The sequence below is a fragment of the Pteropus medius genome, unplaced genomic scaffold (genome assembly GCF_902729225.1).
Source record: "Pteropus medius unplaced genomic scaffold, Ma_sr-lr_union100, whole genome shotgun sequence".
In the NCBI taxonomy this organism is placed as follows: domain Eukaryota; kingdom Metazoa; phylum Chordata; class Mammalia; order Chiroptera; family Pteropodidae; genus Pteropus; species Pteropus medius.
The window spans coordinates 138805-198988 of record NW_024355327.1 but is presented as its reverse complement, the minus strand read 5'-3'; the positions used below and the strand labels follow the sequence as shown (position 1 = coordinate 198988).

At 38.6% G+C, this 60184-nt stretch overlaps 1 long non-coding RNA gene, 3 other non-coding genes and 1 pseudogene across 5 annotated transcripts; 2 read left to right on the top strand and 3 right to left on the bottom strand.

Moving 5' to 3' along the window:
- Positions 1-11425: 11425 nt before the first annotated feature.
- Positions 11426-19289, bottom strand: LOC120599530 (uncharacterized). Of its 2 annotated transcripts, XR_005651925.1 has the most exons (4): positions 18891-19289; positions 13856-14016; positions 12533-12730; positions 11426-12318 (listed from the first exon to the last, which is right to left on the bottom strand). It is a non-coding gene; the product is annotated as an uncharacterized LOC120599530 (long non-coding RNA). The 2 variants fall into 2 exon arrangements; XR_005651924.1 differs by having other exon boundaries at positions 11426-12730; positions 18891-19284.
- Positions 13449-13520, bottom strand: TRNAQ-CUG (transfer RNA glutamine (anticodon CUG)). Its single transcript has one exon. It is a non-coding gene; the product is annotated as a tRNA-Gln (tRNA).
- Positions 19290-19615: 326 nt separating the features above from the next.
- TRNAM-CAU (transfer RNA methionine (anticodon CAU)) lies at positions 19616-19688 on the top strand. The gene has a single exon. It is a non-coding gene; the product is annotated as a tRNA-Met (tRNA).
- An 11225-nt stretch (positions 19689-30913) lies between these two features.
- Positions 30914-30986, bottom strand: TRNAM-CAU (transfer RNA methionine (anticodon CAU)). Its single transcript has one exon. It is a non-coding gene; the product is annotated as a tRNA-Met (tRNA).
- A 2987-nt stretch (positions 30987-33973) lies between these two features.
- On the top strand, positions 33974-34092 carry LOC120599557 (uncharacterized; annotated as a pseudogene).
- Positions 34093-60184: the final 26092 nt, after the last annotated feature.

The following is a 60184-nucleotide window of genomic DNA, read 5'->3' as shown; positions in this document are numbered from 1 at the left end:
GTGCCCAGGACTCAGCTCCAGGAAGAGAAAGGTGGCTCAGCGTTGGTGTGGGAAGGACAGGCATCTGGCCTCCCCAGGAGGGACGATGATTAGCCCCACCTGGTCTGTTAAACGACTCCATTTACAGGCACTCGCAATGTTGTTGCAAAAAAAGAAAGGCTTAACGATCGGCAACATTTCTGTGGGACAGTAACTGAGTCTGACAAGCCCAGTTCTACAACTTCGTACTGTGTGCCTAAGCAGATTGTTTACTTAATTACATCCTTTGCTTGTTTAACCGTAAGGATGTTTATCCATTAAAAAACAAACAAAAAACCACTGTATAGAGTTGCTGTGTTAATGGGACCTAAACATGCTTGATACTTCCTGAAGTATAGGGAGATTGATAATCTTGCAGTGACATGGGCTCTTTTTATTATCCAGTCGATTTACAAATCTTTTAGATTGCTCTCTCATCCCTACCTCGGTATTTCTTAGTTTCCTTGGCTGTTTTCTCAGTATTGTACTTCATCCTTTAGATTTAATTGAACTTGGATAGCTTTGCTTTGCTCTCTCAACTTGCCTCTCTGTTCATTTTAATTTCCATTACTACGCTTTGACCTAAATTATTTCAACAATGTCAGTTTGCAAACGTTTTTTAAATTCATCCAGTTAGTAACTGGACGAATGCTACCAGTTCATTAGTTTCCCTATTTCTCTAGTCTTTCCCTCTAACCTATTTACATAACAACCTCAAGGGAGAGAATCATCCTTAAAACCTCCCTAAAATGCCTCTTTCATTCTGTCACTTCTCACTCAGAAATCTTCAAAACTTCCTTTTTCGCTTCCAGGACATTGCCTAACAGTTGAGCATGGGGTTCGGTCTGAGCACTTCTGGCCTCCAACATCGGCTGCCACCTTCACTGTCTTACAATGCTGCCATCCCATCTCTGGCTCAGTCTATACTCCACAGTCCTAAGCAGACCACATCAATCTCTCCCCAACCTGCCTCTCATGCTCACATAGAACCTCAAATTCTGATATTTGGTTATTTTCTGTTTTAAGACTTTCTTTGACTTTGCTTTGTGTGAAACACTCACCTGTTTGTCAAGATTCATTTAGAATACTAAGTGATGTGCACTCTCACACAGTCTAACATATATTATAAAGAAACAGGTCAGATGCTTAAGTGACTCTATAAGAACAGAAGCCCCTCTCTAGACCTATGCTCTCCATTATGCCTTGCACATATCTCTAATCATATTGACAGTACTTAATTACTTGTTCAACTTTTAGACTAATAATTAACGATTCCATTGTAACATTTTATATGTACTTCTTATATTTATGGCAGTTATTATTTAGTCATTTGTAAAATGACAGGGGTGCAAACACAAATGCCTGTTAGAGACTAGATGGTAACTTAAATGAGCAGTCCAGACCAATAGGAAAAGTTGGGGACACAATAGGGGAAGATGGGAACAGTGATGTTTCTCCTCAGAGTCCGCTATTTTTCATCTTTAGCTGACGATAACCACTGAGAATGTGGGCCCAGCATATTGCCAATTTTTTTAATTTTTAAGAAAAGACAAAATCTGGAGTTTTATGTGAAATGTATTGACTTTCAAGTGTTAAAAACTAAAAATTGTAAAATCATCTCTGCAAGATGAAATTGGCCTCCTGACCTCCAGTTTTGGACTTCTGGTACAGCTGTTCATTTTAATAAGTGCTTATCAATCTTTTTTTTTTCTTATCGATCTTAATACAACATGAATCTTCACTCCTTACTTAAAATTTTATTCCAGGTAGCAATATGTCCAGCTAAAAGGTGCTTCCCAAGCCCCTTTGCTGCCAATATTGTAGTAAATTCATGAAGGCTATGATACACTTTGAAACCTTGTTCAGCTGGTTATGGATGTTGCTAGGAACACCCTTACCTCATCCAGTACTTCTTTCACAGTTCCACATAGTCTTAAGATGGTGGATAGCCAATTATATCTACATGGAAGTTTTTGGATAGGAATTCTGAGAAAGTTTCTAAAAGGAAGGCTCCTCACCTGGGAAAGTATGCCCTTTTAAGTATGACCTTCCCCCTTCCTAATTCTTCCAGCTCGGAATGTGCACATGATAATAGGAGCTCAAGCAGTTATCATGGACCATGAGGCAATCTTGAAGATGGTAACCAGCACTAAGATGGTGTAGTGAAAAGTAAAGAAGCCTGGGTCCTTATTCACTGCAGAGTGACTGCATCCGAACTTCATTTATGTGAGAGAGACTGAAGCTACTATCTCATTTAAGCCACTTTCTTGGATTGTCTGTATATGAAACAGAAACTAAACCTATCTGATAAAGTACAATTTTCATTAATAAAATATTTTATTTTAAAATTAATTCCTACCTACCCTCTCTATACAACCTAAGAGTACCAGTGATTTTAAGGGTACTAGCTACATCCAGAAGACAGTTTTCAGTCTTCATCTTAATGTTTCTGAGGCATTTGGTATTTCTGCTTCCTCTATCTCCTCTTATCTGCCTTTATCAAATGATATTAAAGTTAGTTTGGGAAAATAAAAAATAGGAAAACAGAAAGCTTCAATAATTAAAATAAGAACAAACTAATAGCTCAATGGGACAGAATAATAACTAAGAAGTAGGCTCAAATGTGAATAAGAATTTAGTAAAAGATGAAAGAGAAATAACAGATTGGTGTTGCACATTCAGTAGGTGATCCTGGAAAACTGGCTAGCTATTTGGAGAAAAAGATAAAAAGATCCCATCTTACTTCTTATATCAAAATATATTCTAGATCGATGAAAGATTTAAATTTTAAAAAAAAATGACTCTATAAAAGTTCTTTTAAAAACTGATTTTTAAAAACTCTTGTTGTCTGGAAGTTCTTTCTAAACATGACCCCAAACCCAGAAGCCACAAATAGATCAATTTGATTACATAAAAGTAAAAATTAAATGACTTCTATACAGAAAAGTACTTCTAAACAGTCAAATGATAAATAAATATTGGTAAAAGTCATTTTTAGCAAATAAGACAAAGGATGAATTTTTTTGAGAGATAAAATACTTTCAGAAATCTGAAAGGCAGAGAGAGAGGTGCAAGCATGAAGAATATGAACAGATGGTACAGGGAAAGAGAACAGTGGTTAATAAACATGTGAAAAAGATTAAATTAACTACTAATGAAATAAAATGATGTGATATTGCTTTTAATTTGTGAGATTAGTAAAAAATTAAAGCTCAATGATAGTATTGGTGAGAATGTGAGATGATAGGCATTTCATTACACTAAGAGAATGTAAATTGGGAGAACATTGAGAGCAGTTTGGCAATGGCTAATTTTTTTTAGTGCACAAACTTTTTTAATCATTTATTCCACTTCTCTTCCATCTACACAAAGATGATTGATTACATAGGATTGTCATTTATAGCATTATTTGATTTTGTAAAATACTGGAACCAACATAAATACGCTTCAGTAGGGGATAAGTTGATGAAAATACTCTTTAGGCATACAGTGAAATACTTTGCAGTTACCAAAAAGAATGAGCTATATCTATATATACTAATATGGAAAGAGGTCTGAGATTCATTCACTCATTCAACAAGTGTTTGTTGAGTGTCCACTATGTGCCAGGCTCTCTTCTAGGCTCCAGAAAAACAAAGTTTCTGGGATCACAGAGTTCCTTTCTAGAGGGAAAGATGAACAATAAGCAAACCAGGAAATAAATACATAGTGTGAAAGATGCCATGAAGAAGAATGAATCAGGATATGGAGGATGGAGAGTAATTGGGATGTCTTTTTATATTGGATGGTCAGGGAGAGTTTCTCTGATGAAGTAGCCAAATGGCTGCTACAGTTTTGAGCCTCACATCTATAGGTTATTGGCATTTATCCCAGAAAAATGCAAACTTCTATTCACACAAAAATCTGCCCAATGCATTATTCATAATAGCTGAACCTGGAAACAACCCAAATGTCCTTCAGTAGTTAATGGTTAAACAAGCTGTGGCACATCCATATTGTGGACTACTTATCAGCAATGAAAAGAAATGAACTATTGAATTGAAACACAGAACAATGTGAATGGATTCAAGGGAGTTGTGCTGAGTGAAAAAAGTCAATCACAAAAGGCTACATTCTGTATGATTCCATTCATAACATTCTTGAAATGACATAATTATCAAGATAGAGAACAGACTCTTGGTTGCACAGTACAGGGAGAAAGAAGAAAATGACTATAAAAGTGTAGCTTAAAGGATCCTTGTGATGGAATTGTTTCCACCTAGTATAGAAAGACATCCCAATTACTTTCCATCCTCCATATCCTGATTCATTTTTCTCCATGGCATCTTTCACACTATGTATTTATTTCCTGGTTTGCTTATTGTTCATCTTTCCCTCTAGAAAGGAACTCTGTGATCCCAGAAACTTTGTTTTTCTGGAGCCTAGAAGAGAGCCTGGCACATAGTGGACACTCAACAAACACTTGTTGAATGAGTGAATGAATCTCAGACATCTTTCCATATTAGTATATAGAGATATAGCTCATTCTTTTTGGTGTGATGTTGGTCATATGATATCTACACATCTGATAAAATTGCATAGAACTAACTACATATAACTGCATATAAAAACTAGTGAAATATGAATAAGATTAGTGGACTATATCAGTGTCAGTTTCCTGGCTATGATATTATGAATGCAAGATGTTACCATTGAAAGAGATTGGGTGAAGAGTATATTAAATTTCTATTATTTCTTGCAACTATATGTGACTCTATTATAATTTCAAAATAAAAAATTAAAAAACATTTCTTCTGCATATTACAACTTCCATGTCTTGGACTAATCATCATGGATGGAGAATGCTATGTGCTGCTTGGCTTACATTTGGTTTTACTACCCATCCTTCAGCCAATTAATGTGACAAAGGGGCTGAGATACTGCTCACAGGTCAAAGCCCATCAAGATCCACCATAGAAGTCAAACTCTGCAAACTTCATGGATTTTATCGAGAGGACTGAACTGGATGCTGGCAAAACATCCACAAGGTCGGCTATGTCACCTTCCTCTACTCTGTTTAGTCATTTGTACTCTATATTCTTTACAATTAGGTTCTCCTAGGTATGATGGGAAACCCAAACAACAGGCTTAAATATGACAGAGATTTTATCTCTCTCACATAAAAGACATGAAGGTGGTTCAGGACTAATATGGTAGATTCATCATCCTCATTGGTTCAGTCTCTTTCTATTTTTTGCTCCAAAATTTTTGGGCAAGTGTCTACCCTCAAGGCCATTTCATAGTCCAAGATGGCAGCTGGAGTGTCATAATCCAGACAAGATGTAGAAAGGGCAAAAGGTCACTTTTCCCAAGTGAATGAACTCACTTTTTTAAAAAGGTGGCCATTTAATTCATTGTTCAAACTTGAACACCTTTGAGATGGAAAGAGTGTGCTTTTGATGATTATACAAAGATAACAGGTAGAAATAAGAAGTATTCTAGATAAAATGGGACAAATCACCAGCCTATCTTTGAAGATCCTACTCAGAAGGCTCTTCCACTGCACAGCTTCCACTTAAGTGTGGCTACTGCAAAAGGAGGTTAGTAAATATAGTCTTTTGTGCTAAGCACATTACTAATCAAGATAAAAATCTGGGTTAGTAAACATGGAAGGAAGGTGAGAATGACTACTGGATAGGTCATTAGCAGTTTCTGACTGCGCTTAGCTTTTATCCTCCTCTCCAAAGACACTGAAAATAGTATGTGCAATATGGCTGGGACCAAATCCTCCTTGATCCTCATCTTCTCCCTCTCTCCTTCCTTTTCCAATATCTTTCCTTAGTCAAAAATCAAAAGTCCCCACAAAACAGACCTGAGAAATATGTACCCCTGTGCTGAGTCATCTCATTAACATAAACAGTCAGGTGTTCTGAGGGACCCACCGGGATTAACGGACACTTCTATAACTAGCGAAATTCTGAGTGTTTAGAGGTTTCCTTCCAAGAGAAGACAAAGACCAGAACTCTCTTTAGGTGGAGCCAAATTCTTTACTATACAAATACCATGAACATAAGATGAGAAAACCTTCATAAAAATATTAGAAATGTCTCAAACTTAGTATAGATAAAAAGCCTGCTCTTATGTCAACTCTAATTGAAAAAAAAAAGGCCTGCTCTTCCATCATTCATTTTACCCCAACTTGGAAGAGCATTTCAGGAAAGGTTATAAAAGGAGACAAAGTAGGAAAGACTATAGTCCTTTCCTTTTCAGCTTCTTGCCTTTGTTCTTTCATTGATAATGGAGGTGATTGATGGCTAGGGAGAGGGGTGCAGAAAGCAAAGTGGAGGAGATCACCAGGTCAACAATGAAAGAAGCTTGGAGAGAGGTGATCAAAGGACTCCCAGTAATCTGGAGGCATTTCTGCTTTGGGGATGAAAAGACACCTTTTTGTATCATTTGAATTTCGTACCATGTTCATGCATTACTTATGCAAAACTAATTAAATTTAAAAATAAGGACATGAATTCTCAAGTAATTAAAGCACTCCTTTCTATGCGGAGAAATGGATGCTCCATTTGAATTTTCAAACTTTAAAAATGGTTTTGCTTGAGTAAAGGAATGAGTTTTGTTTTAGAAATTTGCTTTTTGATTTTGAGAAATATTGATCCATTTACAAATATGCTCTGAAATTTCTTCTAACAGTAAAAGAATCATAAAGTATCTCATTTTGAGATAGTAGTCTATTCTACATCCTCTGAAATTTTTCATTCTAAGACAGCATTTATCTTACTATTTTCAAATGTACTTACTACTCAAATCTAGATTTTGGTCTAGTTGAGACTATGTGAGAAAAATGAGGAGAACCAAAGAAGTTAAAACAGCAAAGGAAAAGGAATGATCAAACATGTATTTAAAAATTATGATACATGCTACAATGTTATTATGTCATTTTATGCCATTAAAAAGAATGTGAGTACTGGTGTGTAAAGATATCCCACTAAGATTAAAAGCAAGTTGCAGTACATTATATAGAATAAATTAATTTCTTTGTAAAGTAATATGCTAATGTACATACTGAAAAAGTATCTGGAAGAATATCAACCAAATGAATAAAGATGTGATATGTTGGAAGGACTGGGAGAAGATAGATTATGTGTGACTTTTACTTTCTAGGCTTTCTATTTCTACAATATAAATTTTATTTTTACTATAAGCATATGTTATTTTATAAACAGAAAATACAGCACAGATAATTTAAAAGTCACAAAAAGGGAGGGATAGTTAGAATTATGTAAGAGACTGCAAAGGGTTACAAGCAAAGAAATCAAGACATATTCTATTCTCAGACTTTTTGTTTTTTCAAAATTGAAAACTCTTATGTTTTATTATATGATTAGTACTGTTTCAGCCACCTGAAATCTTTTGTGGCTGTCTATAAGAGCAATAATAAGTAATCTATTGGGAGGATATTGGTAAACTGAGAGAATCTGACTTGCAATAAGTTTAGGAGTGCATATGTGGAAGAAAATTTAGATAAGCAATACTGATAAATATGGCCAAATTTGTGGGGGAAAAAAAAGCAATGGTTATAAAATTGGCTGTGGAGGGAGGGCCATTGAAGCTTTGTGAGCGGAGCAGTGGCCTATTGATCGTCTGGTAATAATATAAGACATACAAATCAAGATCGATTTGGAGGCTATTGCAGTGGTGGTACAAGAGAACATCAGTGAGGAAAGAGCTAATAGAAACAGAAGAATGGGAAAAGGGGCAGGATAAAAATCTGGATACTCAGTGCTATTCTCAGCTATTTCTGAGCAGAATGAAGCTGAAACAGACAAGGAGAGAGACACTTAAAGTAGAGAAATTAAGAGCCATGTAGTAATGAAGTGAGCTAGAAGAGAGGAGACAGAGAGGGTGGGGCAGGGGGAGCAAGAGAGTGGTGGAAAATATCTAATTAAGGAAAGGGATTTGCTTGCACTTTGTGGAAAGATAGAAGTTCTTTTGAACAGGTGTGGCTTTGTAGTTTTCTGACTATCTCCTAGCAACCCCAGCAAGACAGAACTCAAATAGCAAACTTTCAAAATGGACTACTATGGATCTAGAGGAGGACTGAGAATAAATGGGAGGAAGAAAATCAGCAAACTTATAAGAATAATTGATTTGCACCAATCCTTCTATTTCTCATTCTGGAGAAGGAGATATGAGCCGTTTATGTAATAGGTACTTATTAAAAGCTATTATATACTGGGCTCTGTTCTTTAAGGCATAAAATCCTTCTAGATCTTGGCTGAGGAAATTGTTAAGTAAATTGTCTAAGGTCAAAAAGACAGAGCCACGTCTGGAATTCGAATAGACTTGCTCCAGAGTCTGAGCACTAACCAGTACACAAAAGGCTTCTCTTAAATCAACTCAAGTTTCTGCCAGTTTTTTGTTTATTTGTTTGTTTGTTTGTTTTTTAACCAGATACTTGTATTGCTGGACTATTTATTACTCAGGACAACATTCTCTGGTGTAGGTTATTACTTTTAGTGAAAGATGCATAGAGTCCCAGATTATAGAACAATCTAGGAGAAGACACAGGATATAAGAACTCAAGGCATACTCAAGTAATACTGTCACTGAAAAATGTGATTTCTTTAGTCTTTTAAATATTTCTTTTTCAACTGGTAATTTGCTTCTCAACATTTAACTGTATTCTATGTCTTGAAGATCAAATCTTTGGAGACAGTGAGGGAAAAACTAATCTGACCAATCCTTTCAAACACCAAGGGTCTGGAGGATTTGGTTATAGGCATTTGGGTATGAGCAGAGTGTCTGGTAAACACTCTAAAAAAGATTCCTTCCCTTATGGAGCACACAGGCCACTGGAGGCATGGCGGAGACAGGGATGATAGCGCTCTCCAAGATGGTCACCATGTTTTTTCCCTCCTTGTATGCACATGACATTGCATCATCAAGAGGTGTAGTCTACTCTATTCCCTTGAATCTGGGCAGCCCTATTAATGCTCTGACCAATAATATATGGCAGAATGATTCTATACTAGTGTTGGGCCTGAACTGTTAGAGGACTGACATCATCCTTCTTGGTGTCTCAGAGTCCTTGGCCACCGTGGAAGATGTCTGTATTAGTCTGCTTGGGCTGCCATAACAAAATACCAGACTGGGTGGCTTGAACAGCAATTTATTTTCTCAGTTTATTTTCTGGAGGCTGGAAGTCCAAGATTAAGGTGTCACAGGGTTGGTTTCTCCTGAGGCTTCTCTTCTTGGCTTGCAGAGAGCCACCTTCTCTCCATGTTCTCACATGACCTTTCCTGTGTGCACACTTACCCCTGGTATCTCTTCTTCTTCTTATGAGGACACCAGTCCTATTGGATTAGGGCCCCATCCTTATGACTTCATTTAACCTTAATTACCTCTATAGAAGTTCTATCTCAAAATGCAGTCACATGGGGGGTTGGAGCTTCAAAATATGAATTCTGAGAAGACACAATTCAGTCCATAACAATATTCAATTACTCCACCATGAGACTCTATAGAGGGATAGAGGGGCTCAGCTGAGCCCATCCTTTGAGCCATTCTCTGACAAAGGCATCAGGTATGTGAATGAAGAGCAGCACAATTGCCACATGGATACAGTTTGAGTTGCTAGTCAATGCCACATGGAGCCCTAACTTTGGGGGCAGTTTGTTACCTAGTATGAAATAATTAGAATAAGAAGTAACAACAAGTTATTAAGCAAATCAATATATGACAATATATGACAAGTGCTATAAAGGAAGAGACGGGATGCTATGAAAAAGAATAAAAGTGTGGGTAGTAATGGCATCCTGAGAAATTGTCGAAGAATCAGAGTACTTTGGGCCTAAGAAAAATTACAATGCCTTTTTTATGAGCTCTGAAATTATTTCTCTTCCCTTTTTGTGCTAATATTTAATATCTTCAGAGCTCACACTGGATAGTATTTAATTGACATTGAAAAAGCAATTCTCACATTGTAATTTTAAACTTATTAAGGTAAAATACACAAAAAGTGCACAAATTTTCACTACAGAGCTTAATGAATTGTTTACGTGTATGTAGCTATCATCCAGATAAAAATGAAGCATCCCAAAAGGCTCTCTCATACTTCTTCTCCATTAACACCCACCCTCTGGAGGTTGCTCAGAAGAAATCACTACTCCAAATTTCTAGAAATATTGTTTAATTTCGCCTGTTCTTGAATGTCATATAAATAGAATCGTTCGGTAAGCACTTTTTGGGGTCTGGCTTTTTTTACTCATCTTTGTAAGAATCTTCTTAACTATAGCAGCAATTTTGCCATCAATAGGTATTGAGTTGCCTTCAGTTCTGGTCTATTATGAATAAAGCTGCCCTGAACATTCTTATACATGTCTGTAGATGGACAAGTGCACTCATTTCTTGAAGTGGAACTGATAGATCACAAGATAGGTATGTTTAGTTTCTTAGATATTGCCAAACAATTTTCCAAAAGAATTGTCTCTTGTGTCTTTGCTTACTTTTCTGAACATTTATTTTAAATTCAACACCAACTTTTTGACACATTTTATGTTCAACCCCATGAAGCAATATTTTAGTCTATTTTCTCCCTTGGAAACATTCCTTTTGTAGTCCTCCTTCCTTCTGCTATACTCTAGACTGATTGCTTTCTAAGCAGCAGGCACCCTGGAGGTTGTCTTTACCTTTCTCCTGTGTTAGGTGCCCTATTACTGGATTTTACTTTCTTTCTTTCTTTCTTTCTTTCTTTCTTTCTTTCTTTCTTTCTTCTTTCTTTCTTTCTTCTTTTTCTTTCTTTCTTTCTTTCTTTCTTTCTTTTTCTTTCTTTTCTTTCTTTCTTTCTTTCTCTCTCTCTCTCTCTCTCTCTCTCTCTCTCTTTTCTTCTTTCTTTTCCTTCTTTCCTTCTTTCCTTCTTTCCTTCTTTCCTATTTCCTGTTTGGTGGAACAATTCCTCAGAAGCTTTCTGAGAAAATGGCATGGGAAGCAAATTTCTTTGAGAGCTTGCAAGACTAAAAATATTCACTTACATTTCTAAGTGAATATTTTGGGAGTTTGGGTGGGTTTGGCTGGGTTTCAGAAATCTAGTGTGGAAATTATTTTCCTTCATATAAATGATTTGGAAGGCAATGCTTCACTTTTTTCCAGCAATCAAGTGTTGTTGAAAAGAAAGATGCCATTCTGATTCCTAATCCTAATCCTTTATATGCAAGTATTTTGTTTTCTCTCTAGCAACTTTTAGAATCTTCACTTTATCCCTAAGGTTCTGATATTTCATGATGATACGCTTTGATATGGAGCTTTTGTCACACATACAGGGCATTTGGAAGGTCTTTTAGGCTTTTTTTTTTTTTTACTTACAGTAATTTGTAGATATCTTGTAGGGTGGTCTCCTATCCAAGTACTAAACAGGCCCAACCTTGCCTAGCTTCCAAGATCAGACGAGATCAGGCACATTCAGGGTGGCATGGCCATAGACTGGAAGATCTTTCAAAATCTGGAGATTTATGGTCTTCGATTTTGGAAAACAATTTTGTGTTACGTCCTTATCTGCTTTCTTTCATTTTCTCCTTTTCTCTTCCTGAAAGCCTTGGTAGCTTGATGGCATATCTTTTACTATACACCCTTTTATTTTCTTATTGATTCTCTCCTATGTTCCATCTTCACCCCACATTTTCTAGGAGATTTCTTCAACTTTATTTTGAAATTCTTTAAAAATTTTTCTGCCATCATAATACTAATTTTAAGAACTACTCATTTCTCTTTCACGAAGACAATATATTTTCTTACCTTACCGAGTGAGAGATGTCCCCTGATCTCCACCCTTGAAATAATAATAAGCTGAATATCTAAAACTCAACAAATAACACCCAACCTGCTCACAAGCATGTCTGAGCGAGGAGTCTGTGCATTAGAGCTTCCAGAGGAATGGATTCAGACCTGCATTGCTGAGGGCTCACCAGGCCTTCTCTTGCCCCCTCTCCATTATCTTGTTATAGGCCTTTCCAGCCAGTAACTCTCTTAGTATACCTAATCATTTCTTAGAGTCTGCATCTTGGAGTATCTGGACTAAAAGGCAGATTAAGTGGGTCTGAAACAATATTTGAGTGGGAACTTTAAGTTATTAGTACACAGAAAAATCCATGTACTTACTTGTATGGTGAAATAGAGGAAAACCAAGGGAATAATCACGAGAATGATGAGTGGTAAAACTCCCACAACGACCAAAACCATTTCGATAACATCCACTGTACAATTCACCCAGGTCCATACGTGGTAATAGAAACGCATGCCAATTATAAACATGTTCTGAAAGATTAAAAAAAAAGAAAAAAAGTCCAACGGAGCGGGGATGAGTCTGTTTGTGGGGTTCTGGAAGTCTGGCTGCATTTTCACTCTCGCGCTTAGCCCTCTTTCAACTCCTGAGCAAGCCAGCTCCTGAATGTCACATCAGCATCCAGTCTTCACGCGCACGACTCCTAAAGGCCACTGACTTCGCCCTCTTTGGTCTATATTAACTCACCGGTTTTCTCCCCAGAGTTTCACTGGCTCGCTCACTTCTTCCCTCCTGAACTCCTGCCAATTTGGTTGGTTTGCCAGGCGTCTTAATGGGAACAGCGTCTGCGCTAAGTGTTCTTTATTGTCACGGATAAAGGGAGTTCTTTTTTGTCCAGCCACAGGAGTCGGTTCTGGGTTGTCAGGCTCCTGTAGTTCCAGTGCCCTGGGGCAGAAGGAAGGGAAAGGAGAGAAATGCCGAACTGTATCCCAGGTTGAGAGGAAAGCCTCGCGGATTTCAGTCAAAGTTCCTGACTTCAGTGAGAAGATACATTTTATTTATTGGATAAACCTTAAACTATGAGAAAATTTAATGGCTTATAGCGGGCGCACATGCATCGCAATTGAAGATTTAGTAACTCGAAAACCGCTCTTCCAGTTGTGAAGGTGACCGAGTGGTCATATGCGCCAGGTTTAAATTCTGCTTTCCCAGCAGGATACGGTCCTGCGTGTGTAGACACGGTTTCGAGTCCCAGCCCTGGCAGGGATTCTTCCTCCCCTCTAACCTCAACCACTTTCTCAGTCTTTTCTTTGTTTTCGTTCTTCTCTCTACCTTTTCCTTTTCGACCCTAACGACTGACGCTCAGTGAGGTCTGTCCCCTTTCTTTTGATTGCTACTTAATCACGGATCACGTTCTCCTCTGTGTTCTGGTTTATTCATTGAACGCTCGTTTACCGAAAGTTCATTGTCCTTGGGGTGTCCTGGGAGAAAAATTATTCTGGTGGAAACAGAATGGACACAGACTCAGTGATTTACAGTGTGGTCCTTGCGGTTACCGGCCAGATAGGCTGCAGTCTCCTGTTTCCTCACTGCCCGAGCCCCTCAAAGATCAAAGTGCTGGCATTGTAAGCCGTATGACTCGTTCTAAAGTAAGAAAACGGAAAGGTTCCACCGAGATTTGAACTCGGATCGCTGGATTCAGAGTCCAGAGTGCTAACCATTACACCATGGAACCGACTTTGGTGGAGGTATCCTTCACTGTAGTAGTTCCCCTTATTCCCCTACTATCTCTTTCCTGCTTTTTTAAAAGCAAAAGATATATAAATGGATGGAAAATGAATGTGGGAAGTGGTTATCACTGATTGCTTTCACTGAGCCTCCTTCCCAGGTTTCTTTCCTAGATGTCAGGGACAGGGCACGGTCCTGATCCGAGAATATCGTTACCCCTGGCGATTTTGATTTTGCCTTCATTTCCGACCCACGCAAGGGCAACTTGGATTTTAATCTCACTGTTCAGAAGGGAGATTTTGCCAAAATAAAAATATAACATCTTTCTACAGTTTCACTAACTCATTCAAGGATACCTGAAGACGCCTCTAGAGCAATTGTGGCGTTTCTTGGTACTTTCGGCTCAGCTGTAATGGTGGGCTTGAAATTTTTAAATCTGTCGTCCCATTCCAAAATGCCTTAAATGCAGGACCAGATCTCATTCCTCTTTGACACCTGAAGGTCTGAAACGTAGTAGAAGCTTAATCAATGCTTATTGCCTGAACGCATAAATGAAAGGATTATTGAACGAATGACTGAGTTAATAAATAAATACTCCATGGGAGAGGCCACTTCATAGCTAAATCTGACAACTCTAAAGGGATAACTTACATCTTTTTTTTTTTTTTCCCCAGGTCGCAGCTCCCCAGGTAGACATTTCAGGGTAAATAATAACATAAACGTAGACGCTTTAAAATGGAGGCGGAGCTGCCATGCTAGAGGAACTGCCTTGCTCGTCTTGAGTCTCAAACTTTTGGAATGTTAAAAAGGGCAAAATAACCTCTGCATTGGGCCTGTGCAACCTTGTGTCTCAAAAAAAAAAAAAAAAATTGTTTGCAAAGATAACAAGAAGCAGGTATTATGATTACCAGGCCGATGGCTACTAGATTGAAAATTAAACACATTTCTTAGAATTAACATCACCATGTTATCTGCACCAATAGAAATATCTTCCTTCTATCGATGTAATTGTTCCTCTTTCCATTGCCTTTGTCTCTTAATTTGAGCACTATGTGGGCTTCTGCCTTAATCAGTGCATCCTGAATAACCATTCTTATTGATCATGAAAAAATACTTGTTCCCTCTCACTTTGAAATGTCTTTTATTTTTTAGGTTAGCACCGGTGTTCACATGGCCCCATAAATAGGTGTCCTTGGATATGGGTGACGAAGAGAGGATATCACAGTCATTTATTTTTATAAATAGTCATTTATTTTTATAAATCTTAACTTTAAGATAACATAAATATTTACCTAGTTACTGTAAGAATAACAAGTAAAAAAAGATCATATATGAAGCATAGCAGGAAGAATTACTCAGATATTAATTACTACTTTAGTCACTCTAAATATTAATTATTGGCCATCTATTGTTAATGCATGTAGTCTCCCAAGCCTGTATGACTAAGGAATCCCTGCATTATTTTCTGGCATTCGTCTTTTTGTTATATCTCCAGCCAAGCAAGATGCCTATCACAAAATAGCTGCTCAATAAATATGAGTTGAAGCGAATATATCTTTTGAGAAGTAGGGAGGAAACAGTGAAATTCAAAGACTTTGGGCCAGCAAAGCCATCCTGAGAAAAAAGAACGAGGCTGAAGGCATCACTCTGCCTGACTTCAAATTATACTGCAAAGTGACAGTAATCAAAATGGCATGGTATTGGCAGAAAAATAGACACATGGACCAGTCGAACAGAATCGAGAGTCCAGAAATAAACCCATATTTATATGGGCAAATAATTTTTGACAAAAAAGCCAATAATGTACAGTGGAGAAAGGAAAGCCTCTTCAATAAATGGTGCTTAAAAACTGGAAAGTCACCTGCAAAAGAATGAAACTAGACTGTTGTCTATCACCATATACCAAAATTAACTCAAAATAGATTAAGGACCTGAATATAAGATCTGAAACAATGAAATGCATAGAAGAAAAGATAAGCACTAAACTCAAGGACCTTAAACTCAAGGACCTTGGACTTAAAAAGGATTTTATGAATTTGACTTCAAAAGCAAGGGAAGTAAAAGCTAATATAAATGAATGGGACTACATCAAAGTAAAAAGCTTCTGCTCAGCCAAAGAAATCATCAACAAGGTAAAGAGACAACCGTCCGAATGGGAAAATATATTTGCAAGCAATGCCTCTGATAAGGGCCTAATATCCAAAATATACAAAGAACTCATACAATTCAATAACAACAATGACAAAAAAAACGATCCAATCAAAAAAATGGGCAGAGGACCTGAATAGACACTTCTCCCTAGAGGGCATACAAATGGCCAACAAATACATGAAAAGATGCTCAAAATCGCTAGCTATTAGGAAAATGCAAATCGAAACCACAATGAGATACCATCTCACATCTGTTAGAATAGCTATAATCAATAGGACGAATAATAACAAATTTGGAGAGGATGTGGGAAAAAAGGAACCCTCATACACTGCTGATGGGACTGCAAATTGGTACAGCCACTATGGAAAGCAGTATGGAGTTTCCTCAAAAAACTAAGAATTGATCTACTATATGTTCCAGCAATCTCTCTACTGGGTATATACCCCAAAGACTTGAAAACCCATATCCAAAAAGATATGATTTGCACACCAATGTTCATAGCAGCATTATTCACAGTGGCCAGGACATGGAAGCACCGAAGTGTCCTACAATAGATAATTGGCTAAAGAAGCTGTGGTACATATATACAATGGAATATTACTCAGCCATAAGAAGAGATGAAATACTGCCATTTGTGACAACAAGGATGGACCTCGAGATAATCATGCTAAGCGAAATAAGCCAGACAGAAAAAGTTGAAAATCACAAATCACTTATATGTGGGATATAAACCTAAAAGCAACAAGTGAACAGAACAAACAGACTCATGGACATGAAATATAGACTTGTGGTTAACCAAAGACTATAGAGTAGTGGTTACTAGTGGGGTTGGGGAAGAAGGGGGAGGTAGACAGGGTAAAGGGGGTCAAAGATAGGGGAGTAGAGGAAGGGTGAAGTGGGTAAAGGGGATCAAATATGTAGTAGCTGAAGGAAACTGGACTTTGTGTGGTAAACACAGAATAGAATATACAGATGTCAAATAATAATGTAGAGCTGAAAATTATATAATTGTATAAACCAGTGTTACCCCAATAAACTTAATTTAAAAAAAAAAAGACTTTTGGGCCAGGTGACTATAAAGTTCTAAGTGTCTGTCCCTTCCCTCCACACAGATAAACTCTTCATTCTACCTTCACAAATCTCCTAGCCTTAAAAGATTATCTAAGCTATTGCAAATACAGCTGAATAATGGACTGAGTCTTTCTTCTCCAGCACAGGTGGCATACTCTTATTCCATGAGCCACAACCTTATTTCTTAAAGAAAAAGAAAAATGTCCAATGGTTTAAAATACCAGAATCTCAAAAATCCACTGTTCAAATACTGGCTTTAAACTTCTCTCTGAGGATAGGCAAGGGGAAACCGTTTTTTCAACCTTTGTACATTACCCACCCCCCTCCCCCACCCCCCCCCTCAAGAAAGGAGAGTGGGTAAAGATCTGGAAAATAGGGCAGATAGCTATGGGTTGATTTGTTCTTCAGTCTGGAGTTCATTCACCTCTTCATTGGAATTGCCTATGGTTGATTCAGCGATGTTGCAAGGTGAATGCAAACAAATCAACCCCACTGAGAGGAATGAGTAGGGGAAGAGACGACTGGGCTCCATAACACAGAAACAATCTATTCTCTGGTAATCTGAGCACTGGTGGTTTGCAGTTACCTGGTAGCAGGGCTGAATCCAGAAAGAGCAATTCAGTGCAGCATAATTAGCAGTCCAGGAACAAATTTCGTTGGAGTGTCCTATAGAAAGGGGACTTCAGAACACATGACCCTACCTAAAACTGAAAATCTCAGGGTATTGCTGGCTCCTCAGCTCTATATAACTTGCTCACTTCACAAATTGAAAAGATATTCTTTCATGTACTTATTCATTGAAACTGACCACAAATATTTATTTAGGTTTCATGAGGTGGGGAAGCAAGAGAAATAGGGCTCTGTATCTGACAAGGCTTATGATGCATGACAATCCCTCAAAAATTTCCAAAATTATGGTAAATGCTAAGTGATGGAATGAATGATAACAGAGCATACCCAATGTATACCAACAGGAATACCTAATTAAGGGCTGGTAGCAATAGGAAAGCCTGCCAGAGGAAAGGATGGCTGAGCTGAGGACTGCTGCAAGCTCCCCAGCTCATTGCATTTCTCCTTTGCTGTATTTGTCAGATTTAGATTTTTAAAGATTTATTTACAAATTGGTGAATTCACTCATTCGACTTATGACAAATATCCACTCATTTTAATAACTCAGATTGAAGTATCTAAAGTAAAACTTATAATCTCCCCCTTTTCTCTCATCTGACACTATCATCACTGGGGGCAATTTGAAATGTGTCCTATACATTGTACTATTGTACCATTCGGTTACATTCTTTAATCTGATAACAATGTATCTAAGATGCTATTCGTAGTTCAATTTCATTCTTTGCAGTAGAAGTTATAATATCTTGGGGCCATTATGCTTGTCTTCTCCACTAGGCACCAGGGCTGGTGCCCTTTATCTTGTTCCTCTCCATATCCTCATTGCCTGATTGTAATTCTAGAGGGAGAGATCAAGAGAGGCTTCCAGGAGAAAGCAACTTCAGAGCTGAGACCTAAAGGATCAGAAGCAGTGAAGTCGAAACGCTTGGAGCAGACCCAGGGAACCTAAGCGAAAACTCAGAGACGCGCGCGCAGAGGAGCAAGAGGGCCTCTAGTTGGTGAGATGTGAAGGGCAGCTGAGTAGAATCGCTGCAGCTCAGATCAGCATAATTAGGGTTAATAAATGTGAAAGGAGAATGCCGTGGGAATGCTGAGAACGGCGATGGGGCAGGACTCAGATTCAAGAAGATTCAGGGAGATGGACAACTATTCGTGTGTCATTTACTGAACACTGTAATAAATAAGAACTGCTGTTATCAACGGATCCTAAGTAAGCATCTAGAACATAGTAGGCGCCGAATCAATATATATTGGATACTCCTAGGTAGTGAAAACACAATAGTAAAGGGAATGCGGCACACAAGCACGTGCTCAGTAACTTTTCGGTAATTGAAACAACTAATAGAATATCTCGCGTCGTTGATTGGTTTTGGAGAAGGTGCGGCCGCCGGAGGGAAGAAGAGGCAGGAATTGAGAAGCCTACCTAAAGTCGAATACTGCGGAGGAAAGGTGATGGGGATTAGAACCCACAGCACCTAGGAGGACTCGAGTATTAAGTCAGGTGTTCTAGTCCGCTCCGCCACTATACCTTGTTGATGAACTTGTGCGCCGCCAAAGCTGAACGTCGCTCCTTTACCATTTTTTTTTCTCTCTTCCTCTTCACCTTCGCTCCTCGTCTTGTATGCCCACCCTTCCTCCAGCATTCTCCTTCCCTCACTCCCAGCTCAGCCCAAGAATCTTCTGACCCTCCCGACCACCGTCAATTCTCTTTCTCACACCTCCCACGTTGACTCTCTGCAGACCGAGAGTTCCAGTGGATGTTGTGGACTCTAGATACGCTTGGACTGCAGGAAGTAAATCTTTGAACTTCAGGAGTGAGCAAGTTCGGGCATTTGGTTTGAACCCAGCGGCTGCTAAGAATCCTGAGATTCCCTTGTCCACCGTCCATCTATTTCAGGGGACCGAGAGCCTCCACAGAACCTCAGGAGGGAGCAAAAGACTGCAGTCCCTGCTATTTGTCTGGTTTCCCTATGTCCTCAGGTCCTAATCATACTGGAACAGAACTTCCTCAGAGTCCGAGCTCAGTTGCCCTCAAAGCACCTGAAGTCCACAGAAAAGTCCGCGCGGGAAATGGAGTCAAGCTAGTTAGTGGGCCCTTGCCCTGTTCTGCGTGGTTTTGTCATCCAAACTTTGGCTATTTTAGACGAGAATCAAATCAATTCCTCTTTATTTTGAAACAGTTATTTAAATTTTTAAATGAATCTTTCTTATAATGATGTTGATGGGCGCTTAGTAAAAACTGCTCGACCGCTTGCCTCTTTAGCGCAGTAGGCAGCGCGTCAGTCTCATAATCTGAAGGTCCTGAGTTCGAACCTCAGAAGGGGCATTATGTTTTCCCTTGCTTAAAGAAACTCGACAATAAATGGAGTTAACAAATCTTTGTTATGTCAATTTTTTTCCGTCGAAAGTATACACTATGACTTAAGAGAAAAATCTGAGGAAACTGCTTAGGTGTGATTATATGAGTAATTTACCGTTTAAGCCAGATATAGAGATATGGGGTAGGGGGCACTTACAGCGTACATTAGTTTTGTTTTGTAATTTTCTTCTTTTTTTTCTTTTCCAGTTTTATTAAAATATAATAGACAATTACTTGCTTTTATTTACATTGTACAATTCAATGAGTTTTTTCAATTGTAGTTGGCATACAATAATATACTAGTTTCAGTTGTACAGCATAGAGATCAGAGATCCACATAACTCGCAAAGTGATCACTCCACTAAATCTGGTACTCTCTTCTCCCTTACATATTTATTACAACATTATTAACCATCTTCCGCATGCTACTCTCTACATCTCCATGTCTATTCTGCGACTATCCATTTGTACCTTTTAATCCCTGTGCCTTTTTTGCTGTGCCGCCAATCCTCCTCTCATCTAGTAGCCCTCAAAATATTCTTTGTATCTATGAGTTTATTTCCATTTCTTGTTGTTGTTTATTTTGTTCTTTAGATTCCACATGTATGTGAAATCATATGATATTTCTCTATCTCTATCCGACCCATTTCATTCAGCGTAATACCCTCTAGGTCCATCATACAATATCTTTTTCATCCCCTTCCTTTTAATCTGTGTGTCTTTTAATCTGAAGTGAGTCTCTTGTAGGCAGCATATGTAGGGTCTTGTTTTCTTATCCATTCAGCCACTCTATCTTTTGGTTGGAGCACTTAATCCTTTTCCATTTGAGGTACTTATTGATAGGAATGTAGTTATTACCATTCTTTATTCACGTTTTTGATACATACTTTTTCCTCTTAAATAAGTACCTCTAACATTTCCTGTAATGCTGGCTTGGTGCTGATAAATTCCTTTAGCTTATTTTTGTCTGGGAAGCTCTTTCTCTGTCTTTCAACTCTAAATGACAGCTTTGCTGGATAAAGTGTTCTTGGTTGTAGATCCTGTGTTTGAATATTCTGTGCCATGCCCTTCTGTCCTGCATAGTTTCTTTTGAGAAATCAGCTGCCAGTCTTATGGGTGCTCCCTTGGAGGTAACTAACTCTTTTCTCGTGCTGCTTTTAAGCTTCTTTCTTTATCTTTAACCTTTGGCATTTTAATTATGATGTGTCTTTGTGTGGGCCTCTTTGGGTTCCTGATTTTGGGGACTCTGAGCTTCTTGGGGTTTTATGTCTATTTCCTTCACCAAGTTAGGGAAGTTTTCCATCATTATTTCTTTAAATGGCTCTTCAACGTCTTGTTTTCCTTCCAGTACCCCTATGACATGGATATTTTTACATTTTATAGTGTCCCATAAGCTCCTTAAATTATTATTATCGTCCCAGCTTCTTTTTTCTTGCCATTCTGACTGAGTGTCCTTGGCTTCCCCATCCTCTATATAGATCACTTGATCTTCTTCTTTATTCACTCTGTTTATTCCATTGAATATACTTTTCATCTCCAATAATGTGTTCTTCATTTCTGACTGCCACCTTGTTATAATTTCAATTTCCATTTTTATGTTTTTTGGCTCTTTGTTGAAGTTCTCACTGAATTCATCTACACTTCCCCTAAGTTCATTGAGCATCTTTATAACCAGTATTTTGAACTCTGCATCTGTTAGATTGCTTGACTCCATTATTTCTGGATCTCTGTTCTGTTCTCTCAGATGGTTTCTGCTTCTTTGTCTTCCCAGTTTGGCTGCCTTTCTGTGTCCGTTTCTATGTACTAGCAAAACTCCTAAGTCTCCAGGTCTTATTAGTGAGGCTTTATGAAGTAGGTGTCCACTTCAGAGAGGGGTTCAGCTGTAGGCCAAAGTTAGCCCCAGCCTGTGCCCCTCTGGGGCAACCTGTTAAGACTGAGTAAGCAATCCATAGATGATGTGCTTATAGTTACCTCAAGAGGCCCCACCAAAAACCGAGGTCAGCTGCCACCAGTGTGGGTCTTGGCACTGCTCAGCAAGGAGCACCTGACTCACAGAGGACACAACTGAATGTGGCTTGGGTGTGGCCCTGAGTTGGTGGAGGCAAGTTTCAGGGACTCCTCTGGGCAAAGAGACCTCTGTTTTCCAGTTTGATCATGTCTCAGTGAGTCCACACACTGGGAGGGAGGAGGGCTCCACTGCCACTTCTGTACAGAGTGAGTCTCGCCTCTGGCCCTCACTCTGACAACTCAGTGTTCCCCTGTAAGTCCCTGGTGCCCCATAAGTAGCTAACCCAGTGCTGGTGCTCAGAGCAAGTAAGGTCCCTCACCACAAAAGTCTACTACTGAACACGGCCCCTTTAAGAGATGTCTGCAGCAGACAGCTGCCACTGCTATGGCCTCTGTCCTGCTCAGTTGCTTGGAACTAGGCGGCCTCGTGTCCTTGCCCCATCCTACCTCCTCCTGTTGCAGGGTGATTTTTTATTTCTGTCCATAGTTGTAGGGCTCATTCATCTAAATCCCTGGTGATTTTCCTCGCTGTTTGTTCCTTATTTCTGTCACAACTTTGATTTGGTTGCAAGAGGGATGAACTGAACCACTATCATCTATGCCATTTTTTTCTCTCCGTCTTGTAATTTTCAACTCTATGCTGCTTTTATCTTGATTTAAGTCTATTAACATTTCCCATTTTATCTATTGTAGTGTAGTTGTGTAGACTACCTCAAATCTGTTTTTAAAAAGAGTGACATGAATAAATACATAATTAGGAATGTAGTATGTGACAATAATTGTGTTAAACTCAGTATTTGAAGAAGAAATTCTTTTTGTGGATTTAAGGAAGAAAAGTGGATGAGAGAGTAAATCCTTTGTCTAAGGTGGCACAACAAAAACCATTAAATACAATGTTCTAATTGATCTTCTATTTTTATAGTAACAGTAATAATGATAACACCAAAATTTCATTGAACTGTTAGCATGTAACAGACACTATTCCAAGAATTTACTTGCATTATCTCGTTTAATTTGGAACCTTGGGTCATGAAAGTATACATGTTTGTTTCTCTAAACATTCTTTAATCTGTACTTCATCTCGAGAGCATTTAATCACAATTTAAATATTTTAATATTTATGGTATAATTCATCATTTAATGGCTGACTCTCCCTTCTAAAGGGTAAACTGCCAGGACTGAAGTGGTGGTTTTCCATTGCTGTAAATCCAGGGCAAAGCAGAGCTCCTTGGTCAAAATACATTCTGAAAACCTATTTGTTGAGAGCTCTTTGTTCTAGGCATTCTTAAGGTCTGGGCAAGGGGAGCTTAGAGCACAAATTTTGAAGACCAAAAACAAATGGGCCGGGCAATTCTCTGATTATATACAACTTTTAGAAATAATTGTTTAGGTTACAATATATAAGGATGAGAGTTATTTTTTCACCATGAACTGAGGGCAGAAATAGTCTTGAACTATATTCAATGGGTGCAATGATGGAGTCAGGAATTAGGAAAAGGAACTTGGACAGAATTTAAAAAGACAGACATTTTTGTCCATGTATTTTCTTTACACTAGAATATACAGGAAAGAACTTTATCTTAGATGCTTCCGTTAGTAAAACCCTAGACTCTCAAACCTTGAGGGTTCCAGTCCACTTGAGCAAAACGAAGGGTCAAGTACTTTTGCCCCCACATCAGTGAATGATGCCCATACAAACCAAAGAAAGATAGTGAGGTAAATACATGGGACTTCTAGAGTAAGATGTCCTCAGGTTTTGTGAAGAGAACTATTTATATTTAAGGAGCACCTCAGAGTATGAGACTTTGTGTCAGAAACTTAGTCTTTGCCTGTTAATCCCACTTACCTAAAAAAATAAAGCCAGAGTGGAGTTACTACATTCACTGTGTAAAGGATGTGGTTGGCCATTTGTAGAATTTTCTGAATGAAGTAGAAGTAATCTACTCAAGAGTTGGTTGGTAAGTGAGCGGCTGAGGAATCTTTTCTGGATATCCAAATTTAATACATATACCAAGTTTAAAAATTAAATAGAACCAAAAAAATCTCTTCTAACCAATGGTATCGAAACCTTGTTTAGGAAAATAGCATGCTATGATCAGAACTCCATGTTTCCATCTCTGCCCAAGGGAAATCACATGAGCCAACATAATTTTAAGTCAGTTTGGGTTGGCTTGGCACCAGACCACCACTGCTTGAATCATAGTCATTAATATTTTATTACTCTCATTACCCATATTACAGTTGCACAGAGCAACCATCTAATGTTATTTGCTTTCCAATGTAGAGTTTATTTTATATAAAAGAGAATATGCCAATCAACCACCGCTATGGCTATAGTATATCCACATCCACACTCTGGCTTGGGATGCCTCAGACATTTGGTTATTGTGAGTCAGTCCTACAAGCCTGCATAACTCTGGGTGAATTAAAAAATAGTTTCTGATTCTACAAAGGAGAGGAACAGATTCTGAATGGTGATAGCTCTAACAAGGATCAAGTATTCCTAAGGAACTGCCTGAATAACCGGGCCATCCAGGTCTTCGACTTCTCCCAAATCCTTAACTATATCAAATGCAGGCTCCTGGAACCAGAGGCTGAGGGTCCAAAAGACACTGTTAAGATTTTCCCTATTACATGCCTCTTTAAGTCGGGACCAGAATGAACTGTTGAGGGAGCTATCCTAAAATATATACTCTCTAGAGGTTCTGGCAACTTTCAGGAACACTCTAATCATTGCTCTCTCTTTTTCCAACACAGCAGAGCCAAAGAGGTGTGGCCTGCAAGATGCATTTCACTAGGTGTCTCCTGAAGAGAGTACTGCAAAAATCCAAAATTGAGATGTTGATTGCCTGGAATAAGATAGTGATAGGGAATATGGAAGGAAAAGAATAACATTTTATATGCTAATTAGTTCATTGGTTTATTTGTATTTTTTGTCAGATACTGTGCTAGGCACTGGAAATACAGGAGTGGCTAAAACAGACCCAGTGATCGCACTCATGGAATTTACAATCTAAGGCCGGGGGAAGAATAGACAATTAAGATGTTAAAGAAAAGGACAAGACAACTTCACATAGTAATGAGTGCTGTGAAAAAAAACCAAAACAGGTTGAGGTGATGTGATGGGAGGTTGGAGAGTGAGAGATGGAATGGTGTATTAGTTTTCAAAGACTGTCAAAACAAATTACCACAAACTGGGTTGGTTTAAAACAACAGAAATTGATTTTCTCAGAGTCTTGGAGGCCAGGAGTCCAAAATCAAAGTATCGATAGGGCTGTACTACCTCTGAAGTCTCTAGGAAAGAATACTTTCTTATCTATTCCCAGCTTTTTGTTGTTGCCGGCAATCTTTGGTACTCACTGGCTTGTGACAGCATAACTTTAGTCTCTGCCTCCATCTTCACATGGCCTTTCTCCTTCTGTATGTTTCTGTCTTCACATGGCTTCCTTATAAGGACAACGGCCACTGAATTTGGGACCTACCCTAATCCAGTATGATTTTATCTTACTTTACCTAATTGCATCTGCAAAGACTCTATTTCCAGATAAGGTCACATTCTGAGGTTCTGGTGGAGTTGTGTTTTTGCAGAACACAATTCAACATAGTACAGATGGAAAACCAGTTAGGACCAGATTGAATAGGGAGGCCAAGGCAAGGAGATTGTATGTACACATGAAGAAGAAATAGCAAGACTTGATGGGAAAATTGAATATCAGGTTTTCATCTATCTGTCCATTTATTTTTTCAATAAATTAAGTTGCACCAGGTTTCTGGTCAAGGTGGCAGCATGGATAGACACTGTGGTTGCCTCTTCTCACAGCCACATCAAAATTACAACTAAACTACAGAACTGCCATCATTGGGAGTTACCTGAAGTCTAGCTGAATAGTGTCCTTCAACTGGGAACATACAGAATATACCACCTCAAGACTGGTAAGAGGGGCAGAGATGTGAAACAGGCTGGTCCAACACCCACATGTAGCAGTTGATAATTGAGAGAAATATCTCAGCTATGGAGGTCCCTCTAGAAGAACAAGGGGTCCCAGTGCCACAGTAGGCTCCCCAGCACAGGGTTCCAATGCTGAGAAGAGAAGTCTCCACAACTTCTGACTGTAAAAACCAGCAGAGACTGTGGCTGAGTGAGATGGAGGGCTACTGAAGTCACAGACATTTCTCTTAAGGTGACTTCACATGGACTTATTTAGTGACGGACTCACATGCTCTGAGCTCCAGCACTGGGGATGCAGCTTGAAAGGAGCCAGAGATATACAGGGAGGAAATGAGTTGTCTGGCTTCAGGACGAGGGCTGAAGGGGCAGCTTTCTCCCAGACAGAAGTGCTGGCAGAAGACATTGTTCCTTTGCTGAGGTCTCCCCTACCAGGCTTGCAGATCCAGATGGGTGCCATATCTGAGTCTCCATCAAAGTAGCTAATACTGGTGTCCCCATCGAGTGATTCCCTCAACCCCTCCCACCCCAATGTGCAGGCCCACCCAAGCCACTTCCAATGGATTTTCCATACAAAAGACTGTCTTAGCTCATGCTGCTGACTTTCCTAAAATCTCTCAAAAGTTCACAAAACCTAAACAAGCAGCATCTGGCCTTGACATGCCCCGTATCTCTTGCTGAGCAGCCCTAAGCCTGGAACTAGCAGCAGCTGGCTTCTTGAGGTACTTCCAAGTCCAGCATGGGTGCTAGCCACTTGTGGATTGCTTGGTAGCTCATGCCAGGTGGCTCCAGGCAGGGTACAGGCTGTAGCTAAACTTGGCGTGCGGCAGGGCAGCTCCCAGAAGACCCTGACCTGTATGCCTGGTGGCTGGCTTTGGTCTAAGCCAGAGCACAACCTGGGGTCACATCTGAGGATGACACACCCAAAGGGCAGATGAGGTAGACATCAAAGCCCTGCTAAAGTGAATCCTGCCCTGTAGGGTCAGCCTCTGCACAACAGCTTGGCTAGTCATCACAACCAATCAGCCCAAGGGTCAAGCCCACCCATTGACAAGCAAACAGCAACTGAGGCTCAGCTATAACAGGAGGTCAAACACAAACCATGCAAGAAATATACCTGGAGCACCCAGCTCAGGTGCCCAGGGAAGACTGCTGCTGGGACTCACAGCACACCTACTATATAAAGCCGCTCTACTGAGATTGGGAGATATAGCAGCTCTACCTAATACATAGAAACACAGAGAGGTAGCCAAATTTGGGAGACAAAGAAACATGTCCCAAATAAAGGAACAGAACAAAGCTCCAGGAAAAGAATGGAAAAAAATGGAGACAAGCAACCTGCTAAATTCAGAGTTCAAAATACTTATTATAAGGATGCTCAATGAACTTAGGGGAAGAGTGGATGAAATCAGGGAGAACATGAACAAAGATATAGAAAACATAAAAGTGGAGACAGAAAACAAAAAAGAACCACACAGAAATAAAAAATACAATAACTGAAGTGAAGAATACATTAGGAGGAATTAACAGTAGATTAGATAAAGTGGAGGATTGAATCAGTGATTAAAAGATAGGGTAGCAGAAAACACCCAATCAGAAGAGCAACTAGAAAAAAAGAATCCAAAAAAATGTGGATAATTTAAGGGGCCTCTGGGACAACATCAAGCATACCAATATTTGCATCATAAAGATACCAGGAGAGCAGAGAACAAGAAATTGAAAACCTATGTCAATAAATAATGTCTGAAAACTTCCCTAAACTGGCAAAGGAGATAGATGTACAAGCCCAGGAAGAACAAAGAGTCCTAAACAAGATAAACCCAAAGGGGCCCACATCAAGACACATAATTAAAGCCAAAGGTTAAAGACAAAGAAAGAATCTTAAAAGCAGCAAGAAAAAGCAATTAGTTACCTACAGAGGAGCTCCCATAAGATTAGCAGCTGATTTATCGACAGAAACTTTGCAGTCCAGAAGGAATTGGAATGAATTATTTAAAGTGATGAAAAATAAGGACCTACAACCAAGCTTACTCTACCCATCAAAGCTGTCATTTAGAATAGAAAGACAGATAAAGAGCTTCCCAGACAAGAAAAAGCTAAAGGAGTTTATCACCACCAAGCCAGTATTACTGGAAATGTTGGAGGAAGTTCTCTAAGAAGAAGAAGAGGAAAAAAAAAAGAGAGATTTAAAAAAATGAATAAAAATGGCAACCACTACATATCTAGCAACAATTACTTTAAATACAAATGGATTAAATGCTCCAATCAAAAGGGTGGCTGAATGGATAAGAAAACAAGATCCTTATATATGCTGCCTACAAGAAACTCACTTCAGATTGAAAGACATACAGTAAAAATAAAGGGATGGAAAAGGTGTATCATGAAAATGGAAACAAAACAAATAAAACTAGGGTAGCAATAGACTTTAAATAGACTTTAAAACAAAGGCTATAACAAGAGACAAAGAAATACCCACTTATCCTGCTTCTGGATATTTATCTGAAGAAATGCAAAATACTGCTTTGAAGGAATCCATATGTTCATTGCAGCCTTATTTACAATGGCCAAGATATGAGGGCATCCTGGGTGTTCATCAATGGATGAATGGATGAAGAAGAGGTGGTACATATATACAATGGAATATTACTCAGCCATAAAAAGAATGAAATCTTGCCATCTGCAATAACATGGATGGACCTAGAGGGTACTGTGCTGAGTGGAAGTAAGTCAGACAGAGAAAGACAAATATCATATGTGGAACCTAGAGAACAGGATAAACAAACAAACAACGGAAACAAAGCTCATAGATACAGAGAACATTCTGATGGTTGTCAGCTTAGGGTTGGGAGATGAGTGAAGGGGGGAGGGGATTAAGAGGTACAATTTGGTAGTTACAGAATAGTCATGGTGATGTAGAGTATAGCGTTGGGAATATAGTCGGTAGTATTATAATAACTATGTATATTGTCAGATGAGTGCTGGATTTATTGGGGGTTATCACTTTATAAGTCGTACAAATATCTAATCACTGTGTGGTACATCTGAAACTAATATAATATTGTATGTCAACTATAATTAAAAAATAAAATATAATTTTTTTAAAAATTAGGTTGCGCAAATAGAAGGATAGTTTCCCAAGAAGGAATAGAAATCAGAACTTGGACAAAAGAGCTATCCATTAGAAAAAGATGAAGATAACAAATACATTATACATAAAGAACTAAAGAAGAATATCTGTATCTATATATTGTTAACCTAAAAGTAAAAAGTACTTTCAAAGTGAAAGGTAACAAGTGTTTATTTGAGATCAATAAGAATAGCTATTAGGGAATCATTAGTTCTGAAAAAGCCTAAATAATGTTCTGATTAGGAGACAAAAGAAATGGGCATTTATGAGAAGGGAAAGGGGAAAAATTACATTAATAGAAGGAAGGCATTTCAATTGATGCAAATAACGTAATATAGCGAATTAATTCTAAACAATATTTTTAATTTTCAGTCTACTAGTCATCAATACATTTAGTCAAAATAACTGCTTTCTTGTTATCTTTACAAACAGTTGTTTGGGACACATCGTTGCCCTAGGCCCAGTGCAAAGGTTATGTTGCACCGTTTTAACATTCCAAAGATTTGAGGTACAAGACGTGCAGGCAGTTCCTTTAGGATGGCAGCTCCAGCTCCATTTTAAAGTGACTCTTTCCTGAACAGACACTTCTCCCAAGAAGACATACGAATTGCCAACAAATATATAAAAAGATGCTCATCATCGCTAGCTATTACGACAATGAGATACCATCTCATACCTGTTAGAACGGCTATAATCAACAGGACAAGTAATAACAAATGTTGGAGAGGATGAGGAGAAAAAAGAACACTTATACCCTGCTGGTGGAACTGCAAATTGGTACAGCCACTATGGAAAACAGTATGGAGTTTCCTCAAAAAACTAAGAATTAATCCATCATATAATCCAAGCAATCCTTCTGCTGGATATTTACCCCCAAAGACTTGAAAACTCATATTTGAAAACATATATGCACACCGATATTCATAGCAGCATTATTCACGGTGGCCAGGACATGGAAGCAACCAAAGTGTCCTACGATAGATGATTGGCTAAAGTAGCTGTGGTACATATATACAATGGAATATTACTCAGCCATAAGAGAGAAAATACTGCCATTTGCAACAACATGGATGGACCTTGAGATAATCATGCTAAGTGAAATAAAACAGACAGAAAAAGTTGAAAACCACATGATATCATTTATGTGTGATATAAACCTAAAAGCAACAAACAAATAGGACAAACAAACAGAGACTCATGGACATGGACAATAGACTAGTGGTTACCAGAAAGTAGGGGGCGAGGCGGGTGGCAGGAAGAAGAAGGAGGTAGATGAGGTTTAAGGGGTCAAATGTATGATGACAGAAAGAAATCTAACTATGGGAGGGGAACACATATGCAATATATATTACATACCTTACTGTTAAATTATACACCTGAAACTTACTGGATTTCATTAACCAATGTCACCAAAAATAAATAAATAAAAATAAAATAAAATGGCTCCTCGAAGGATATATGTATCCTTATGTTCATTGCAGCATTATACACAGTAGCCAATCTAAGTGTTCTTTGATGGATGGATGATCGATTAAAGAAGAAGTGGTACATAAACGCAATAGAACATTACTCAGCCATTAGGAAGGATGAAATGCTGCCATTTGTGACAACATGGATAGATCTTCAGAGTAAGCTAAATAAGACGGATGGAAAAGGATAAGAACTATATGATTTCACTATATGCGAAATATAAAATAAAAAGCAACGAACAAACAAATTCATAGACACAGACAAGAGAAAGGTGGTTACCAAAGGAGAAAGGGGTAGGGCTGAGAATGAAGAGGGTAAAGGGGATCAAATTATGGTGACAGAGGGAGACTAAACTTTGGGTGATAAGTACACAATGCAATATATAGATGATATATTATGGAATTGTACACTTGAAACTTATATGTTATTAACCAATCTCCCTCCAATAAACTAAATTTAAAAATACAAAACTAGTGGTCGCTTTATATTATTGTTTATAGAATTTACATATCTATAATCAGGAGGAAGTTTAGTGTTAACCCTTTGGTAAGGTACATCCAGTCATTCAATGGCCAGGAGTCAGACTTTTGTCAAATAAAGGACTTACATTCTTGAAGGAGAAACCTGAGCAAAAAGCTGAACTGCCCCCTCTGAGGTTCGAACTCAGGACCTTCAGATTATGAGACTGACGCGCTGCCTACTGCGCTAAGGAGGCAGGTGCTCGAAAAAAAAACCTCTCTTGCTATATCTTTAACACTGGATTTCGCTTTGCTTAAATAAATTACCGTCATCTTAAATACTGAAAATGAAATGTTCTCCTACAACGTCTTAAAAGTGCAACAGCTTCTAAAACATGATTCAGATGAAAAAAGTCGCTGCTGATCCTACTGCCTTCGAGCCCCTCAGTCTGCACTGATCATCACCTTTCACAAAAGAAGGAAAATTTACTAAACTTTCTGCCCAGAAACCTGCACGTTTATCTGCACCGGCGTCCATCCATTTTGTCTCAATGGAAGAAGGAATCTGCCTGCTTCTTCTCTCACTCTCTCTCTCTCCATCCATACCGGATCTTTTTCATCAGTATTTAAATACACTCAAGTGTATTTACTGCCTCAAACAACAAAAAATTTTCTTTCACTTGGTGCCTTGGTCTCTAGCTGCCGCTCTATCTCCTTTGCTCCGTCACAGATGAATTGCTCATAAAGCCATCTGTCCTCATATAAAGAAAACAGCTTCCCAAGTCCCATTAGGCTTTCGACAGACTACAGTCTTCCCTGACCACAAAGGGGGTTCCTGGACACATGGGGCTTGGTGGTTTAAAGAACAAGGTGCTGTTGGTGCAGACTCTTGCACCAAGTTGGGAGCGGTAGCTGCAGGAACAGAAAGAAGTGAAAAGCCTGGTTTACCTACTGTCTTGCTCTGCCGTGGGAGTGTCTTGGTGTTATCATTCAGTCTCACCTCTCGGGAAACCCCTTCCCTGGGCGCGAAAAGTCCGGGTTTTCTGTGGTTAGTGATGGATGCAGAAGGTTGGGGAAAGTATAAAACACTCCAGAGCTTTATGACCCGCTTGCCACCTCCTGTAGGGCTGAAACCAACATTGACATTACTGTCAAATGGATATGGAATATATTATCTGACTTCTGTAGTTGCAGTTGCTGTTTTTCCCCTGCCCGCTGACGATGACAACCGTAATTTTCTGTTCACAAGAATGGGCAATCTACATTACTCTGGGTGATGCGACTTAAATGCGTGAAGAAGTTTGTAGTCATGAGCGCTAACAGTTTGGTTCCTACTGTAGATTAACTATTGTTTTATGTCGAAAAAGCGCTGGTTTAATTTTTAACATTCTGAATATAACTATGCTTTCTGTATTTAGATAATGAAAATGAGAACAATTACCACGTAAACGCCAGCTTAACCTAGACATCACTGAAAAAGTCTAAACGACTGTGTTATTTTAATGACAGATAAAAGGACACATACAACTGGAATAAGGAGGTAAAAAATCAAAACGGAGAATATTGCACAATATGTAGAAAAGGATTTGGAATTTCATGGTGGAGAAGGGTTTGTGAAAGTGCATAGGGAGACCGAATCTCACAAGTCCCGCATGAGACAGGAAAGAACTTCTGAATCAAAGGTTTTTGTCTTCCAAAATGACACCAACACTCACTCAAAAATATCATTAGACATAATACTAGAATAGAGCACACATTATCTTCTTGGTTGCTGTAATCCCTGATTCAGGGGGCTGCAATCTGCTGGCAAACAAAAAGGAGAAATTTTGATACTATATTTGGCTCCTTGCTGATTCTGTCAGAAGACCTTGCTCTCTATAATCTATCAACTTCGAGCAATGTGTCAAGTTACTGCAACAAGAAGTTTCCCCTAGCTTTTACTTTAATTTGAATCACAGCATTGAAAATCCTCTTCTTGATTTATATGAAGAGTTAATGAAAACTCTGAATACTTAAAGCGAACTATTGTTGGTCTTATTCAAATACAAACCAGACCTTGCCCATCTATCTGCACATTTGGCAGACAGTACAAATGTAAATTTTGGCAAATTCCATTTCTTAATAAATAAAATGAAAATATATTATCTGCTAAATTTCCTGCATACCTTGTACACAATGCTGCTAAACAACATTGTGGTTTGCTTACTTGTGATATTGAGGCTTTCATGCTTTCTTGAGGTTTATGGTCACTTTTTAGTTTCTTCAAAATGTACAGAAGCACTTAATGAGATTTTGAGACTTTATAGAAATGGGAGTAGTGGCTTTAAGCATATGCCTACAAGATGGTTATCATTGTTGCTGACCATAGGGAAAAAAAGTTAGAATATTGGCTCGCTGTAAAATTTTTATTTTCAAAGTGTGGGATAAGAAGAATGTCCTATAATCTGGAAATACTTCAAGGATGAGAATGGAGAAAAGGACTACAGTAAAACAGAAATTTATATGCCTTTTAGACATTCAGTGGAGATATCAGTAATGTAACTGGATATGCTCAATAGAGAGTTGAAGGTTTATGTTTGGGAACCATCAGGGTACAGTTGGTCACATGATCAGGTAAACCCACATAGGGAAAGGGTATACATAAAGAATATGTGAGGACTCAGGTCAAGGCCCTAGAGAACTTCAACATTTAGAGATTAGAAAGAGGCGTAAATAAGGAAGGAACTGTATTTAAGTAGAAAGAAAACCAAGAGAGTATGATGTTCCAGAAGCCAAGTGAAGAATGTGTCTCCATAAAGAGAATATCAACTGGACCACATGCTACTGAGAAGTTGAGCAAATTGAAGACTCAGAATTGACCATTGGATTTTATAAGATGGAAGTTGCTGGGACTTGACAAAGAAGTTTCAGTAGAGTGGAGGGATAAAAGTTTGGTTTAGAGTTGGTTAAAGAGAGGAGCACAGTTAGGAGTAGTCTCTACCCACTTGGCTGTTCAGATTCAGATTTGGAGAAAGTGGTGGTGTGTTTCATTTGACCAAGTGTTGGGAATGGGGCAAAGGAGATGAAGGTTATGCAAGCTAGTAATACTGGTAATTAATCATGAAATTTCAGCTGTAAGAATAGGGTAGTAAAAATGTGAGGAGGAAAAGAATGCATTAAATAATTTGCTAGTAGGCAAGAGAAAATGAGCTAAAAAGTCAAGAAGTGGTGGTCAGTATAAGATGTGATTGAAATTTGTATCTGGGTTTAAGGCCCTGCCACCCTGAACAAGCCCAATCCCGTCTGATCTCAGAAGCTAAGCAGGTTTGGGCCTGGTTAGTACTTGGATGGGAGACCACCTAAGAAGACCAGGTACTGTAGACGTAAAAAATTTAAAAAAATAAGGGATTGTAAACTGACAAGGTCTTTGCAATCTGTGAGGTCAACCAAGGGTTGCCTCGCCTAAAAAAAAAAAAAGAAATTTACATTTGGAATAGTGCCTGAAGTTTGGGTTAATTATAAAGTCAAAGGTAGTGTGTTTTTCAAATTGCAGGTTGTGATGCCTTTGTGTGGGTCATAAAATCAATTCAGTGGGTCTTGAATAGAATTTTGATTTTAATTAGAGAATAGAATACAAAATGTCAGAGAGCATTGCAAGTTGTGAAGCAAACTGTATTTCTTGTTATGAATCCCGCTAGAAAAAGTTTGAAAAATAGAGTAGGGGGGAAAGAAAAAATCTTTAGAAATGAAAAATCTAGGACCTGGGGGAGGTGTGGTGGGATAGGAGTAAGGGCAGAGGAAATTCACATCTCCTTTGCATACATGAAGATTATTTGCTAGACAAGGGTTGAGAAGCTCTGCTGTGTATCCTCTGAAGAGAAAGGAAAGGGAAACACTGTAGGATTTCTCCTCACAAGTTTCATAGGGTTGGTGAGAATTCCTAGAAATTGGTTTCTGACAGAATAATGAAGGCAAATTTACTGAAACTATGATTTTAAACATTAAAAAAAACACAATTCACAAATTAAGCAAATTGTTCATATTTATTTCCCCTTTCACAAGACTATCCTAGATTTTATCCCAAAATATTTTCTGTTACTCTCTTCTTATCATTCTTTTGTTATCCTCCATTTTCTCCTTATTCTCGTAACCACTTCCTCTTCAATGACCAAGATCCCCAAATTCTGAGTCAATTCTCTTCAAGTGTGTTAAGGAGATAATTCCCATCATAGCATCCTCATCATTTCGTTAGCCTTCCTTTCATTAAGCTTCAAATCCAGTCTTGCTGACATTGGGGGACTTCAAAACATTTTACATGCAATAGTATTTCTTTTTCCTTTAGAAAGTGTTTATTTTCTGTCAGCCTTATTTCCATTGTGTTTAAGAGTTTGTGGAAGAACAGCTTAAGACCACTCAGTGCTTGTTCCTACCTTCAATGGCCAGAGCAGTGGGGGCTGCAGACCAGTCTTCAGTGGCAGGCTGAGCACTACAGTCTTCAGTAGGAAACTGCTGAATGGGTACAGAGGACATTTGAATGCCATCAGACCAGCCTGTGACTTTAGGTTGAGCAGCAGTGAACTCAGGAGCTCAAGCAGTCCATTCACCCTGAAATTCCTCCTTGGTCACAGCCTTTTCAGCATAGGCCTGCTCTTTCTTTTCAATCTCTGTAGAAGTAGCGATCAGGCTTGACCTCCAAGGATGTTCACAGGAGATGGTGCCACGCATGCACAGAACTTCCCAGGCCAGCATCCACCATACCAGACCCACTGAGTGAGCTCTTTTGTTGTTGCAAGGATGGCAATGTCCACATAGCGCAGAGATGAGTCTGTGTTACACAGAGTGATGGTAGGCAGGTTAACATAAGACACCTCTGTGAGAGGCTGGTGGTTGGTCCAGGGCTCAGTAACCACCAGAAGTCTCAGCTTCCTGGATCTGGTTAGTGGAGGTGCCAGGAGTGAAGCGACTAGCAATAGGAGTGGCTCCAGTGGCAAAAGCAAACTTCAGCACAGCTCCTGGCCAGTATTTCTGGACGATATGACACTGACATCAGCTAGGGTTTCAATGGCAACAATGGCAAGAGCTGCCAGCAGAAGCTTCTCCCAGGTTCTTTTCAAATTTATGATGTAGATGCCATCGCTTTTCCTTTTATAGATGTACTGTTCTATCTGGAAGTTAAGGTTGGTGCCACCTAAGTGGTTCCTGCTGCAAGGAATTTGAGGACATCCTCCTCCTACATTTGCAGGACATCCAGGCCTCCAGACATTATGACAGTTTCCTTTTAAGTTACATGAGAACCAAGAGCAACACTATATGGGCCCCTCTGGGTAGTGCGGAAAGGTGTCTGTGTCGACACCTGTGTTAAGGCACCAGATACAAGGTCTGTCATTCTAATTGTTTTCTCCCTGGTTTTCAAATCCTACTTCTCCATAAGATAAATATCATCTTGGAGAAGACCTACTACTCCTCAGATGGCAGGTGAATGGCATTATCACTTCTGCATTCTTTTTAATCCTTGCCTGTATTTTACTTCCCATATTCCACCACCTACCAGATCCTGTGAATTCGACAAGAGAAAAATTTCAAGATGTCCTAAATTAAGTTACAGCAGGCCACAAATGAGAAGAAGATAGGAGAGTTAACCAGTTAACAGCTAAGGGAACAAATCAACAAAATACTGCTTATGTTCCCAAATGTGTGTTGAAACTTTGAATTAACTTCCAGGGAGCTATTTTCATAATTAGAGAGAATAGCTGACCACCAGAAGCCACTGCATCCTGTGTATGCATGAACTTTCCAGACCGTTGCCCACAAACAATCCAAAAGATCAAATACTTCTTCCTTACAGACTATGTACCTATTCTAGAATTTTCTCCGCTTTATATTCTCCCCCCACCCCCTTTTTTTCTTTACATTCTTTAAAAAAAAACACTTTACATCTTTCTTCTCCAAATTTATTCTATAAAAGAGCCCCATCAACCCCAATACTGCAGGCATGTTTGTCTTCTCCATCTAGCTGTGCTGCTGTTGGTTTAGACTGTATGCTCAGGACCTGGCCCTTTTTCTGATTAGCATATGTCTCAATAAACCCTTTCTTTCAGAAAAAAAAAACTTGGCCTTGAATGATTTTGTTTAACAAATTCTACTAAGATAGAAGAAGAGGCATCTGAAAAATGCAAAGGAAAGGGCTTGCAGAAATGACCAACTCAGCCGGTTATAGATTAACCACATCCTATAGATCTCTAAATGGCCTTCTGGAAACTCTTGCAACACCTACAGGACAAATGATCTGTAAATAGGTAGAACCAGTGGTCTGGAAATTCCTTCCTCCTTGCGGCTCCCACCCAAAACTATCCCTCCCCATCCTGAGTCAAGAGGTACACGTAAAACCTCAGACAAAGAAATCACATGCCTCTTACATGGACACTGCAAAGGTATATAAACTGTAAGAAATCTAACCAGGGAGAGCTCGTGCTTTGGTGCTGTTAGGCCCCATGCATTCCACCAGCTAATAAATTCTCCTTCTAACAAAGTTGTCTGAGCATCCAATTTCCTCTGTTGGCTGTTGCTTCTTGCAACATAGGGATTAAGGTTCAGTGCTTATTTTACCCAGGGTGCCCAGGTTTGATTCCCGGTTAGGGAAGAATATTCTCCCCAGCTACACGGGCACTTCCCAGTGCACACTGCCCAGGGAAAAGCAGGAACTGCAACTGGTGGCTAGCAGCGAGGACCCATAGGGGTCCTGCCTCCTCTCTACACTAACAATGGGAGGGAGACCAAGAAGTTTGGCTTGTAATAGTCTCTTACAATTAGATCTTCTTTGCAAGAAACTGGAAAAGTAAAAAGTCTCGTATCTACAGCTTTTGTGCTCCTTTACCAAGACCCAGACTTATTAGATGGCCCAATGATAGGAGTGCCTTCCCAGAGATCTCAAAATAATCAGGAATTTTCTCTTCCCCCTTCACCCTCGGACTCTGAGGCAAGGACCAAGTTCTCTGGGGACTCCATTTATTTTATCACTCCCTAAGGAAACTAGATATGCGCCCCCAGGGAAGTTACAAATACTGATGATGGGGAAATATGAGAGTATGGGCATGACCTCTGATCTATATTTGTAAGTCTTATATGTAATATGGTGGTTGAGTTAAGCATTCTAATTATGGTGGAAAGGAAAAGGTACGTTTTTGGTAACAGAAGATATAAAATATGGAAATATATTTTGAAGGAAATTGAAGGAAAGACGTTTGTCTTAAAGTTGGTATTTCTAAATGTGTGAGAAAAGGCAAACTGAAGGGATGAGGAAAGTTGTAGAAGGTTTGTGAAAAGAAATCCTGAGAGAAAATTTTATATGATTAAGCTAAACAAGATTGTCAAAAGTAGGCTAATACAAAATTAGAATGTTTCTCAGACTTTCAGTCTGCTACTAATATTATGGAAAAGTTTTCCAAGTAGAAAACAAGGATCCTGCACTTCATCAAAGCAATTTTCTGTGTTTTATATTACCTTACAAGTCTTCTGAGGTTTTTAGAGAATATATTAACGTTGGCCCAAAGCCTGAGGGCCAGGCACTCCTGGCTATACATTTCATAACTTGGGCTGTGCCCAATATTCAAAAGGAAGCTCCCAAAGTTGGGGCCTGGACTCCAAACCCTGCAGGCTGCCTTGGTGCCAGAGGTCTTTAAGGTGTCCAACAGCTGGGACCGGGCAGAGAAGGAAGCAGAGTGCAAAAAAGGTGCAAATTCTAGCTGCCATAATACAGGGATCATCCTGAGGTGACCTTGGGCAATAAAAACCTTTCGGGCCTGGAGGGCCTCGAACTTGGTTGGCAATGGTTGGCTTCATAGAGACTGGAGCATAATCAGTGTGCAAACTGCAAGAAGGAAAGGCACTAGAAGGGCAAGTGTCTATCCAACCCTGGGAAGTTGGGGAGGGGTGGACCTCATAAGCCATCTCCCTTCATAGTGATGAAGGACAGGGCAAATTTCCTCAAGTGAAGGGGAGACCAATCCCGGTACCTAGAGAAGAGAGAAGAGGGTCCTTTGGTGGAGAGTGAAGAAAGAATTTAACACATACACCAAAGTTAGAGTCAAAAGGAAAGTTTATTAGAAAAGGGATAACACTCCACAGACAGAGTGTGGTCTTCTTTCAGAGACAGAGAGTGAGAGGGAGACAGTGATTGACAGTAAAGGCACTGAGAGGGACCCTGAGTGTTGAGGGAATTCAGTTTATATGTCATTCAGTAGTTCCTATTTCCTTTGATATAGATATATAGTGAAGAAAGGGAAGAGTATTAATGTGAAAAGATAAGACTACATAGAGTGAAAGGCCTGCTGGCTGTTCCAGCCTTTAATCCATAGGTTTCCATGGTTTTAGCCAGAGAGAATGACTCTTGGTTCCTGCTTCCCCTTCACAGGTGTGGGGAATGGGTTGTTAGCAATCTCATCTAAAATCTTCCTTTGTTCTGCAGGTGTTCTCCTGGCCTGGCTGCAGTGCTGATCAGCATATTGCAGTCTGTGATTGTGGTCTGATTAACATTTTAATTCTCTTGCCTCCTCCCTACATTAATAGCAAGGCTCTCCTGAGAGAAGCTGCTCCCTCCTCCAACAAGAGAAGCCCAAGCACTCTGTGGCTCTAGTTCTAGAGAAATCCATTGCAATCATGACAGTGGAGCCTCAGGTCAGCCTCGACAAAGCAGAAAGGAAAAATTAAATTTTTACTAGAACTGAATTTTACTACTCTGTCCTGACCCATCCCACGGGCCTCTCCAGTGCTAACTGCACAGTGGCAGGAATAAATAGCCAGTCTAACATAAGATAATTTACTTTTCCCATTGTGAGACTGAGATTAGTGATGAAATTCCCCACTACATGTCAGGACCAAGGTCTAGTGAGGAGAGCACCTCATTCCAGGAAATGGGGCTCAGCCAAAAAGGGTGCAGCCCCCTTGCTCATCACACAATGCATGTTTGTAGAAAACCTAAGGCTAAACCATTTGTAGACAACCTGCTTCTATGTCAGGGTTTTCTACAGAGCAGAGCACCTCCTTTTCTACGATCTATTGAAAGCCCTCAATGCAAATAAGGCCTTATCAAGTTTTGTTAAGTTCCCCAACTGCTGTCAAACTACAAGGAATTAACCGCTGGGTATATATGTCTGTTGCAGAAAAATTGCAAAAACTCAGACCAGCGAGAAATCAAGCAGTACCCAGAGGGTTGGAGAAACTCAGGTTTATTACGCCAGTGGTCCCAGAAGAGCTAGTGCTCTGAAAATCTGGGCGCTGAGGTTAGGGGCAGTTACAGTTGACATGGGCTGATTTACAGACCCCTGGAATTGCTATGGGCTATGGGCAGTTACAGAGCATGGGATTTTCAAACAAGCAAAGCACTAAAGCAATATATCTTTTCAAACAAACACTAAAGCAATACAGCTTAAGGGGAGTGTGAGGTCTCAGTTGACCCTGAGAGCTTTGGCCAATGCAGCAAACATCGTTTACAGAAGCAGAACAAAGAACTGACTAGAAATGTTGGCCATTTAAATGGGAAATTTCTCTTCATGTCTCAAATTAAACCAGTCTCTTATGAGTCCTCACAGGTTCCTCCAGAAAATGAAACAGGAAGTGCAACCTATTCCTTTCAACCCATGGAAGATCTTAAGCTCTTGTCCTAGAAAATAGATAAGTCTACATGTCCCAGGGAATCAGGGAACTTTTCTGAATAATTATTCTTTTAGCCCAGTGTCTAGACCGCTACTCTCTTCAAAATGATTCAATTTCTTTTCACTAGATATCTTTACCTTGAATTAACAAATTGCCATGAATAAGTAACTTCATTGCCAATTACTTCTAGCATTAATTTTGACTTTTGCCTTTTCAATCTTTTTGCTAAATTTATATCTTCTAGGCTGCAAGGCTTCATGCAACTTTCAAAGGCTGGAACAACCTCATGTTATCTGCCTCCAGGGCCCTTAGGATAGGCATCCAGAGATTTTTTGTTCCCAGAAGGCAGGAACTACAGCCCTATCTCAGCTTTGAAGAAGCTACAAAGGGTAGACCTCCATCCTTCAACATCCCTTTAAGAATAAGGGAATAAATTCTCTGAGGGGGAATAATGTAGGAAGGATGCAAGAAAATTAAAATGTTAATCAAGCTACTTTCAGAGACTGCAATATGCTGATCAGCCCTTCAGCAAGGCCAGGAGGACACCTTCAGAACAAAGGAAGATTTCTACTGGGATTGCTAACAACCCATTTCCCCCATACCTGTGGAAGAGGAACAGGAAAAACAATCTTCAAGTGGCTGCCCTACACCAATAAAATCTTTCATTCCCTAAGGCTAAAACCATGGAGGAAGCTATGGATTAAAGGCTAGAAACTGCCAGCAGGTCTTTCAGGCTATATACTCTTCTCCTTCCCCTTCCTCACTGTATGTCCATATCAAAGGAAATGGAAACTAAAGAATGATATATAAACTGAATTCCCTGGACACTCAGGGTCCTTCTCACTCTCTGCCTCTGTGAGAAGGCCATGCTCTGTCTGTGGAGTGTTAATAATCCCTTTTCTAATAAACTTTCTGTTAAGGGTGGAAAATTTTCAAGTGAGCCAACTAGCTAACTCAGCTACAGGGAAGAAATATCTTTAGATATCAGAAGTTATCCTACTTGCTTGTGTGTGGTTTAGGAAGTGTATTGTATAAGATATGAAGATGGCCAATGTCTGCTTCGGTAATTCATTTACTTGTTAATTAAGGGTGTTGTTCCAGGCAAAGATATGCTAACAGCCAACTTCCACTTCTGTAATCTGCTTGCTTGTTCAGGAGACCACTAGGATATGGTCTTAAACTTTATCAGCTGCCATTCTAATAGGTATATAGCGACATCTCGACATCTCGCTGTGGTCGTAATTTACATTTCTCTAGTGGCTTATGATGTTGAAGACCTTTTCACGTGCTTATTTGCTATCTTCTTTTATCAAATCTCTTTAGGTCTTTTGTTCAATCCAATAAAATATTTGTGTACAGGTTTTTGTATGAAAAGTCCCTGAAAAAACTTGAAGTTCAGACCTGCTGCAAATGTATCTTGAATTGTATAGTTGTCATACAATGCAATCCTTATGCAGCAATATTTTCAAAATGCAATATAGTCTTACTGTTTTGGGGAAAGGCTGAGCACAGGGTGGAGAAATCCCCAGGATAATAGAGTTTCTTTTGATGCCACTAAGCCACTAAGAGTTTCTGCTGATGCCAGCTTCCTGCACCATCTTTCCCTGTGTGCAAAACCTGAAGATCAAGCATATGGTAATGTTTATTTTTTTAATTAAAAAAAGAAGAAAAGAAAGAAAGAAAATAAAGGAAGACAATGAGCCCAAAAAAGAGTAGGTTATGCTAAGCCCCAAGCCACCAAACCAAGACTTAATTACAGTTTTGGCTCTCCCAATCAATCAGGAATTGCCTGATAGACCCCTGCCATCCCTTAAAGAAAAATACCTTACAATAGCCATTATGCTTTTTGTGCAGTAGCATAATTTCCTCATTCGTACTCTCTGTCTATAAGTCTTTTATTTTTTACATCTCCTCCTCCGAACTTCTTTCTATGTGCTAGATTGGATGCTGCCTGATTGGAATCTATTTTTGGTCGAATAAACTCTGAAATGTTTTACTATGTATCACTTTGTCTTTTAACATTAGTATGTACACAGGTTTGCTGTGTGCAAAACTAGTGCTGGAGAATAATGCTTTTAAAATAGAGAAGTTAAAAGAAGAGAGACCTAGTCTCAGTAGGATGCCCAGATGAAACTGCAGGTGTTGCTCGCAGGCGTGGTCCCACCGCTGCCCATCATGGCAAGTTTGACCTGCTCTGGTCGGGCTTGGGCCCTGTCCCCGATTCATTAGACAACCTGATACTGGTGGCTTCCCCAGGAACCCCATGCTGGTGCGAGGCCCGGTACGGGAGCCCATTCTACACAAATCTGTAGCTCCGAATCTCCCAGGCACCCACGGACCACCAGTCTCAGGCTTCTCCGAGCTGGGATTACAGGTGCGCACCACTGAGCTAGTCCCTGGTCTGGCAGCACGGCATAGCCTGGTAGCTATGGCCTACCATAGAGCAAGGTAGCTCTACCCGCATAGTGACTTGTGTATCTCCAGCCCATTGCTCATTCTAGATTGCCCGAAGTGGCTGGATAGAACTGAGCTGAAGAGATGCAGAAAACAGTGGAAGAGATGTGAATAAGTATCCTTTATCATGTATGTTGTCCTCGTGATCTTTGCAAAAAGGTGGGTTAAGCAAAGCCTATAAATTTGTGTCCCAAAGAATTATTTTCAAGCATAACAAGAATATAACAAGAAAGCAGATATTATGACTAAGGAGACTGATGACTACCAGACTAAAAATTAAAAACATTCTTTACAATTAACATCACTATGTTATCTTATCTGCACCAATAGAAATGTCTTCCTTCTATTGATGTAACTATTCCTCTTTTCTTTCTCACAAATATTTGTCTCCTAATTGAAACACTGTCTGGGCTTCTGCCTTAATCTGGGCTTCCTGAAAAGCTATTTAAAAAAATTTTAAATAAATGTTACCTCTCACTTTGAAAGGTCTTTTAGTTTTAGATTAGCAACCTGTACGCAAATGTTTATAGCAGCTTTACTCATAATAGTAAAAAACAACCCAAATGTCCTTTGTTGAGGGAATGTTCAAACTCATATGGCAGAATACTACTCAGCAATAAAAAGGAATGAACTATTGATTCACTCAACAACCTGGATGAATCTCCAGAGAGTTATTGTGAGTAAAAAAGCCAATCTCAAGAGATTACACACTCTATGTTTTTATTTATATAACATTCTTGAAATTATAAAGCTGTAGAAATGGAAGGCAGATTAGTATTTGCCAGAATTGAGGGAGAGGAACAGGAGGAAAGTGGGTGTGGCTATAAAAGGGCAACATGAGGGATTCTAATGGTGATGGAAAAGTTGTATATCTTAACATTATTAACATCAATATATAGGTAGTGATATATGTATATTTTTTCTTTCTTTTTAAAAAAATTAATTTCTATTATGGTGACATTGGTTAAGAAAATCCATTAAGTTTTGGGTGTAAAATTTAACAGTAAGGCATATATATATAGATATAGATATAGATATAGATATAGATATAGATATAGATATAGATATAGATATAGATAGATAGATAGATAGATAGATAGATATCTACATATCTATATATATTATATTGTGTGTTCTCCTCCAATAGTTAGATTTCTTTCTCTCATCACATATTCGACCCCTTTTACCCATCTAATAACCTCTTCCTACCCTCTAGTAACCGCTAGTCTATTGTCTGTGTCCATGAGTCTGTTTGTTTATCCTGTTCATTTGTTGCTTTTAGGTTTATATCTCACATACAAGTGATATCATGTGGTTTACAACTTTTTCTGTCTGGTTTATTTCGCTTTGCATGATTATCTTGGGGTCCATTCATGTTGTCGCAAATGGCAGTATTTCATCTCTTCTTATGGCTGAGTAATATTCCATTGTATATATATGTACCACAGCTTCTTTAGCCAGTCATCTGTTGTAGGACATTTCAGTTGCTTCCATATCCTGGCCACCGTGAATAATGCTGCTATGAACATCGGTGTGCAAATATGTTTTCAAATATGAGTTTTCAAGTCTTTGGGGTAAACACCCAGTAGAAGGATTGCTGGATCATATGGTAGATCAATTCTTAGTTTTTTGCGGAACCTCTACTGTTTTCCATAATAGCTGTACCAATTTTCAGTCTCAGCAGTAGTATATAAGGATTCCTTTTCCCGCACAACCTCTCCAACATTTGTTATTACTCGTATTGTTAATAATAGCCATTTTTACAGGTGTGAGATGGTATCTCATTGTGGTTTTGATTTGCATTTCCCTAATAACTAGCAATGTTGAACATCTTTTAATATGTTTGTTGGCCATTTGTATGTCTTCTTGGTAGAAGTGTCTGTTCAGGTCCTCTGCCCATTTTTTAAATGGATCATTTGTTTTTTTGTTGTTATTGAGTTGTATGAGTTCTTTGTATATTTTGCATATTATATTGGATATATATTGGAGGTGCTGCTTGCAAATATATTTTCCCATTCAGATGGTTGTCTCTTTGCCTTGTTGATGGTTTCCTATGCTGTGCAGAAGCTTTTTAGTTTGATGTAGTCCCATTTATTTATTTTTGCTTTTACTTCCCCTGCCTTTGAGGTCAAATTTATAAAATCCTCTTTAAGTCCAAGGTCTCTGAGTTTAGTTCCTATGTTTTCTTCCACACAATTTATTATTTCAGGTCTTATATTCAGGTCCTTAATCCATTTTGAGGTAATTTTGGTGTGCGGTGATAGACGCAGTTATTCTTTTGCAGGTGGCTTTCCAGTTTTCCCAGCACCATTTATTGAAGAGGCTTTCCTTTCTCCACTGTATGTTTTTGGTTCTTTTGTCAAAAATTATTTGCCCATATAAAAATAGATTTACTTCTGGACTCTCATTTCTTTTCTACTGGTCTGTGTGTCTGTTTTTTGGCCAATACCATGACGTTTCGATTATTGTCACTTTGTAGTGTAATTTTGAAGTTGGGCAGAGTGATGACTTCAGCCTCGTTCTTTCTTCTCAGGATGGCTTTGGCAATTCGGGGTCTTTTGTGCTTCCATGCAAATTTGATGATTTTTCATTCTATCTCTTTAAAAAATGCCGATGGGATTTTGATGGAGATTGCATTAAATCTGAATAATGCTTTAGGTAATATGATCAGTTTAACTACATTGATTCTTCCAATCCCAGAACACAGAATATCTTTCTATTTTTTTTGTATATTCTTCACTTTCTTTCAATAGTGTCTTATAGTTTTCGTTATATAGGTCCTTCACATGTTTCATTAGATTTATTCCTAGGTATTTTATTCTTTTTGTTGCAATTGTAAAGGGAATTATTTTTTCTACTTCTTTTTCTGATACTTCGTTATTAGAGTATAGGAACGCATGGATTTTTAGAACATTGATTTTGTATCCAGAGACTTTACTGTATTTGCTTATTGTTTCTAGTAGTGTTCTTGTGGAGTCTTTAAGGTTTTCTATATAGAGCATCATGTCATCCGCAAATAGTGACAGTTTGATTTCTTCGTTTCCTATTTGGATGCCTTTTATATCTTTCTCTTGCATGATTGCACTTGCTAGGACCTCCAATGTTATATTGAATAACAGTCGTGATAGTGCACAGCCTTGTCTTGTTCCTGATCTTAGAAGGTTTTTAGTTTTTCACCATTAAGTATAATGCTGGCTGAGGGTTTGTCATATATGGCCTTTATTATGTTAAGGTACTTTTCTTCTATACCAATTTTGTTAAGTGTTCTGATCATAAATGGATGCTATATCTTTTCAAAGGCTTTTTCTGCATCTGTTGACATGATCATATGATTCTTATTTTTTAATTTGTTTATGTAGTGTGTCACATTAATCAATTTGTGTATGTTGACCATCCCTGTGCCTTGGAATGAAGCCAACTTGATCGCGATATATAATCTTTTTAATATGTTGTTGTATTCGATTCATTAGTATCTTATTTAAGATTTTTGCTTCTGTGTTCATGAGAGATATTGGTCTGTAGTTTTCGTTTTTTGTGTTATCTTTACCAGGTTTTGGTATCAGAGTAATATTGGCCTCATAAAGTGAGTTGGGAAGTATTGCTTCCTCTTTGATTTTTTTGGAAGAGTTTGAGGAGAACAGGTATTAAATTTTTTTTGAATGTTTGGTAGAATTCACTGGTGAAGGCATCTGGTCCTGGACTTCTACTTTTTGATGATTTTTGATGATTGTTTTAATTTCCATACTGCTGATTGGTCTATTTAGATTTTCCAATTCTTCTCATTCAGTCAAGGAAGGTTGTGTCTTTCTAAGTACTGGTCCATTACTTCTAGGTTATTAAATTTGGTGTTATATACTTTTTCATAGTATTCTTGTATGATTCTTTGTATTTCATCCCTGATTTTGTTTATTTCTGTCCTTTGTCTTTTTTCTTTAGTGAGTCTAGCCAGGGGTTTGTTAATTTTATTAACTTTCTCAAAGAACCAGCTCTTCGTTGCATTTATTTTTTCTATCGTTTTTTGTTATCAGTTTCATTTATTTCTGCTCTAATTTTAACTATTTCTTTCCTTCTGTTAATTTTAGGCTTCTTTTCTTCTTCCTTTTCTAGTTTTTAAGATGAAGTGTTAGGTTGTTTATTTGGACTTGTTCTTGTTTTTGAGATAGGCCTGTAATGATATGAACTTTCCTCTTACTATCCCTTTAGATATGTCCCAAAAGTTTTGATATGTTTTATTATCATTATCAATAGTTTCTATGCATCTCTTGATCTCTCTTTTTATTTCTTCTCTGACCCAGTTATTCTTCAGTAGCATGTTGTTTAATCTCCATGTATTTGTGGTTTTTCCTGCTTTCTTTTTACAGTTGATCTCTAGCTTTAAAGTATTGTGATCAGATAATACGGTTGGTATGATTTCAACTCTCTTATATTTGTTGAGACTATCTCTGTGTCCCAGTATGTGGTCGATTCTTGAGAATGTTCCATAGAGATGTGCAGTAGAGAAGAATGTATAAACAGCTGTTTTGGGATGAAAGGCTCTATAAATGTCATTTATGTCCAGTTGGTCTAATGTGTCATTTAACAATGTTATTTCCTTATTGATTTTCTGTTTGGATGATCTGTCCACATCCTACAGTGTGGTATTTAGGTCCCCTACTACGATAGTGTTTTGGTCTGTTTCTCCCTTTAGTTCTGTTAGTAATTGCTTTACATATTTCGGGGCTCCTTGATTGGGAGCATGGATAAGTGTTCTGTCTTCTTGGTGCATGATTCCTTTTATCATAATGAAGTGTTCCTCGGTATCTTTCTTTACCTTTTTGATTTTGAAGTCTGTTTCTTCTGATATTAGTACTGCTACTCCTAATTTTCTCTGAATGACATTTGCTTGAAATATCATTTTCCATCCTTTAACTTTGAGTCTCTGGAACTGAGATGTATCTCCTGGAACAGTATATGGTTGGTTTCGTTTTCTCATTCAATCTGCAATTCTGTGCCTTTTTATTGGTGAATTCAGTCCATTTACATTTAGGGTGATTATTGAAATATGAGTTCTTCTTATAGCCATTTTATATTTTGCTTTCTGGTAGCTCAGTGTTTCTATTGCTTCCTTGTGCTTGTTTGTCCATTGTTTTTTGTTTTTTGGTTTTTTAAATTTTGGTTGGGTTTTGTGGGTTTTCCCTCTGGTCCTTCTAGTTTTATATTGTACACTTCATGTGGTTATCATTACAAATATATAGAGGATAGTTATATATATAGTAGTCTAATTCCATTCCCCTTTGCAAATTTGGATCTTTGAATCCTCCCCTTTTCAGTACTGTTGTCTCAATTTTTCCCTATGTATGCTGAACATTCATTACTATCTTGCTATAGCAAATCTCTTCTTATTGTTTAAGCTTATAATGTCCTGTTCTTAGTAAGGATTGCACTCTTCTGCTTCTATCTGCCTACTAGTCACTTTACTCTTAGTTATGTATTTCTTTTGTCATTTTGTTTTAGGTGAGCTGACCCCTTTCAGTATTTCCTATAGTGCAGGCCACGTAGTGGAGAATTCCCTCAATTTTTGTATGTCTGGAAAGGTCTTTGTTTCTCCTTTATATCTAAAGGAGAGCTTTGCTGGGTACATTATTCTTGGCTTTCATTTAATGGTTTGATTATTAGATTCCACTCCTACATACTACATAAGGTCATTCTGCTAAGACTGGAAGACACAGCAGCTCTACCTAATACAGAGAAACAAACACAGGGAAGTAGCCAAACTGGGGAGACAAAAAAGCATGTCCCAAATCAGCAGAACAAAGCTCCAGAAAGAGTACTAGACTAAAATGGAGACAAGCAATCTACCAGATAGAGTTCAAAACAATGGTTATAAGGATGCTCAGTGAACTTAGGGAAAGAGTAGATGAACTCGTTAAGAACTTTAACAGACAGAAAACATAAAAATGGAGCCAGTCAGAAATGAAGAATACAATAACTGAAATGAAGACTACCTTAGGAGGAATCGACAGTAGAGTAGATGAAGCAAAGAATTGAAAAAGCAATTTAGAAGATAAGGTAGCAGAAAACACCCAATCAGAACAGCAAAAAGAAAAAAGAATCACCAAAAAGCGAGGATAGTTTATGGGGCCTTTGGGTAGCATCAGGCATACCAACATTCACATCATAGGGATGCCAGAAAGAGAAGAGAGAAAGAAAGGGATTGAAAACTTATTTCAAGAAATAATGACAGAAAACTTCCCTAACCTAGTGAAGGAAATAGGCATACAAGCTCAGGAAGCACAGAGAGTCCTAAACAAGATGAACCCAAGACACATCACAATTAAAAAAGCCAAAGCTGAAGACAAAAAGAATCTTAAAAGCAGCAAGAGAAAGGCAGTTAGTTTCCTACAAGGGGACTCCCATAAGTTTATCAGCTGATTTCTCAACAGAGTTTTGCAGGCTGGAAGGGAGTGGCATGAAATACTCAAATGATGAAAAACTAGGATCTACAACCAAGATTACTCTACCCAGCAAAGTTATCATTTAGAATCAAAGGACAGATAAAAAGCTTCCTAGACAAGAAAAAGTTAAACAAGTTCTTCATCACCAAGCCAGTATTACAAGAAATGTTGGAGGGACTTCTTTAAGAAAAAGAGAGAAAAGAAAAAAAAAGATAAAGAAGATAAATAATAAAATAACAATAAATACATATCTATCAACAATTACTTTAAATTTAAATTGATTAGATGCTCCTATCAATAGGGGGAAAGGGAGGGTGAAGTGGGTAAAAGGGATCAAATATATGGTAGCTGAAGGAAATTGGACTTCGGGTGGTAATTACACAATAGAATATATAGATGTCAAATTATAATGTACACCTGAAAATTATATAATTGTATTAACCAATATTACCCCAATAAACTTAATAAAAAAAACCCTAAAAAAAAAAAGACATAGGGCAGCTGAATGGATAAGAAAACAAAACCCTTACATATGCTGCCTATAAGAGACTCATTTCAAAAGACACAGACTGAAAGTATAGAAATAGAAAAAAACATTTCATGAAAATGGAAACAAATAAAATAAAGCTGGAGTAGCAATACTAATACCATACAAAATAGACTTTAAAACAAAGGTTATAACAAGAGACAAAGAAGGACCTAGTTATCCCACTTCTGGGTAATTACCTCGAGAAACCCAAAACACTACTTCAAAGGGCCATGAAAATCCATATATTCGCTGCATCGGTGGACATATATCCAGTGGAATACTACACAGCCATAGAAAGGAATGAAATCTTGCCATCTGCAACAACATGAATGAACCGTGAGGGTATTGTGCTAGGTAGAGTAAGTCAGACAGAGAAAGACGAATGCCTTATGATTTCACTTACATGTGGAATCTAAAGAACAAAATAAACAAACAAAACAGAAACAGACTCATAGATACAGAGAACATTTTGATGCCTACAGGTGGGAGGGGTGTTGGGGCGTTTGGGTGTTAAAGGGGAAGGGATTAAGACGTACAAATAGTTACTTACAAAATAGTAACTAAGAAATATAGTCTATAATATTATAATAACTAAGTACAGTGTCAGATCTATCAGGGTGATCACTTACCAAGTTACATAAATGTCTAATCACCATGTTGTACACCTGAAAGTAATATAACATCATATACCCACCGTAATTTAAAAATAAAATATTATTTAAAAAATAAAAATTAAAACAAAACTTCTACTTTGGGTCAGGTAAGGCAGGTAAATTAGTTACCTTTTATGTACTTAAAGATGTGTGATTCCAAGACTTGAGAGGAATCACTCCTGAGGAAGTTCTGGTCATGCAATGCGATATACAGATGACGCATTATTGAATTGTACACCTGAAACCTGCATAATTTTATTAACCAATGTCACCAGCAATAAATTTTAAAAAATAAATAAATATTTAAGATTAGGGGGACGGGGATCATGAAATAGAAATGAACAGGAAAAAGAGGAGTCCTTTGGGACTTTGGCTTAGGGTTGCTGGAGTAACTCCATGGGAAGGAAGAAGGGGTAGGTTTGAAAAAGAGAAACATAATATAAGTGGAACAGAGCGAGAACCAAGAAAGAAGATATTAAACATTATAAAGAAGGGAAAATGTGTTTTCTTCAGCACATTTGGCTCTGCTTCTTTTATCTAGTTAGATATGAAACCCCATCGTCGTTTTATTGAACAATTCTCTGTGTCTTCCTTTACGAGTTTGAGAAAGACGTTGTCCCTTTTTTTTTCGGCTCGATTATTTTTGTTATCTAAACGTTGCGCTCTTCTCCACGGCAGAGCCAGGGCCCTTTAAGATCTTCAGTCTGATGCTTGCCGATCTGAGCTACTTCGGTTTCCTCCCAGCTGTTTTCAGATAAGGTTTAACGGCTTTATCACTTAAGTCTTTTATTCACTAGATGTTAAATATTTATTTAATAAAAACCACGACAAGCATTTTGGGGAAACCAAAAATAAATTTAAAAAACGGTTTCTGTCTTGACTCACTAATTTGTGAGACGAAAGACAAGAACACAATTACAAATTAATGTCACAGGAACTACCGGAACATTTTAGTGAAACCTACAATTTATTCCGGGTTGAGCAGAAAAAGAGTCCCTATCCAGCTACGTGCCTTCTGATTTCTTCTTCTTTGGCGTTGCCACACCTCCCCCTCATCCAGCTTTTATTGGTTGGTATGCAATAGGCTGTTAAACGTAAATAAATATGATTTTGCACTAACTTATTGGGAAATAGGGAAAAGAGGCCACATTTTTGCGTATGGAGCATTTGACTCATAAATTTATCTCCAAAAGCATTTTCAATCCTTGCTGGTGGTCTGGCGGTCTAGTGGCTAGGATTCGGCACTCTCACCGGCGCGGCCCGGTTTCCATTCTCGGTCAGAGAATGAAGGTTTGGTTTGGTTTGGTTTGGTTTGGTTTGTTTTGTTTTGTTTTGTTTTGTTTCAGCGAAGAAGAAAACTATTGAAGTCTAAATTTTAATTTTCTTTTAACTAATTTTTAATTTTCATATGAGGCGTTTACTGCTGAGAAACTCTAAAGCAGTGTTGGTATTTCAAGTGCAAAATGACGAGCAATGTATTTTTCAATTATTTTTAGAATTTTGTTAATGAGCTCATAACCTGGCATTTACTGAGTGCTCGGCGCTGTTCTAAGTGCTTTAAAATTTAACTCATTAATTGGATGATCCAGAGAGCGGGAAATTTTGGAAGCAATTGATTAACTTTACGAGTTGGTTGGAATTAGCATAACACAATGAAAATATAGTTATTAAGATGAGAGAGAAGAAATCGGGAAGTCATTTTCAGGAGGTTTGCGTTAGCTGGTTGTGCGTGAGTTTCTGAATCCCGGAGAGCGGCTGGAATTTTGAAACACACTCGCTCTCCCCCGGATTTTCTCCTTTCACTGTTCCAACTGGGTGCTGGGGGATAACATAGAAATGCAAACACAGTAAGTTAATCTTGAACCAAAACAGTTTCGTGACTGCGTGACCTCTCCAGCGCCTCCTCCTGCCTTACCCTATGAATTTACAATTTGTCTGGGGTTTCCAAGATACGGAGTAAGAAAAGATCATAGCATCAAAGGAAAAGTGCTGTCCCAAAACTAAGAAGCAGGCAACGACGTGATCAGCATCTCTGAATGCACACCTGAGAAATTTATTGATAGCTACTTGAGAAAAAGCAGTCCCTGTTATTCTCCTGATTTTAACAAAGTTTGGTTCCTCTGTGCCAATTGGCTTCAGTCTGACAGTATTAGGACTGGAATCTTCGTTACTTGGTTTGTCTAAATAGCAGCCACAGATATATCGCTTATTATTTCCTACTCATTTCTTATAAAAGTTCAATGAGCATATGACCTCTCCTCAAGCTTCCAAAGACCATGTTGACCCTGATGTTACTTTACTAATGGATGGGCATATGATGTTTTATGATCATGTTAAATGCAGGGAACTCTCTAATTAATTATACATTCCCTGCTCTCTCCCACCCCTCACATATAATTTTGTACAACACCGAGTTGTAATTACTTGATGAATGTTTGCCTTACCACCTGCTAGATCTGAGTGTGAGGACTGCAATGGTCAGTGCTTCTGCTGAATACCCCGTGTCCAGCATAGTGCCCAGGTACACAGTAGACACTCATTCAATACTTATTGAACAGATTCCTGATGCCCACTTGTTGATTCAGTCACTTTCTCTCAAATTATTTCTTCATTTTTTTCTATTCGTTTCCCCTCCCTTAGTTTACCATAAAGAGTGCAAACACTAGAGATGGATAAAATTGAAGTTGATGAAGCTTTGAACCAATTAGGACCTAGCAGAAGGGCACTCTTGCTCTGTGTACCTTGGGGGACAGGGGTTTAAAGTTAGTCTTCACCAATCTCTGATTATTTTGCCCTCAGAGATCCAGAACTGGGGGATAACATAGCCCTGATAGTAAAGAGGAGAGTTCTGCTGTTGTGAGGGACTGGCAGAGAGTTCAGACAGACACAGCAAGTGAGAAAAGAAGCTCCCAGCTTGGGATTTGTGGAAGAACAGGGAAAAGTGAGGCTCTAGCGAGGAGGAAGAGTAGGAGGAGACTATGTTGTTTCTGTTCTCAAGAACCCTTTTTTAAAGTCATTTTCCTAGAGTAATCTCCCCAGGAAATAACATCTGGTAAGTGGTAGAGCAGCAGTCTACAATCTTTTTGGCACCAAAGATTGGTTTCGTGGAAGATGATTTTTCTACGGACTAGGGGTCGGGGGAATGGTTTCAGGATGATTCAAGCACATTACATTTATTGTGCACTTTAGTTCTATTGTTATTACATACACATATGTGATAATATATGTAATAATATATAATGAAGTAATTATACTACTCACCATAATGCAGAATCAGTGAGACCCTTGAGCTTATTTTCCTGCAACTAGAAGGTCCCATCTGGGGGTGATGGGAGACAGTGACACCCAAAGTGTGTTGTTTATGTCCAGGTTACTCCGTTATCTCATTTCGGTTACTATCACTGCAGAAGACCCTGCTTTATAAAGATAGGATGTTGGAAGTGGAAGCAGGCTTTTCAATATTTTTGTGGCAATCTCAGGATATTCTGCCTTGACTTTAATCCAGAAGGTATGGAGATTTGAAGTTGTCTCAAACATACTTTTAAGGCTGCTGTCATTTGTGATCTCAAGCAGTTGATCCTCCTCTAGCACAGACTATGTCGATTTGCCTGGCTTATTCACAAAAGGGATCCATTCCTTACTGGTTTTGGATCTTTTGTGTTTGGGAAGTTATGCTCAAACTCTTTTGAAAGCTATGATAGGTGATTATGTACCAGTTGGGAGAATGAAGACCCTGGCTCAGTCTCTTTCAAAATCTCTGCTAATGTTTGAAACATGTCAAAAATCCCAAAGTTCATTTGTCGCCCCCATAATTCCAGTTGGCTTTGAATGAAACCACTTTATCTGCAGACTTGAACACAGTTGTCGTTCTCCCCTACAGTGACAGATTGAGTTGGTTAAGCAGGTTGAATATGTCACACAAGTAAGCAAGTTTTGTGACCCATTCATTCTGTGTCACTGAAATGTGCTGCCAATGGTGACTGTTTTTCTAAAACAAACAAACAAACAAACAAACAAAAACCTGGAGCAGCTCTCAACTCTAAAACTCTGACCAGTGATCTACCTTTAGAAAGCCAACTCTTTTCTTTGTATAAGAGAAGACATGTGTGCTCTGAGTCCATTTCCTCACAGAGCTGCATGAACAAATGTGAGTTAAGGGCATGTACTTTAATGTGGTTGATAATTTTAATCACATCCTGCAAAATGTCCAGTCATGGCAGCTGCTCCATCATGCATATGCTGACAAAAAATGACCAAATCAATTTTCCTGATATGTAATCATTTAAAGCCTCGAATAGTTATTCAGCTGTGGTGTTAGTTGGCAACATATCCTCATGCACATCCTCATGTGCATAACATATCCTCATGCACATCCTCCTGAAAATATATCTCACAAAAACAAGCATTGTTGTCTTGTTGTCAACATCAGTAGACTTGTCAACCTGGATTGTGTATCTCTGTGACTCATAAATCCTCTCTAACAATTGTGCCTCAATATCTTCTGCTATTTCATCAATTCATCTAGTTATGGTGCTAGCTGAAAGAGGAATATGGGACACTTTTTGCACTGCAGCCTCTCCTAAAAGTTCGTGACAAATGTCCTTAGCAGCAGGCAAGATCAACTCCTCATAAATAATAAAGGACTTCTTAGCTTTTTCAATGAAGTTAGCCACTAAGAATGATGCTCTCAGTGCAGACACATTTGATGAAGTGGTGGCCTTCAATAATTGCTTCTGCTCTACATGTTCACATTTTTTTCTTTTGAAAAATTCCAAAGACTTGTCTTTTAATGCAGGTTCCTAATGCAGGGTGGTCTCCGTGTGGCAAAACAATTTTGAAGTTTTTATGGCTTCGTTGGATAGCCAGTCACCACATATTATGCAAAGCAGGCTTGGAGAATCTGAATCACCTGTTGCAATGTACTCGTAATTTAAGTAGAACTCTTGGTATTTTTTTTTTTTAATGCAGCTTTCTTTTTGTCGGCAGTCTTAGAATCTTCTGCTGTCTCATCATCGGGTCTTTCTCCCTTTTCAAAGAAGCTCTCCAGTGACATTTGTTTTTTATTATTTTGGCTAGAGTTAGCTTGTGGGCTTACCAAAACTGTGACTGAGACAAGTGCACAGTGCGGGAAAGAGGCGTGGACCTACAGTGGTAAATAAAATAATGGGCAGGCCATGTATGGACTAAAATAAGTGTTGGCTTCTGACTTAAAGCCTTCCACCAGATGCAGCTGTACAATTGAAGTACATCAACTCACTTACCACTATAAACTTGCCACCAGATGCAATTTAATTGTCACTTGCCAATCACTGATAGGGTTTTGATATGAGCCTGCAAGCAATTGATTTATTATGGTCTCTGTGCAGTCAAACCTCTCTGGAGGACATGGGTTCAAAACTCACAGCTAGTGAGGCTTTTCCTTCTCACAACTGCCTGGCCTAATAGACGCCTTTCTTCATGCCTACTGTGGACAGTTTTCACATTCTTCAAAGTCAGGCCTATTCTTCTCCTTTGATTTCTGTTTAAGCAGAGGTCAGAGATAACTGCCCTAGAACAGTGCTCAACCTAAAATAAAATAAACATTCTAATCTATTCGTCCACTATTGAGAGGCCAATATTTTCTAGGCACAATTCTAGGTACAAGAATTAGTAAAAGACACAAAGTGCTTTTATGCATACAATCCTTTTTACAAATAAGGAATTGGAATGTCAGTTTCCTGAAATCTGCTTGTAACTCAAAACAGATCTTGTCAATGCCTCTGAAAGAATAACTTATGTTTGGAATAATTGCTGTTCTTTCTCCAGCCTTTCTGCAGAGTGCTTATTTTCATGTTTGGAACCATATGCGAATCTGAGAAGAGACACTCTACAGAAAGCACCAGAGCCTTGTTTCACAACTGCCTGCCACATCCCACCAGCACCAGGTGCCCTCTCTCTTCCTGCTTTTCGGTTGGGGATCAGCTGCACCCCATGTCTCTGTGGCTTGAGGTCGGGGCGCTCTGCTGTGAGCAGACCCTTATGCACATGTTGGGAGACAATTTTTCATGAGTCTCAGTTTCTGAATGTATTGAGAATCTCTGTTGTTTTCACTCACCAACAACCAATGCTCTGATTCTCCACACACACCAACTGGGTGTTCAACCATTCAATTCAATTCTAATATTACCTGGAGTTATCACTGATTCCACAGGTTAAGGGTTCAGTCCCACAGACTGTCCCTGACTTCAGACACCATTTGCAAGTCCCAGACCTCTCTGACTTCTGACTGACCAGCTATAAATTAGGAGGATAAATCAGGTTGGATAATTTATTAGAACCACTCACAGCACCCAGGAACACACTTACTTAACTTTCATTTACTGGTTTATTATAAATAAATATAACTCAGGAAGACCCAAATGAAAAAGATGCATAAAGCAAGGTATGGGGGTGGACAGAGGTACATGGAGCTTCCACGCCCTCTCCAGTTGTTCCACCTTCCTAACACCTTTATGCATTCATCAGCTCCAAAGCTCTCCTAATTCTGCCATTTAGGGGGTTTTATGAAGTTTATCATGTAGGTGTGACAGATTATTAACTCAATCTCCAGCTCCTCTCCCCTCCTGGGAAGTTTGGGGATGGGGATGGGGATGAAATTTCTAGGCTTCTAATCATAGCTTGATCTTTCTGGTGACCTGAAACTATGTAGGTATCCATCAAGCATGGCTTCATTAGAACAAAAGGGGCTCCAAGCACCAAGGAAATTCAAGAGATTTAGGACCTCTATCAGGAACTAGGACAAAGACCAAATGTATATTTCTTACTATCCCACAGGGTCACTAACTGCCCTCTGTTCTGGACAATCTTTCAAGAATATTTATATAAAGAAGAGCCTTGGAAGATATGGTGTCTCCATCCAGAGCAAAGGACAGAAATTTTTACTGACTTCCCTGTGCTCAGGGTTCCTCTTCTGTAATGCTGCCTACTCTGTGTGCAGACATCTATCTAGACCCTTCTGAGCCATGCTGATAGAAACTGGTGCTTGAGGAATCTACACAAAGACTCTTAATCTGGCTCCTGCTATTGCTGTGATAAATAAAATGTTCTTCGTCTCTGAAGGGTGGCAGAATATGCCACTTTGGCATCAGGTTTCTTTTGAGCTAAAGGCACTTAAAAAAACAGGTTCAAGAAGAGCATACTAACCCTCCCCTTTTTCTTCTGGAACGTGGGAGGTGAAAACTTCAAGTAGAAGATGTCCACCCTATACCAAGAAGAAAGTAATATTCATTTTTAAAAAAATTAAGTTTCTTGGGGTAACATTGGTTAGTACAATTATATAATTTTCGGGTGTACATTATCATTTGACATTTGTATATTCCATTGTGTGTTTACCACCAAAGTCCAGTTTCCTTCAGCTATCATATATTTGATCCCCTTTACCCACTTTACCCTCCCTCAACCCCTCTATATTTATATTTGATCCCCTTTACCCCATCTACCTTCCCTTTCCTCCTCCACTCCCTACTCTCTGGTAAGCACTGGTCTACAGTCCATGTCCATGAGTCTCTGTCCTGTTCATCTGTTGCTTTTAGGTTTATATCCCACATATAAGTGATATCATGTGATTTTCAACTTTTTCTCTCTGGCTTATTTTGCTTAGTATGATTATCTCGAGGTCTATCCATGTTGTTGCAAATGGCAGTATTTTATCTCTTCCTAAGGCTGAGTAATATTCCATTGTATACATGTACTACAGCTTCTTTAGCTAATCGTCTATTGTAGGACACTTTGGTGCTTCCATGTCCTGGCCACTGTGAATAATGCTGCTATGAACATGGGTGTGCAAACCATATTGTTTTGGATATAGATTTTCAAGCCTTTGGGGTAAATACCCAGTAAAGGGATTGCTGGAACATGTGGTAGATCAATTCTTAGTTTTTTGAGGAAACTCCATACTGTTTTCCATAGTGGCTGTACCAATTTGCAGTCCCACCAGCAGTGTATGAGGGTTCCTTTTCCTCCTCATCCTCTCCAACATTTGTTATTACTTGTCCTGTTGATTATATATAGCTGTTCTAACAGGTACGAGATGGTTTTGATTTGCATTTCCCTAATAGATAAGGATGTTAAGCATCTTTTCAAATATTTGTTGGCCATTTGTATGTCTTTTGGGAGAAGTGTCTGTTCAGGCTCTCTGCTCATTTTTTGATTGGGCCATTTGCTTTTTTTGCTGTTATTGAGTCGTATGAGTTCTTTGTATATTTTGGATATTAGGCCCTTATCAGAGGTGTTGCTTGCAAATATATTTTCCCATTCGGATGATTGTCTCTTTACCTTGTTAATGGTTTCTTCTGTGGTGCTGAAGCTTTTTAGATTGATGTAGTCCCATTCATTTATTTTTGCTTTTACTTCCTTTGCTTTTGAGGTCAAATTCATAAAATCCTTTTTAAGTCCAAGGTCCTTGAGTTTAGTTCCTATGTTTTCCTCTATGCATTTTATTGTTTCAAGTCTTATATTCAGGTCCTTAACCCATTTTGAGTTACTTTCGGTGTATGGTGATAGTCAATAGTCTAGTTTCATTATTTGCAGGTGGTTTTCTAGTTTTCCCAGTACCATTTATTGAAGAGGCTTTCCTTTCTCCACTGTATATTTCTGGCTTTTTGGTCAAAAATTATTTGCCCATATAAATATGGGTTTACTTCTGGACTCTAGATTCTATTCCACTGGTCCATGTGTCTATTTTTCTGCCAATACCATGCAGTTTTGATTACTGTTGCATTGTAGTATAATTTGAGGTCGGGCAGAGTGATGCCTCCAGCCTCATTCTCTCAGAATGGCTTCGGCAATTCGGGTCTTTTATGCTTCCATATAAATATGATGATTATTTTTTTCTATTTCTTTTTTAGAAAGCCGAAGGGGTTTTGATGAGGATTGCATTAAGTCTGTATAATGCTTTAGGTAATATGGTCATTTTAACTATGTTGATTCTTTCAATGCATGAATACAGAATACATTTTCATTTCTTTGTATCTTCTTTAATTTCTTTTAATAGGATCTTATATGGGTCCTTCACATGTTTCATTAGATTTATTCCTAGGTATTTTTTGTTGTTGTTGCAATTATAAAAGACATTATTTTTTTCCACTTGTTTTTCTGACACTTCATTATTAAAGTGTAGGAATGTTATAGATTTTTTAACATTGATTTTGTATCCAGAAACTTTACTGTATTTGCTTATTGTTTCTAGTACTGTTCTTGTGGAGTCTTTAAGGTTTCTCTATACAGAATCATGTCATCCACAAATAGTGACAGTTTGACTTCTTCATTTCCTGTTTGGATGCCTTTTATATCTTTCTCTTGCATGATTGCATTCACTAGGACCTCCAAAGTTATATTGAATAAGAGTGGCGATAGTGGACAGCCTTGCCTTGCTCCTGATCTTAGACAGATGGTGTTTAGACGATAGTGTTTTGGTCTGTTTCTCCCTTTAGTTCTGTTAGTAATTGCTTTACATATTTTGAGGCTCCTTGATTGGGGAGAATAGATATTAATAAGCGTTCTGTCTTCTTGGTGCATGATTCCTTTTATCATAATGAAATGTCCCTCAGTATCTTTCTTTACATATTTTATTCTGAAGTCTATTTTGTCTGTTATTAGTACCACTACTCCCACTTTTCTCTGAATGCCATTTGCTTGAAATATCATCTTCCACCCTTTCACTTTGAGACTATATTTGTCTTTGGAAATGAGATGTTTCTCCTAGAGGCAGCATATGG